Genomic DNA, 68,326 nt, shown 5'->3' with positions numbered 1-68,326 from the left:
AAACAGCCCTTATAATGGGAATCTGGATAATGAGTATTTTATTACATTAATTTAACTGGGGGGAAAATTCTAACTCGTTCAAAAGCCATTCCAAGTTCACCCTGAAATCACCCTAGATGCCTAATGCTATGAACCAGCATTTTTCAAAGTGTAGGTCAAGAACCCCTTGACCAGGAAGCTGAAACCTTAAATGGCGCTTGATCCGCTTCATTGGTTGCAGTGCACCGCAGTCAATGAAATTGGTTTGCAACCACCAGATGGTGCTGGAGCTTCAGTGTAACTGAGAAGGAGGAAAGAGCAAAAGGTGATGTTCTTTCTCTGATGACCCGTAATTCTCCCATTCTCGGACTATATTTTGCAGAGGTAAATAAGAGACGACACAACTGCACTTGGATTAGAAATTTGGTCACAACTTTATTAACAAAATATCATGTACCTAAGGATCAGAGTGAAGGGTGGAGTTAAGCCCCAAATTATAAACTTCATAAAGGAAAGAAGGGTGACGTTGGTCTTGCACCCTCCTCCCAGTCTCCCCAAGAACGAAAACAGGTGGGGGGGATTTCCTGGTGGAACCACGTAATTAGGCTGATTTTTGCCAGAGTGCCTTCATCTCTCTGCTGTCAGGCTCCACCCTCCCATCCAGCCATGTAGTCACTGATCTCCCAGGGTCATTTCAGCGTCTAATTAGTTAAAAGCCCCAAACTCAACTCTCCCTTCACACCGGTCAGAAACCATTCAGTTGTGACAATTAAAATACAAAGCAGCCAATCAGTGCCAAACAGTGCCAATAAATGGTTAAATAGTAAACACCCCGGGGAAGGCAAAAAATCCAGCCACCAGGGCCAATCAATGGCTGAACAAAAATTCCTTCCCGGCCTCCAAAACTGGACGACCCATCTAAGTCAGGGTGCCACCATCAAATTAACAGTGAGTGGGAGACACTTACCCAGCCTCAAGAAAACGGCTGCATCTTCTACATCTTCGCAGGTCCATCCTCTTGCATTTTTACACGAGACTTGAAGCCAAATCAACTACCCAGGTGCATCTCAAATTGGAGACATGCACCCAATCTCCTCAGAAAACATCCCCCAAGCAGGCAAAAAGCTCCAAGATCAGCTTGGCACCCCACCCCATAATTTGAGCTATCTCCCTACTGACCTTCCTCCTTGCAGCTACTTGCTATCAGCTTCCTGCCACCAGCTCCACTTTCTGCAAAACTTCCATGTGGAGGTATACCTCACATGCTGTGGACCTCCACCTGCCAACCTCTTTCAGGTGATCATCTCAAATTTCTGCAGTCACCTCTGAAGTTGCAGCTTCTCTCCTGGGAAAAAGGGAATTAAAACCCCTCCCCTTGCCAGCAGGTTGAGCAGAACCCCTGAATGGCTTGTTCTGGTAAGCTGAAACTTACCTGGTAGGTCCTGGTAAGCTGAAACTGTTAAGCTGAAACTGAACAAGAGGCTGGCCAATCATTCAGCAAAACAGTGGCCCCAGCTTGGGAGGCCTCTGACTCAAATAAGTCAACACTGCTGCTCCTGAACAAATCCCCAAATCCAGCAAAATCCCAGAGATGACCTTCTGTGCCTTACCTCTCTGGATGATCTTGGATCGCTGAAGCATCAACTGGAAGCTGTCTCCCCAAACCTTGGCACGTCGGAAATGAGGGGAAAAAACAACACCAGCAAAACAGCCGATATCTTATGCGATGCACTTACCATCACAGAATGACCTGCTGCCTGGAGAGGTGAGCATCACTCTGCTCAGAACTTGATGCCCTCCTGACTAAAAAATCAGCACAATGATCAGGAAAACCAATGTAATAGGAGTACCTGCCAATTTACCAGATATGCTGCAAGGCAACAAGCGCCCTCCCTCTGAAAAGCACACATTTGCAGGACTACTTCAGTAGAGATGGGCCTTCCCTCTGGATACCTTTGCTCTGCTGGAAACTGGAATTAAAAATAGCTGGGAGATCTGCCAAAAACCTTCCTCATTGCAGACAACACTGGAGCATCAATGGCTTGTAGTGCAGGGATGTGCTATGTGGTGAATACAACATTATTTTTTATGATGTACACAATATTGATCACCCCACTTGGAGTCAATCATGTTGGGGGGGGGGGACTTTCAGGAAATAAACGATCTAATTTAAAAATCGAAGTCCACACAGACCTCAATCTTGCCCAATTATATATAGAATTTAAAAATCCTAGTAATCTTGCCCAATCTCATCAAGGGTCACTTTAAAAATCGAAGTCCACACAGACCTCAATCTTGCCCAATCAAACATCTATAGAATTTAAAAATCCTAGTGATCTTGCCCAATTTCATCAAGGATCAAGTCAAAAATTAAAATCCACATAGGAACTCAACCTACGTAGAAGAGTGTTGTAGAGAAATAACCTTCTCTGTTGTAGAAGAATACCCTGTGAAGAACGTTGTAGAATAAGGAAGGCTTTATTTTCTCCCTTTCTTCCTGAAAACTCCTTTAGCAGCACCCCCCCCCCCCAAACACACACACACTTTATTCTGCTCTCTAACTTCCCTCAAGTTTCCCAAATCCCTTTCTACTTGCTTTTGCCATTTCTTGCTGCAGAGAGGGTGCTCCTTTGGGCAGAGGGAAAGCAAGGCCTGATCTTGCCTGTGGAACATCTTGCCTTGATTAGAGGAACTCAACAGTGCCTGAAATGTTTGTGCGATGGCAGATTCCAGTGTTTTTGTTTTCAAAAGCTGGGAAGTTTGAGAGGTGGCCATTAGATTTTGTCATCTTCTTCGTCTTCAATTCAAGTTATTCTATGTGTGCATGACAGATGTAGTACATGTGTGCTTGTGAATGAGCAGTGTTGGCAACAGTCCTCCCCCTTACAGCCCACCAACCCACTAGTGATTTACTGGGTCACTTCCAGACCTGGCCCATCCTCACACTGCCAGTACCTTATAGCTTTGCATAAGATATAGCTCACCTCATTTGGTGTGTTGTTAGTGTGAGGGTTTATTTCCCTCTGGCTCATGAGAGTTCCCTCTGTCAGTGGCTGGAACTGAAAGAGAAAACAGCAGATGAGAACCTAAAGGTAGCAGGACTTCTTCAACCCACCTGCTCTTTCCAACCTCCCCATTTCACGAGTGTTCTCTTTACTCTTTTCCCTCAACTAATTTGGCAGCATCAGTTCAATTTTCTTGAAATTTGTATGTGGTCATTTTGGTTCACATAAGTCTATATTCCCTCCACTCCTTAGCCACAGACACAAGTTTGACTCCCATAAGAATTTCCACAAATCCCATCCCTCATCCTCCACTGTCCATCTTTCCCCATCACTTTCCCACTGACTCTCAGAACTGCACTCCCCACAATGGAGTACATCACATTCTCTGTTTATCTGATGCATTTCTCTGCCTTTGTCTTCAAAGCCAATAAAAGCAGCTGACAAATCTCTGGGCCAGGAGGCATTTTGCTGAGTAGCTGGTGTCTGAAAAAGGGAAGGGTCAGACTGCTCAAGAACATCGTTTGGGGGAAGAGGAGGAGATATAAAGAGAGATAAATCAGGCCTACCAAAGAGAGACAGTTATTTCTCACTACACATCAGGAAAAGCCCTATTTGAACCTTGTCTGTGGCATGGCCACAATGCCTCAGTCTTCCCATCTGCAAAAATAGTGGCCACCTATCCTCTGTGACAGTTCTGCAGATTACCCCAGGATGCAAGCCTCAAAGTCCTCCATCCTCCTTTTCTCTCCCAACAAGGACCTGAGGCTAGAGTGAGCATTTCCACACCATTCCCCCTTTCCCTTTTAGAAGTCTTCCATCAATATGCTGAAGTAAACTGAATAGTGGCTGCGTTTCCTAATTTAGTTGACTTCCAAACCACCAACTCTGCAGCTGCCTGCCTCCTGAGCCTTTTGCACTTAGATGGGGGAGACTGTTGGGTTCCTCTTACTGAGGGAGTTCCTCGTGATCACTTCAGCCTAGAGCAGAGCCATGGGAAGAAGGAGAACTGTGGACTTCACCATTTCTTCTTTCCTTGAGTTGCCATCTTGGGAAGACTAGGGGAAAACCTCATCCATCAGCCTGGGAGGGAGCAGATGCCGGTAGTTTGCTTCTCCCTCCCTTGTGCAAAAGAACATTCCGCTCCAACTGTCGGTTGCTCAGCAACTCCAGAATTATTGTGTCTGGAAGATGGAAGTTGGAAGCTTGACTTACTTGATATGAAGAAGTGCATCAATGTAGGGGAAGGCTATGTAATTTGGGCCATCTTCTGCCTCAACTTGTGCTCAGTTTTGGACATATTTTATCCCCAAATGCCATGTGCTCCTTAAAGACATTTCAGAATTATCCATACATCAGCTCTACTCACATGTATTTTTCAGTCATTGATTTCTGCAATTTTACTCCACAACTCAAGTTTTATGAATTTCCAGTGTGGCTTTACTAATGAGGCCTCATATCCGCACATAGCCATATTTCACCATGTAAATCCACATAGTTCTGAACTACAGTTTGAATTTCTCTCTATAACAGGTAATTAGACACCTGCTTAGACACCTGCTTAGACAGTACCAAAGGAGAACCACAATTCAATGGGAGTATGGCAATCAAAATTAACTCAATCTCACCAGCTTCTTACAATGCTAATCTACTCCTTAGAGCTAGATCTTAACCAGAGGCAAATGGAACAAGCAGGTCACAGCAGCAACTCAGCTCTGTGTCAATGGAAAGGACCCAGAAGCTGGAAGTGGCTTTTATAAGCTGAGTCTGCACACAGCCCTCTAGCGCTGCACACAGCCCTTGATCAGTCTTGTGCAGGACCTTAACTTGCTGGTTTTCAGTAAGGTCCTCCAACTTCTACATGCCCTTCTGACTGCTGCTCCAAGAGGTGACTGAAAGTTCTCTGTACTTCTTATGGGGGTCATGTTCTGAAACAATACCTTTCCCAACATTTTGAACCCCCGAGGTTCATAACAGGTGGCTGGCGATGCCTCTTGAAATAAAACCAGTTGTGGAAGTGGTTCAACAAAAATCCAAACTACATCAAGCATAAAACCTTAGCAGATTTGTTAACTACCTGACCAAATGCTGTCCTCAGTTCCCTGATGTCTGTGAGGCTCTCTGGCATTGACTGGATCCAGGAGATCCAAGCATGAGGCAGCCCTGCAACAGCTCACAGCCCTTGTGCCCAAACACCCACTTTGGAACCATTGTGACATGAATGAAGATGTCACTGTTCCTTGTGATGCAAGCAAAGCTGCTTTAGGAGACCAACTTTGATCTTTTAAATTAATGCTCCAGTTTCTAGAGTTTTGCCAAAACTGGAAAGAATGAATTTCCCCATTTTATTTGACTTTGAAATGTCACTTCCTGACCCGCCCCATCGCCACCCCTCTCTATCCTGGAGACGCCTTACAGCTTTGGATAAATATACTTTCCCCTATAAATATATGTATACCTCTCCACATTTTGTATGAAGTCTTTGTCAGGATTCATTTACCTCTGCGTCTTAGAGGTTTCCTCTGTGCGGGAGACCTGCGCATCACCCCATGTAGTGGGTGGGGCAACGCCCCAGGTGGTGGGTGTGGTGATGTACCATCGCCCCGCCCACACTGGTTTTTTTGCTGTACCTTTTGTTAGAGCATAGATATTTCAATGTGGTTTGTTTCATTGCATTCTGCATGAAATTACGCATTGATTGATATATAACAAGATGGTCTTATTCCTCCAAACTCTGATTTTAGTGATTTTGAAAACTTGTAGAGTCTCACACTCCCCCCCCCCATGTCAACTTACTAACACCTTGTTGCAGCAGTTCTCAATCTTTTAGCACCGGGACCCACTTTTTAGAATGACAATCTGTTCAGGACCGATCGGAAGTGTTGCCATGGCCAGAAGTCACATCATCAAGCAAATTAAAATAAATAATTATAAATAATTAAATTAAAAGAAAAGAAATAATTAAATAAGGGGGAGCCAGTCCTCTTCCACCAAGTGACTTTTCTCTGTAGCCTGCCTGTAGTAACCCCCCCCCAAAGAATCAGTGAGATTTCCAGCCCTCCCCAGTGCCCAGTTTCAAGTTCTTCTATTTCAAGCACATCAAGATAAAGACACACCTGGCTTTACAAGTGCAAAATAGAAAACTTTCCCTTTACCAGTTGAAGCCTCTTTTTCTGTCCTTTTTTAGTGTGTGTGTGTGGGGGGGGGAAGCTGCCTTCTGGAGCATTTGTTGCGCCCCAGTTCCATTGAATCAGGATCATTCTGGTGTCCTCACATTCCTGTTTGCCTGGTCTGACCACCAGCCAAGACACACCTACCTACTCGCGAGTAAATGCAACTGTGAGGCTGCTGCACTTTCCATACAGCTCAATAGACTCGCAGCTGGGAGGGAGGGACCTCCTTCTTGGGTGTTTTGGGGGGGCTGCATTCATTGGATCAGGACCATTCTCATGTCCTTGGAGTCCTCTCAGCCTGCCCTTTCTGATGGACTAAGGCAAATTCGCCTACTAGTGAATAAACATGGCCACAGGGCTTCGTTTTGGGCTCAATAGACTTGCAGCTGGGAGGCAGGGGCCTCCTTCTCGGGTGTTTTTGGGGTGCTGTATTCATTGGATAGGGACCATACTGGTGTCGTTGGATTCTTCTCAGCCAGCCCTTTCTGAAGGACTATGGCAAGTACACCTACTCATGAGTAAAAGAGAGATACAGCTCACTTTAACTTTCCATAGGGATTCATTCATTCATTCATTTCTCTTCCAGACAGAAAAAAAATGCCACCCCCATTGGCCAATCAATCGCCCATCTCTTCCAAGATGGACAACATTCCCGCCTGTCCTGGCTACCCCTGCCTTCTATCCATGTCAAGCATAAGCTCCTGGGTGAACAGGTGACATGAAGGGAGGCATCATGCCCCACCCATTCCACCTGGGGACAGGACAACCACCCCAAGGATACTAAGGGGTAGACCCAGTGAGGGGGAAGCAGTGGCACCCTCCCTGTTATCCCATACATCCCCACAACATCTGGATCAAGTTGAGGAAACTCATCTACAGCAGAAGAATCAATAATGGTGAATGTATAGCATTAAACTGGATTCTTGTAAGTCCTAGCATCTCTGACAGGCAGGGCAGCCAAGGGTGAGCTAGAATCAGCACATTTCTCAAGGGCAGCCACCCTAGAAGATACTCCCAAGATAGGTTTAGCTGAGAAGGCATGCAAGCCTCTTGTTGACCTAATATGGGCTCAGAGAAAGCCTCACCACCCCCCCATCACTGCAACCGGCAGTGCGAGTTGCTTTTTCCTGCTCAAGAGTGTCCATTCATATGATCAGGTCCCACACATTAGAAGACTGATCCTCCTCCTCTAAGGAGGGGAAATAATAATAATAAAAAAAAACAAAAAACATGCACTTGATGAGCAGGACGGCACTTAAACACTTTCCCACCAGACTTTTGGACCCTCTTTGGTATTTTGTTAAAATGTGTAAAATAGGCTTATTAATTCCTTATAGAACATTAATTGTAAAAACTCCATTTGTAAAGATGAGGTTTGGTGACAGCCTGCCTGTGTGTACCACCAAGGGTCTGTAAGACTCTCACTCATTGTGAGAATTGGTGAGAAAGGCGGTATAGAAATACTATATGATGATGACGATGATGTTTTAGACATAGATTCTAAGAAAATGTGGAATCTGTAAGCGCACCAGCTGTGAACTGAAAATTAGCCAAAGCAAACCATGCTATGAATACCATGTAATATGGGCTTTGAACTTATACTCTAAGCTTTCAGTAATGCCAATAGCTTACACATAGAGTTACTTCTCATCTTCAACTTTCAAACGCTGAAGCCATAAATCTTACACACAAAAAACTAACTAGTAGAGCTCCTTGGAGAAGTGCCTGCAATTATATTTGCAATTGTGATTGACAACTTAGTTCTCATGATTGTTCTTTCATTTGTATACCAAGGGACAATACCTGGCAACATATTAGCAGACGTATAGACCTGAAGGCTAACAATTCTCTGCATGTCTCTAGGAGCATGTCTCTAGGAGCACCAAACATATTAATAACCAGCTGTCCCAGGATGACAACTTCTAGCTGCCATCGTAGACAGAGCTGTTTAGGGCTACAACATGAAAAGAATAGGTGGACCTTTCAATAAATCTTCATTGGTGGTTGGATAGGAATAATACTTCAATATGGCTTGAGAATAAGGTGCTTCTGGAAATTCAAACATACATGAAGATAAATAGTAAGTAATTTGTACATGTTCAACTTTAGTGATTCTTGAGTAGTTTTGCAATGGAACTCAACATCCTGAGTTCAGCAGTGCTGTAACATAAGGTGCTCCAAGACTGTAACCATATCTTCTTTTTCCTCTTCATTATCAGTTTGGTATTTTTAAAAACAGATATGTATTATAATTTTACATGAGAAATCAGTCTTTGTTCTCCATTTATTTAAGACGAAATGAGACTATTCAGCAAGCTGCACATGAAAATCATGTAGAAACAATGGATGAACATACTTTGTTTTGTATCAGGATTGTGTCATTGGAGGGAAATGTAATGTAAAGAATGATAAAAGGTTGGATCCCTTTGGAAAGATGATTGATTGATTGGCAACCTTCAGTCTCAAAAGACTATGGTATAAGCCTACAGCACCCGGTATTGCCAGTCGGTCTCCCATCCAAGTACTAACCAGGCCTGACACTGCTTAGCTTCCGAGATCAGACGAGATCGGGCATGTGCAGGGTATGCCCATAACCAGAAGAGGCTTTGGACATTCTATCATATATTGCATGCTTTGTTGTATCCATAAAGTTTTGGGGGATAAAAAGAGGGACATTCTTTTTCTGCCAATATTGGAAATGGGAATACAGAGGGCATCAAGTTGTGAAGGGTGCACAGATATTAGAGAGCCCTCTTGGCCAGACTGATCACTGAAACTGCCACTCTGTTGGCTATTCACCGCCAGAGCTAAGGTAAGGTTGCCATGGAGGTCTCAGTGCAAAGCTTTGCCTTTGGGTTCTCAAGAAATCTGGCACCAAAGAGTGAAGTGGAGGATATTCTAGGAAATATTCTATATTCTATAAGAAATATATTTCTATAAGAAATATTCAGATATTCTAGGAAATATCTGGCAGCCTTGAAATCATCATTCATCATCATCAACAACAGATTACTAAATCAGTATATGAGCATTGACAGTTTCCATCTGTTTCTGTCTACAGTATGAAGCAGACCAAGTGCAAAATGTCCGATGAAACTTCAGCATCTGGGTTCCTGCTCTTGCCCTTCTCAGATGTTCTGGAATTGCAGCTTCTACATTTTGCGGCCTTCCTGCTGTTGTACTTGGGGATTGTCTCAGGGAACCTTCTCATCATCTCTGCAATAGCTCTTGACCGTCTCCTACACAGCCCCATGTACTTCTTTTTAATGAATCTGGCCATTCAAGACATTGGGTTTCTTTCGGTCATTATCCCTAAATCCATGGCCAATTCCCTTATGAATACCAGGCACATATCTTATTCTGGATGTGTTGCTCAAGTTCTCTTCTTCGTCTTCTTTTTAGCATCCAATTTTGCCCTTCTCATAGTCATGGCTTATGACCGGTGTGTAGCTATTTGCAACCCATTAGAGTATGAAATGATCATGAACAGGAATGCTTGTCTGCAAATAATTGCCATTGTATGGATCACTGGTTTTCTCTATTCAGTGTTGCACACCACTGGCACTTTTGCAAGCCCTTTCTGCTCCAACGTTGTCAACCAGTTCTTTTGTGAAATCCCTCAATTACTGAAGCTTGCCTGTTCTGACTTATACTTAATTGAACTGGGAGTTCTTGTAGTCAGCATTTTCATGTGTTTAGGCTGCTTTATTTTCATTGTTCTTTCTTATGTGCACATCTTCAGTGCAGTGCGGAAGATCCGTTCTGTGCACGGAAGAAGAAAAGCCTTCTCAACTTGCCTTCCCCACCTCATTGTTGTCTCCACATTTTTGTGTAGTGCAGTTTTTGCTGACCTGAGACCTCCTCCTGACAATCCATCACATCTTGATATAGCAATAACTATTCTGTATTCTGTGGTTCCACCCATGCTGAATCCAGTGATCTACAGCATGAGAAACAAGGAGATCAAAAATGCTGTGCTACGACTGCTGGGTTTCAGAGCATCTAAGAATATAGTGTAGAAGAGGCAATTGGACATTTTGGTGAAGCTACAGAACTGAGTGCTTCCTTCTCCCTTTCCAGTTAGTCAGTTGTAGTTGACGATGAGGACACATCCGTGAAGCTGTGAAATGGATCTTCTTAGGGATCCTGGACTGTGACACTTTCAGAAATGAATTTGGTGTGTTCACTGGTTCTCAGAACCAATAAAAATGAAAAGCAAGGTGCCCATAATTTTTTTTCATTCATTTCTCCTTGAAAAGAAATGTGCTAGAATGGAAATTCATTTCTCCATTCATATCTGTTCAGAAATTGTAGTTTATAGGAGAATTGGGGAATTAAATCCTTAGGAATTGTGATTTTCTTAGAAAAGTGTGCGATGCATTCCGATGAAAGGAGGAGTGGACAATGAGTTCTGATTGAAGAGTGGATTTCAGACTCCAGCAACTACAAAGGTCTGGGTTACTTTTAGCCTGCCTGAAATTATAGCAGTTTTAAAACTTCCCTCTGAAACTTCAGGTGTTTGCAATCATTTTCCTCCAATATACACTGTCCACCTACTTTTGGGTCACCCTGTATATATGGTGATGAGGTTTTAGAAGTTCCTATTTCCTATTTGGCAGCCTAGTCTCTTGAAGGGCGACGATGTCCATCTGCAGTCTGCTCAGCTCCATGTCGATGACAGCTGTTTTGCGTGCGTCGTCTATTTCTTGCAGGTCATCAGAGAAGCCAGGTGTCATTGTCCTAACGTTCCAGGTGCCCAGCTTTAGGGCAGTGGTTTTCTGTTTTCTGTTGCATGGTGCAGAGTTGTCGATCCGCTTGTCGGTTTTCACCCTAAACCCCACGCACCCCATGAGGTTAACGGACCGTGGCGAGGCAACACCTTACTGGCTGGGGACTGCCCAGCTTAAGGCGGGCGGTAGCTGCCCAATGAGATGCAATGATCTCTCCCACCATCGGAAGCAGCCCCTGGCGTCATGCTCTACGCCAATCGAGCAAAGACTTATAACCAGTAAACTGCTGCTTCCCGTGTTGTGCCGACGCCGTATGGCGAAGTTGGAGTGTCCTCTCCAGTGTGCGAAGCCTGGGTAAAGAAGGTATGGAGGATAGGCTGTTACCCATGCAGCAAATCCCCCCTCTCCACGTCGCTGGAATGGTCCAATGGAAAGGCAGAAGCCAATACGGTTGGTTCCAGCGGCGTCGCAGGAGTTGCCAGAACGTGACTGTGTTCAGCCATGAACTGCCTAAGGGACTCCGGCTCCTGATTTTGCATCGAGGTTGACTCCTGAAGCCTTTTCCAGAACTGGATGTAGCCACAAGGCAGTGGAGGTTTGAGGTCAGAGTTTCCTTCTCTTAGATGAGCTGCCTTCCTAGGCTGACGAGTCCCATCTACCCGGTGGCTGTTTAGTAGCCTCTTACGACAAGTACAGCCAAACTGAGGGCCTATTCTTAGCCCCCAGCCCCCAGGGTAACAGGGTTAGGGTTAGGGTAACCAGGGTAACAGACCAACCACACGCTGAGTAAAGAAATATTTTCTTTTGTCTGTCCTAACCCACCCAACACTCAATTTTGGTGGATGTCCCCCGGATCTGTCAAGGAGAGAAATTTCTCATTTTTCTGGAAGGGAAAACCACCAAACGAAACCAGGGAACATGGCATTGGCTTTGCAGTCAGAAATACCCTGCTGAAATCCATCATCCCACCTACTGTGGGAAGTGAAAGAATTTTGTCCCTGCAGCTCCAGTCATCAGCAGGACCTATCACTCTCATCAGTGCTTATGCACCAACTCTGTCGTCTCCAGCAGAAGCCAAAGACAAATTCTATGATGACCTGGCCACCACTGTCAAGAAAATCCCTGTAAAAGAGCCATTGTTCATCCTCGGCGATTTCAATGCTAGAGTTGGTGCTGATAACAGTTCATGGCCCACTTGCTTAGGTCAGTTTGGCACTGGGAGGATGAACGAAAATGGCCAACGCCTGCTAGAGTTTTGCTGTCATCACGGTCTCTGTGTCAGCAACACGTTCTTCAACGCAAAGCCCCAACATAGAGTCTCTTGGAGACATCCAAGATCAAAGCACTGGCACCAGCTCGACCTGATCCTCACCAGACGCTCCAGCCTTCCCAGCATCAAGATCACACGCAGTTATCATGGTGCTGCCTGCGACACTGACCACTCCCTGGTGTGCAGCAGAGTGAAACTGCAAACAAAGCGACTGTATCACACGAAAAAGGAAGGAAGACCTCGCATTGATACCAGCAAGACCCGGGATCAGAGAAAAGTGGAGGAATTTGCACAAGCGCTTGAGGAATCTCTTCCAGGCCCGGCCGACGCAAACGCATCCAACAGATGGGAACATTTCAAGAATACCGTTTACAACACCGCCTTGTCCATATTCGGCAAGAAGACCAACAAGGCGGCAGACTGGTTTGAAGCCCACTCTGAGGAGTTGACGCCAGTCATTGAGGAAAAGAGGAGAGCTCAAGCAGCATACAAGGCCTGTCCCAGTGAGCGCAACCTGCAGGTCCTCCGAACTGCTCGCAGCAAAGTCCAACAGACTGCCAGGAGATGTGCTAACGACTACTGGCTCCAGCTCTGTTCCGAGATACAGATAGCAGCTGACACGGGCAACATCAAGGGGATGTATGATGGTATCAAGCAGGCCCTAGGTCCAACACAGAAGAAAATTGCCCCTCTGAAGTCTGCCACAGGCGAGGTCATCCAGGATCGGGCGCAGCAGATGGAACGCTGGGTGCAGCACTACTCTGAGCTATATTCCAGAGAAAATGTAGTCACCGAAGAAGCACTGAACAACATTGAGTGCCTGCCTGTGCTGGAAGAGCTTGACAGTGAACCAACCCTAGAAGAACTTCACGTGGCCCTGGACTCCCTTGCCTTTGGCAAGGCACCTGGAAAAGACAGCATCCCTGCTGAAGTCCTAAAATGCTGCAAAGAGATCATCATCACTGAGCTGCATGAAATCCTCTGTCTCTGCTGGAGAGAAGGTGGAGTACCTCAAGACATGAGGGATGCAAACATCATCACGCTGTACAAGAACAAAGGTGACAGGGGTGACTGCAACAACTACCGCGGCATCTCTCTCCTTAGCGTTGTAGGAAAGCTGTTTGCCCGAGTTGTACTAAAGAGGCTCCAGGTACTTGCAGAGAGCGTCTATCCAGAATCGCAGTGTGGATTCCGAGCCAACAGGTCCACCACTGATATGGTATTCTCCCTTAGACAACTGCAGGAGAAATGCAGGGAACAACGACAGCCACTCTTTATAGCCTTCATAGATCTCACAAAGGCTTTCGACCTGGTCAGCAGAGACGGCCTCTTCAAGATTCTCCCCAAGATTGGATGTCCACCCAGGCTCCTCAGCATCATCAGATCTTTCCACAAGGACATGTAGGGCACTGTTGTCTTCGATGGCTCCACATCAGACCCTTTTGACATCCGAAGCGGAGTGAAGCAGGGCTGTGTTCTTGCACCAACCTTGTTTGGGATTTTCTTTGCTGTCCTGCTGAAGCAGGCCTTTGGAACTGCAACAGAAGGCATCTATCTCCGGACCAGATCAGACGGAAAGCTCTTCAACCTCTCCAGACTGAGAGCAAAATCCAAAGTCCAGCTGAAATGTCTGCGTGACTTCCTCTTTGCCGACGATGCAGCTGTCACTACCCACTCTGCCAAAGATCTCCAGCAGCTCATGGATCGTTTTAGCAAGGCCTGCCAAGATTTTGGACTGACAATCAGCCTGAAGAAAACACAGGTCATGGTTCAGGATGTGGACTCACCTCCCTGCATTACAATCTCTGAGCATGAACTGGAGGTTGTCCATGACTTTGTGTACCTTGGCTCAACGATCTCCGACACTCATTCTCTTGATACCGAGCTAAACAAGCGCATCGGTAAAGCAGCTACCACGTTTTCCAGACTCACAAAGAGAGTCTGGTCCAACAAGAAGCTGACGGAACATACCAAGATCCAGGTCTACAGAGCTTGCGTCCTGAGTACACTTCTGTACTGCAGCGAGTCATGGACTCTTCGCTCACAACAGGAGAGGAAACTGAGCGCTTTCCACATGCGCTGCCTCCGACGCATCCTCGGCATCACCTGGCAGGACAAAGTTCCAAACAACACAGTCCTGGAACGTGCTGGAATCCCTAGCATGTATTCACTGCTGAAACAGAGACGCCTGCGTTGACTCGGTCATGTTGGGAGAATGGATGATGGCCGGATCCCAAAGGATCTCCTCTATGGAGAACTCGTGCAAGGAAAGCGCCCTACAGGTAGACCACAGCTGCGATACAAGGACATCTGCAAGAGGGATCTGAAGGCCTTAGGGATGGACCTCAACAAGTGGGAAACCCTGGCCTCTGAGCGGCCCGCTTGGAGGCAGGCTGTGCAGCATGGCCTTTCCCAGTTTGAAGAGACACTTTGCCAACAGTCTGAGGCTAAGAGGCAAAGAAGGAAGGCCCATAGCCAGGGAGACAGACCAGGGACAGACTGCACTTGCTCCCGGTGTGGAAGGGATTGTCACTCCCGGATTGGCCTTTTCAGCCACACTAGACGCTGTGCCAGAACCACCTTTCAGAGCGCGATACCATAGTCTTTCGAGACTGAAGGTTGCCAATATATTTCCTATTTAGAAGTTCCTATTTGAGATCACAATTTTAATAAGGAGAATGTTCTCTAATGTTCTATAGCTGATTTCCACCGGTATGTGGCATGGTGCAATGCCATTTGCTTGTTGCATGGTACAAGCCCCTCTTTGTGTGTGGTGTGCTGCTGTGTGCTTGCAGAGTGTGGCTTATCGTGGCAGCATACAAATACCAGTTGTTCTGGTCCCTGGTCTTGACCTGGAGGATTAAGCCACAACCACCCCTCAGATCTGGCCTACGAGCCTTGAATACTGGGGCATTGGCAGCATAACCTCAACCGCAGTGCAGCATTGTTACCAAAAGAGCTGATTTTAAGGGGAATTTTGCACAGCTCTGTTGGAACATGGGATCTGATGACTGGATAAATAAATTGGCATAACGCAGAGAATCCCTTTCCTTCAAAGAAAAAACTGAGAGAAATAGCTTTCAATAAAAGATCTTAGCTTTATTCAGAAAGAACAAAGATAGCAATATTGCATACAAAGGAGTAATAAAGATAAATTTCTTTGCCCTAAAAAAGTATAAGATGTACCTGCCTTAGAGCCCAATCCTGAGATGTGCACGCCTGCTTACTGCCAGTGTACACTGTCACAAATATGTCTTAAGGCACATTTATGGGGCTTAGCACTGGAGCGAGCCCTCTTGGCTCGACACAGAACTCAGTTTCTCTGTGCCCGCTTGATAGCTGCGCAGAATCGTGTAGCCCCATTGTGGGGCTACTTTCCTTACACAGGGGAAGGGGATGAATGTCCCCTTCTCCCAAGGAGGCAGCAGTAGCTGCCCAACACACTCAGGGTGCCGGGTAGTCATTTTGGTGGCATCATAGCTCTGTGTGCCGGGCAGCTCAGGATTGGGCTGTTCTGGTGATTACGTTTAATGCAGAGTGCATTTGGTCTGCCCGAGGAAAGGGAAGGGGAGGCAGGTTTCCAGCAGTCCTGGTTCTTCTAACCCATCTTCTAGCAACCAGAGACAGGGAGAGAGAGGGGGGTGGGGAAGGGAGTTTTCATCACAGTATATATCTACCTATATTTTTCAGAAGATCAGGAGGTCCTTTGAGCAGCAGGTCGAAACTCTGTCCTGTCACAACAAGAGTGACAAAATCAACTGACTTAAACCTTTTCTTTCTAGCCTTCTTCCCTTCTTCTATGCTACCCTTCCCCAAGCACAACCAAAAGCCGCTAACCCCACACTTGCTGGCCAGTTTTTTCTTGCATGTGCCTCCTTGGAACTTGCTGAATCGCCCAGAAAAAGAGCTTCATCTCTTCTTTCCTGACAGATTAGCATGTGGATTTCCTGAAAGGTCTTTCTCTGCATTGACTTAGTCTTGGCCATCTAGCCCTAGATTCCCGCAACACTTTGCACACAGACTTGGTGTTAGGCACAGCTTTACTACTGTACCATAAAACCTGCTCCCATCTCATATGCAGAGAAGTTGATTGCATGTTTAGTGCCTCTGAAATTTCTCTCCTGTGGGTCTATGTGCGTGGCACATACATGCGTTACAGTGCTCCTTCCGAACATTTCTATTATCATCCCCACAATAAATATTGTATTGCTGCAGTGTCTCCTTCACTCCTTCTTCCTTCCCCACTGAACCATTGCTGAGTTATGCCATTGGCCATAGCACACGGTTCCAGCAGATGGAATCAGTGTCCTCTGTCTGTGCATACTAACGTGTTCTGAAATGCAGACCCAGTAACATTATCTTCAGGAGGCACGAGAATGACTGCAACAATTTGAAAGTCAGTTGCTTGCTGATCGTTGGCAGTGTTGTCTCATCCCCCCACCCCTTGGGTGAGTGGTGTTTATGTCATCTTCCAGGTACAGAGAAGGCAGACCATTTTAAACTGGCTGGTAGTCACAGCCACCAAGCATTTTGCTCCCCCAAAATTCAGGTGGAAATATGGTGACATCATGATGTCATGTCACCTTCATATATTGGATTTTAGGTGTGTAGACTTTTAAAAAATTAGTACTGTGCCCACGTGCAAAGGAGGAAGAGGGCTGGGTGCTGGTGCCCTAAGAACCCTTTGAGACCACCCAGCTCCCATCCCTCCTCCAGTCTCTGCACTGGGAAGGAAACTCTCTTGTTCCAGGCCAAGCCAAACAAGCCCTAACCTCGCTGCTTGCATTGCGGCAGCAGCATACTATGTAGTTTACTCTAAAGCAGTGTTCTTCAACCTGTAGGTTGTGATGCCAAGGGAATCGTGAAGCCTCATTTGGAGTTCACGGCAACCTTTCAAAGCCTGTCACTTACAGAAACAAAAATGACTTCACTCACATGTATTTTACACAATTATCCACATGCGCAAAGGGGGGGGAAGGGGACCCAGAGAGGGAGCAGAATTGGCAGGTGGGCCCTCAATTTATTCATTTGTTTGTTCGTTTGGGTTGTGGCATGAAAAAGGTTTTAAAGTTTAGCATTGCTCTAAACTTTAAAAAATGGCAATAGGATATACACAGAGTTGACTGTCAATTTATGGCCCAATCTATTTGGGCTGCAATTTTCATATCACGGCACACTGATGAGATGCTACAACGGTCAAGGTACACCATAAATTTTTTAGTGATATATTGGATCATTTAAAAAATGAGTATTGATAAAGGCTTAAACAACAAACCAAACATGAATAGTAGCTTAAATGGAATCACACACCCAATCCCAAAAGCAGCTGAGTGCAGAATGACAATGGTTCTACTCTCCCTCACACTCCACCAATGATCTTCCTCTAGACTTTCACAGGACATCTGCGGAGCATTCACAGCACATGGTTATACAGCACAGTAGTTGAAAATAGCTGCCATTGGGCCTCGCTGCCAGCAGGCTGCACATTCTACTGGTGGCAACTGCTGCAAAAGGGCAGAAAAACATGCTCTGGGAAAGCCCAAGTAGCACACTGCTGGAGGGCTGGTGGGATAGATCCAAGAGGACCTGCTGGAGCAAGAATAGAACAGAGGCTTGAGCTGGTAAGGTCCATTTTTCTTTGTTTTTAGACTTGTAAAGCCGGATGGGTCCTGATAGTGATATGCTTGAAATATAAAAACTTACACTGAACTGGGCACTGGGGAGGGCTGGAAATCTCACTATTTGGGGGGGGGGTGTTATAGCAGACAGGCTACAGAGAAAAGTCACTTGACGAAACAGGGCTGGCTACCCCTTATTTAATTATTTGTTTTTGTTTAATTTAATTTTTTAATTATTTATTTTATTTTGCTTGATGATGTCCCTTCCAGTCATGACATCACTTCTGGTGAGTCCTGGATGGATTGCCATTCTAAAAAGTGGGTCTCAGTGGTAAAAGTTTGAGAACCACTGCCTTAACTCAAAACAGGTCAATGAGACATCCTCGGGGGAGTGGGGGGTGGGTGACACCCTAGTGACCAAAATTCTAGAAATCATGACTTTTAGGAATAATACCATCATGTTATATACCATTTGATGCAGAATTTCATGTGTTGCTTGTGGGGAAATATTCACTGCATTTATTTTCTGACCATTATTATTATTCATTTCTTGTCATGAACATTACTATCTCTCAGTCTCACCTACCTCACAGGGTTGTGAGCACAAAATAAGGAGAGGAACCATGCACACCACCCTGAGCTGCTTAGAGGAAAAGTGGTATAAAAATGTGAAGGAAGGAATGAATGATGTTTTATGGGGTGACAACAATTGATGGGCCCTGGGTGTCAACTGACCTGCTTGTTAGGGCTCCTTTTTGTGTCAGGTTAAAGGGGGTGGAGACTCATAACTTGACTCTTGCCCATCTCTGCATATAAACACCTTATTGGTTGCCTGCTGAGTCACAATAACACCTCATAGGCTCTTGCAACAATTAGTCTCATTGATCAGTTTTGAGTTTAGTAAATCCACTTTTTGTTACATAAGGCAGTTGTGTTCTCTTTTTCAGATTAATTGGCCTTAATGTATGACAGAATACAGATAATTCAACATGGTTTGTTTCATAATGTTCTTCATGAAATTATTATTCCAATGATATATAACATTGTGCTTTTATTCATAAATACACACACACACACCTGCGATGCCACTGAAGGTGTATCTAGATCTTTCTCTTTCTGACCCAGTGACCCCACCAGTGCAGCAGAGTTGGGTGAATATTCTGATCTGATGCACCAGCCTAGAGCTTATTATGACTAAGTGGCCGAGAACTAGATGATGAAAGTTGAAAGAAAAGGACCAGTTCTAAGTAACATGAAGCAGTGCTTCATAATGCTCAGAAGAAACTGGGTTATTGCATCATGACCAGAAATATCCAGGACTGGAAAAAAAGTAGATACTGCATACAAATTTCCAATAGTCAAGTAGGCTATAAAGGTCCCTACTTGGAAAAATGTTCCTCTTGTTAAGGAAGGACTTCTTGGAGGACGATTCTTCTCTTAGAGCAGGGGTGTCCAAACTTTTTGACAAGAGGGACACATAATCTCTCTGACATATGTGTTGGGGGCCAGGAAAAAAAGAATTCCTTTACATTTAAAATTTGAATAAAGGTTTTACAAAATGAATAAATTGGAGATGGAACTTATATGAATTAATGAAGGTTTCACGATAGTTCAAGGCCTATAAAAGACATTGCACAAAGCAAGGCTGGCCTTTGCTGCTGCTTCACAGGTGTAAAATAGCAAGCAGCGGAGGAAGCCCTTGGCCTGCAACTCACACAAGAGGTCAAACAGTAGGCCCTTCCACTGAGAGTAGTCACGTTGTGCCAGCACAGGCTCCAACAAGTCTCTGGAGGGGCAGTGGCTCATTGGCCGTGGGCTGGATTGGGGGTCCCCAAGGGCCACAAATGGCCTCCAGGCCAGGGTTTCGGCAACCCTGTTTTAGAGGATGGAAACCATTGGGTTCTTTTGGTCACCTGTGCTGCCTTAGCATCATGCCTTTAATATGAACTTGGTATTTCCTTGTTTCCACATTTTGATTTCTGGGTTGTATCTTGCATTATTAACATTATCCATGGATAGCTACCAGGAGGTGCAATTATTGCTTCTGAAATTATTGCTCACCCCACCTTGTGGATTCAAAAGAATCAGGACGATTAAAAATGTGATATGCTGTGATCCAGTATTCATACTGTATGGAAACATATAGAGAGAAAAACATGCAAAACAACTATCATCTTAGAATCTGACTTAATTACTTTTTTAAGCAGCTGTTAGCAGCTGCTTGGAGTTGAGAGCTGGTTTTAGAACAATCACATAGCATTTAGGGAGAAAAATGCAAATCAGGAGGCCAGTGTTGGAGGCCAAGATGGCAAAGACCTCCACGACCACCACGTCTTTCCCCTTGGTGCTCAGGTAAGCAGGAATGAAGGAGGTCCACACACTGCAGAAGACCAGCATGCTGAAGGTGATGAATTTGGCTTCATTGAAAGTATCTGGCAGTTTTTGGGCAAGGAAAGCGACTGTGAAGCTGGTGAGGGCCAGAAAACCAACGTAGCCCAGGTTGGGCTGTATGGTCATAACCATACAGTATGACTACCAGGACAGAATAGAGCATGATGATCGACCCTTCATTACATTTCACTATGATGTGCTCAGTCTGGGAGTGCAGGTCAACATCTGGAAAAGGAGGAGAGGTGGACAGCCATACAGTGCAAATCCCCACCTGAATGAGGGAACAGGAAAGGACAATGGAGTGGGCCACTTTTTTCCCCAGCCATTTCCTCATCCTGTTCCCTGGCTGGGTGGTCATGAAGGCCAGGACCACAGTGATGGTTTTTGCCAAAACACAAGCAACAGCCACAGAGAAAATGATGCCAAAAGCCGATTGTCGGAGAAGGCAGGACACCTTGCTAGGTTTGCCAAGGAAGAGAAGGGAGGAAAGGTAGCAAAGCAGGATGGAGGTGAGAAGAATGCAGGTGAGGTTTTGATTGTTGGCTTTGACAATGGGAGTGTTCCAGTTCTTTAAAAAGATCAGTATCACCATAACTGCTATTGCTGTAAAGGAAAAAGCAATAGAAACCAAACCAATTCCTAAGGGTCCTCATAGTTTAGGAAGGCTGTCTGTTTGGGGATACATTGATCTTGGTTCTTGTTTGGGTACTGATCTTCTGGGCATTTGTCGCAATGAGCTGCATCTGAAAAGGACAAAGAGAGTGTCAGTAGCTGTATGAATCCAGAAGAATGTTGGAAGGTTGAAAGCAAACGTTGGACAAGAATTCCTCATTTTCCTGGTGAACAATGCTTAGTATCAGGGGAGTGACAAAATGCAGCAAGTGACAGGCACCATTGGAGTTAAGTGCACTAAACTGTTTAATGGACTGCCTCTGAAGTCTTTCATAGATCCTCCCTTGTTAAAGTTGTAACCAGTTTCCCTTTAAGAATCCGTGCATCATGATTTAAGTGTTTGGAGAAGAACAGAACATACCTAGGCATATGTTATGGTGTTAGGCTGGACAAATATTTGCAAATATTTCCTGGCAATTCAGGGCACTGTCAATCACCTGTCTGGTTAGATATCATGTCATCTGGACACGAAGTACAATCATAACAACAGATGGCTTTCCCTTCTCGAACCGTCTTGCTGTGTCCGACACGGCAGCTCTCAACACAAGTTGACCCAGGCAGATTCTAAGAAGAAAGAAGGGGAAGAAATGCTGAAGCAAACATTTGATGCCCACCACCACGACCATCCTTCTCTTTCAGTGCACTTCAGCTGATCAGGAACAGGAGATCAACTTGATCCTGACCAGCAACAGAGAACTCCCCTGTTGCCAGCGACCTGCTGTAGACCCCTGTGGTATTTGACTTCAGGGAGAGTCGGTAGAGAGATTTGTTTTTCCTACTGGGATTCAAAACAGTTCAGAGCACAGTCCAAAAGAAGTAGGAAATACACCAGGATTTGGTTTTAATCCGAAAGTGCCTTTCTGCTAGCAGAAAACTCAGCCCGCTTTTATTTCGTCAGGGAATTGGCAATTGCACTGGCATTCCTGGCCCCAGTGCTGCCCGGGGCCAGGATCAAAGAATACTGCCCCCCCCCACCGGTGGCCACCTCTTACCATAGTGTCCAGGCTGCACGTGGTCTCCTCTGGCCCTCTGGAGGTCTTATAAGGGCTTTTAAACAAAAGGGCTTTTAAAAGCCTTCCACAGGTTTCAGAAGGTCTCCGGAGGGCAGGAGGAGGCCATATGCAACTTCCCTGGCCCCCAGAAGTTCTCTGAAGGGCAGCTGAAAGTGTTGAAAGTGGTGGTTGGAAGGCATGGATAAAGGCATGGATGCTGGCAGGGGGGCAGAGAACCCTAGGACGTCTGTCCCCCTTTACCCTTCATGGTACACGAGTGCCCAATAGCAATTAGATTCTGAATGGGGTAGCATCTAAGAATAAAAAGAATGGGACAAAAGAGGAAACTGTCTTTTAATACTCAACACTCAACATCCTCCTTTTTGTGTTTCTACTTGTTGTGTGTGTTTCAACTTGTAAAAAGGTGGGGCCCACCTTTGAGTGGGGCCCAACTCAAACCCCAGTTATCTATTTGATATTTTTCTCAATATAGGTATTTTTATTTACCATCTTTTCCTCAATATAGATATTTGATTAATCAACATGAGAGGCTACGTGCCTTGCAAATATTTTTAAAATGATTTTATTCTGTGACTGTAGAGGACAGGAATGACCCAGTACAAGTTTAGGTTAAAGTGGATGAGAATATTTACTTTAGGCATGTGTACTAATGGTGTAGTCGTAGCAATCCTACAAACCCTGGATAATACCGATCTGTGACTCTAAGGCTGTAGTCGTATTCAGTGTTTCTCAAACTGTTGTTCAGGACCCATTAGGTGAGTCACCAACCAATTTTGGATGGGTCCCCATTCATTTCAATGTGCATTTTATTTTTAATATATTAGACTTTATGATACCATGGTATGTATGTTGGGGAAATGTTTCAGATCTGTACTTTTAACAAGATACTATGTATATGCTTTTAACAGTGATAGTCAATGGGTCTTACTCGAGGTAAGTGTGGATAGATTTACAGCTTCTTGGATGTTTGGGGAAAATAGAACAGTTAAAATTCATTTGGATATTAACTTTAGGTATATGTACTAATGGTTTGATTCAACATTCCTACAAGACTTGTACAATATGAACTGTGCCTGTAAGGCTGCAATCCTATATACCCTTTATTGGCAGTATGCCCAATTCAACATAGTGAGACTGATTTCTGAGTAGTCAGGTATATGATTGTGCTGCAGGGGTAAAACCCTTTGGTCACCCTGCACTGCTAGGACTGCCATTGCAGCGTTACAGGACACTTTCTGGCTGCCACAAATGGAGACTCAGATAAGTTGTTGGCAGGGTTAGGTATTGGGCAGAGAGGAGGAGTAATAGGGCACTTCAGGGGAGGAACAGGGGTCGGTCAGGGAGGGGTGGGGTTGATCTGTAGGAGTCATGCATGTTGAATCCTATCCCCTAGTTTTCAAGCTTCCCCACCCTCTGGCTCTCCTCAGGCTTATACCAGTTATAGAGCTGACATAGGTACAAGGAGACCCCTAGGCTGTCAGAGGGCCTATACAGCGGTAAGGGGAAAGTATGCTCCTTTACATCTCAAAGGCCTCTCAATTCTGCCCCCACCATAGCATGCAGTGCATGCCTCCAGGAGTGCTCTAATGTTCAGGAATGTTCCCAAGCAAATGAAGAGGTGACCTTGCTGAAGGATTTTAGCCCTACCTGCTGAAATCTGCTATTCCACACAATGGCCTCATCATGGATGGTAAACCCTTGACTTGGAGAAATCTTTCCAGCTTGGATCTTAAGGAAGGATTGATTGGGGAAAGTGACCCAATTGATGATGTCAAGTCCTGAAGACAGTTCCTGATTGGCAAACCGGACTTCATGGCCAGCACCATTGTTAAAGTGGACATTCTTCAAAAAAGTGTGCATCTAGATTGGACAAAAATAGAAAACAGCTGATAGCTTCAATGTATATTGCACACAGTATTACCAATCCCCTGGTCAGAAAAGGCACCTGTAATCCTGAGATGTACAAGTTAAAAGAACTTTTTTATTTATTAAAAACTATTAGAATAGGCTTGGCAGATCTTCCTCATCTTCCTCTCCTCTCAGCTCACCATCATATCCAACATTTCCACATCTATGGGCCCAATCCAAACTTTGCAGCACTGATGCAACTGTGCCAATGGGGCCTACTCTGCATCCTGCAGTGTGAGGGTAGTCACAGAGGCCTTGTCAAGGTCAGGGAACAATTGTTCCTTTACTTGGGGCTACGGTGCAGCTCATTGGTGCTGGAAACTTGCCTGCTTACACTTGAGGAGCCTCTCCTTGCTTCTGCTTTCTTGGATGTAAAGAGAGCCTCCTCAGGTGTAAGCAGGCGGGTCAGCTGTGGCACTTTTCCAAGGGCTACAAAGGGGCGGTTCTGTCTCACCTGCGGCTTGAATCACACGTTCCTATTATATTCTGCTTTTCTTACATTTTGGAACTTAAGGCTTCAACCCTATGCGGTTTCCTAGGAGTCAACCCCAACAAAATGGACTTACATCTGAGTAGACATGCGAAGGCTTGGCTATAAAGCAATGTGCATGGGATATCCAAGAGGTCTGTCATCCAAGTCCTACAAGCTTCAGATCTGCTTAGCTTTAGCAATGTGCCCCCCCCATGTGCCTGGGAACATGATTTCACCCACACCACCTGTTCAATCCACAGCAAGTTTACATAGAAGTGATTTCCACTGTGCTCCAATTATCTTCCTAGTAAGTGTGCTTGGGATTGCACCATACATAACTGTTTCAATACAGTGAGGAATATACCTGCCAGGGTTCAATGTTCAAAGGTTTGCCTTTGTCTCTGTTCAACATGGTTTTCGGCCTGGACGTATATATGGCGTTTAAAGCATGTGCTACAGCATAGAGACCATTGTAAATACAGTAGCTCATATCACTCATCTCCATCTCAAATACAGTCTGAGGCAGACTCTCCAGTTTCTCCTCTCCGGTACAGTGTTTACAAGTTTTAATTTTCCCATCACCGCAACACCCGAATGCAAATTTGTAAAAAAAGTAGAGAAAACGTGCAAGTGACTTTTTAGGCTTTAGAGTCTGAAGGAAGTCCTGGAATCCTGGCACGGCCTTCACGGAGGTTGTGAAAGACAAAGTCCCATGGAATGTTTTTGCACAGAAGCCCTTAGTGGCAGCAATGCTGACGAAATCCCACTGGGGTGACGTGATCCAAACCTTCCCTATAAGACAAATTCTATGTACAAATTCAGCTACATATAAAATGGTTGCCAGTGGTTCCAGAGTCTGAGCGTCCCCGTCAACAATAACAACATTGGCTGTAGTGGATGAAAGTGTGGAGCGTATCCTGAATATGTTTTGCAATACTGCATTTTGAGTGTTATCCAAATTAAGATCCTTGACAACGACAGTCCTTTCTAAGAATGCAACACAAATGCTGTTCTGGGCCAGCAATGGTGTCAGCCTCTGCAGGAAGCCTTCTCCACTCTCATGGTCTGAAACAAAGAGACCAATCCATGTCCATTGGAAATGCAGCAGTAGCTGGACTATGCCGGTGTGCAGAGTACCTTCCCTTATTGCCATCCAGTATAGAGAAGGGAAATTATTTTTTGTGACTGGTTTCTCATACGTACCATAAGTAATCTAATGGGGGAAAACATGGCTCATAACAGCTTAGAAAAGTAACCACCATTTTCCAAACCAAAGTATTTATTACAATCCAGAATTTTGCTTATCAATGAGATGCTAGGTATACTGAACAATGTATCTTTGTATACATTCCCATCAAGAAATTACAGTAAGTCTGCAATTGTATGCACACTTTCCTGGGAGGAAGCCCCATAGACAGTGGCTTAGCTAAGGGGGTGCAGGGGGTAGCAGTTGCACGGGGTATCAAGCTTTAGAGGGACAACAAGCTGAGCTTGACACTAGTGACCAAAATGGTGAAAATATTGGTATGTATGAATAATAGCATCATGTTATATATCATTGGAAAGGTAATTTAATGCAGAATGCAATGAAACAAAATGGCATTGGAATATCTGCATTCTATCCAAAGTTGTGGCCAATTAACCAGAAAATAAAAACAACTTTGACCCCAGGTAGCAAATAGAAGCCTTAGCTATGCCACTGAGTCAGCAGAGCAAGTGGGTGGTGAGCTGCTGGGAGGAGGAGGTGTGTTCTTCCCAGTTTTCACTTTTTTAAAAGCCCGGGTGTGACGTCACTTCCGGTTGTCACATCACTTCCAGGGCAACATTTTCAGCTTAGCAGCGGGCTACACAATCATTAGCTATGCCACTGCCCATAGAACACAATGAGACTTACTTCTGAGTAGTCATGCATAGGGTTGTGCTCCAAATGAGTTACAACACATTTCCTTTCACCTTGTCCACAAGCCATCACTTAAAGTCCTGAAATGTGTAACTTATTTGATTCAGACCAAGCGGTATTTAAATACCAACATTAGTATTGTCAGGCTTCGTGTGGGGGCCAGGCGGATGTCGTCAGTGGAGCTTGGATCCCTGCCTCCCAGGCCTTCCCAGCAAGGGAGAGGAGGCCTAACGAAGGGTGGAGGGGAGTGCCTCTGGAGCCTCAGCTGGGTGACCAAAGGGAGGGGGTCACAGCACCCTTCTCCTCTCTGTCTCTTGAGGGTGGTGTTCACCAGCAGGAACTCACCCTCCTCACCCTCATCACAGGCCTCCGTTATGAAGCCCTCTCTGCTCTCTGCTCCCCCCTTCCTCCCTCCCCCCTGGGGCTCACTCTCCCCCAGAGCCTGGGGCTCTGGTCCCTGCCTCCCTTCTTTTCCTTGAGTTTGGTGGAACAGGCAGATGGGTGGGCGCGCCCAGGGTCCAGGCAGCCTCTCCTCCTCCTCCCAAGGCTTTTGCTGCCAGTGGGGGGGTCCCTCCCCCGGCCTCTCCAGGTCACTCGGGGTGGGAGGGAGGCAGCAACCCCGACTATTATTATTATTATTATTATTATTATTATTATTATTATTATTATTATTATTATTATTATTATTATTATTATTATTATTATTTATTTATTTATTTATTTATTTATTTATTTCTGGAGGTCTCTCTGCCCACATCTGGGTTACAGATCAGTCATGTTAGGTCCTCCTATACAACTGAGATCTCAGGAACCTCCTCAAATGGTTATTTCTTCTGAATAAACAATTTACTTTTTGCATTGCATTGCCCCTTTGCAATTCTTTTCAAGCTAAAAAAAAGGCATTCACTGTTTAAGTCCCAAATAATATAATAAGTGAAGAGCGGTTTTATGCCACCCATTCATGCATCCAAATGTACATACCTGTGGAAACTTGTAGTGACTAAGAATGTTGGCCATTTGGATAACATACTCTACCTTGAATCCCCCAATGACAGACAAGACATCACCTTTCTTATCACACTTGTAATTGGGTACATTCCTTTGTTGTTTGAAGAGTAGATCCAGGATGGACTTATATGTGGCCATTCCTTCAAAAAAGTTGTCATAGATTTTAAAGCCCAAGGTCACATTGGGCAAGAGGTTGGGATTCCTATTGATCTCATGAATGGCAAAAAGGAAGGCCAGGACATGCTGGTAATGTTTGTACCCTATTCTGAAATGAGATTGACATTGAGGCAGAGATTAGTTCTAGCACATTGTCATGTGCACCACATATACATTTACAGTAGTACCACCCACAATGGCATTTCCTTGAGCACTGTTTTGCTACAGTGTTGTTCATCCTGTGCATGACTGACAGCTATTGTCAATCAGAGCAGTGTATTCTGGCCAGTCATTGTCAGGTTCTTGTCCCATCAAGAACAATGTCTTTTTTAGTGCTGGTTTGCACAGCACTCAGTTTTAGGGGACAATGACACCCACACTATTGGATATATGCTTGTACAGTGAAAAACTCATCCCAAGTACAATGAGAAAAGGAAACAAAACTAAAGAGGTGTAAGGAAGAGGGGTGCAGGAATGGAGTTGTTCATCTGAGCAGAACTAAAATAATTGTGTAAGGGAACATTTCTTTCTTTGTCCTGAAGTAAGTCTTAGCTGCTGCAATGGATCTACTGTGCCTGTGATTTTGCTGGTGCAAGTCCAAGTGGATATGTGTAGGTAGTTTGTGACCAGAAAGGGAGATAGGATATAAACAGAGGTGCTTTCAAAGATATCCGCTCTCTTCCTGACCATGGCATTGCCCCAACCCCACCCTGTTCTTCCCAACAAGCTGCACCTGTTGAAATTCCACCCAGTGCAGTTGTTTGATCTCTAGTCTTCATATTTCAAATAGCTTGATGGGTACCAAACAAGAAATAACTTACGAGAAATTGCCTTTCTTCATTGCTGTTAGTCTCTGAAATTTAATTGCATTGTGTACAGGATGTAAAAGAGAGAGGACCCCACCAATGACAGCATCTCCTAGCCTAGTATCCCCATAGCTTTCTTCAATTTCACATTCACTGGGCACATTCTCCCAACAGACAAGAGAATGGAGAAGCAGCAGCAAGAAGAGCAAAAACAACCACTGGGCTGCAAATGCATGTCTAACCCAGCTGCAGCTGAACTTCTGCATCCTGAACTACAGTTCCAGCTACAATGATATCTCTGTGGCTGGTATCCTGATGGAACCTCACAGGAACCTCACTCAGCAGCATGTGTGGTCACAGAGATGTCTCCCCAAAATGTTTTGAAGCAGAAATGTTTGGTGATCTCTGTTCCTCCGTGGGGCACTGATACAGTTCAGAATAGATCCACCTCCTTTTGAAATATGTATGCATTTCTTACCAACTGCGCAAGGAAGAAAATAACAGTGCTTTGGATAATTACAGAGTATCTAAACGTCTCCCTGATCGTCTTTGTGAAATGAAAAACATACATGTTTACAAAGGTCAAATGGTATGCAATTTTGTGGAAGGGAGTCTGAACTGGGATCATAGTGAGATGTGGGTTGCCTTTGTTGTGATCCCCATTCAGATTTCACCTCTTTCCAGGCAGATGGGCCTAATTTTATTATACTACATATGAAAAATGGTCTGTTGAAATTTTTAAAAAAAAAAACAGTGGGGATAGTATTTAATGTAACAAAACAATGGTGGATGGTAGGGGGTTTTAGGACTTTAGGACATATGGTTACATTTCCAAACATGCTCCTGTGTGAAAATTTAAACAGAAAGAAGCACCAAATGGTTTGTCAATGCAAACATTGTTCTGTTTAAAATCGTGCAGCAGTTCCCAAACTGTGAGTCCGAAACCCACCAGTGGGAATTGACCCCATTTTTGTTTGGGTGTGAAACTGACAGGGCAGACTGTGCATCAAGGGTGCAACAAGCTGCTAATCGGGAGGGGGGAGAGCACTCCTGCCCAATCACCATTATAGCCACATTCCTTGCCATTTATAAATCAGGCTGCAGCATCTAGGGCCTCTAAAAAGTTTGCAAACCACTGGAATATTGTATAGCGGTGAGATCAGGAGTAGAACCAAAGCAAAGTCCTAAAGAACTGCGGCCACATCCTCAAACTTCTGCTCCATTTGTCAGGTCCTCCAACTGCTATTTGACTTCTAAAAAAACAAAAAAGAAGGCAAAGCAGCCATCCCATGCTATGAATTTAGTGTTATATATTATTTACTCTGGCACTGACTCAGATCTGAGGCCACTGACTCAGAAAGGAGTCCTCACGCAGGCAGAATCAAGTCTGTTTCTGTCTGGGTGTAGTAGTTGGCAACCTTCAGTCTCTAAAGACTATGGTATCGCGCTCTGAATGGTGGTTCTGGCACAGCGTCTAGTGTGGCTGAAAAGGCCGATTCGGGAGTGACAATCCCTTCCACACCGGGAGCAAGTGCAGTCTGTCCCTGGTCTGTCCCCCTGGCTATGGGCCTTCCTTCTTTGCCTCTTTGCCTCAGACTGTTGGCCAAGTGTCTCTTCAAATTGGGAAAGGCCATGCTGCACAGCCTGCCTCCAAGCGGGCTGCTCAGAGGCCAGGGTTTCCACTTGTTGAGGTCCACTCCTAAGGCCTTCAGATCCCTCTTGCAAATGTCCTTGTATCGCAGCTGTGGTCTACCTGTAGGGCACTTCCCTTGCATGAGTTCTCCATAGAGGAGATCCTTTGGGATCCAGCCATCATCTATTCTCACAACATGTCCCAGCCAACGCAGGCATCTCTGTTTCAGCAGTGCATACATGCTAGGGATTCTAGCTTATTCCAGGACTGTGTTGTTTGGAACTTTGTCCTGCCAGGTGATGCCGAGGATGCATCGGAGGCAGCGCATGTGGAAAGCGTTCTGTTTCCTCTCCTGTTGTGAGTGAAGAGTCCATGACTCGCTGAATTACAGCTGTGTACTCAGGACGCAAGCTCTGTAGACCTGGATCTTGGTATGTTCCATCAGCTTCTTTTTGGACCAAACTCTCCAACAGAGAGTCTGGTCTGGGTGTGCTTGCTTACTTTTTCTGAGGTGTGAAAGACATTGTGGAGCCATCATTCAGATCAGGCAAGCAGCAGGGCATTTCCAACCGGGAGGCAGGGAAGACTTAATGTTTTGGTTTTGCATTGAGAAGCAGGTGGGTGGAGGCAGGTGGGCTCTCTTGTCCATCTCTAAAGGAACCAGTGATAATAGAAGAAGGTTTTTTTCCTGGACAAGTGAGGCAAGAAGGTGGCGGGGGTGGTGGTGGTGGTAATTCATAGCCATCCAGGAGTCATGGCATGGTTTCAGCAGGCTCATTGAATGACTGGTCACAATGAAACTACTTATGAGTAGAGCTGCAAAGGAGTGGGTCGTATTGGTAAGCCTGCCCACTGCTGCATGTGACCCTCCTCCCTCGTGCCACTTCTGTCTGCGCACTCACAGTTTGTTCCACCCCCTCCCACCTTGTTTACAGATATGATAGGGACATCAGGGAATATTAAATGAGAACTCCAACATACACATAAACACACACCCTGGTAGCAGCTCCATTTTTGTCCACAGAGCTGCAGTTGCCTTTTTTACCTAAAAACTCAGGACTTGAGTCTTTTAGAGTCCCCAGAATGCTCTAGGCAACTCAGAAAGTCCGCTTGATTGGGCTCCTTTTCCAGTCTGGTTTTGTCCATCTCTGCATTTGTACACCTTATTGGTTCCCTGCTGTGTCACAATAACACATCATTGGTTCTTGGAACAATCAGTGTTATTGGTGAGTTTTGAGTTCAGCAAATTCACTTTTTGTTACATAAGGCAGTTGTGTTTTCTTTTTGGGGGTTAAATGGTCCAATGTGTGGTAGAATACAGATAATTCAACATGGCTTGTTTCATTTATGTTCTGCATGCAATCACTATTCCCATATATAACATTCTAATCCCGTATAACATTATGCTATTATTCATAAATATGAAGAGTCTAAAAGGTTTCCAAAATGTCATCCACTAGTGTTTCCATCCCCCTGAGGGTGTCAGCCAATGCAGTATGCACCTTCCACACCCCTTCATACCACAGAAGGCATATCTCAATTTCTCTCTTTCTGACCCAGTGACCTCACCAGTGCAGCAGAGTTGGGTGCTTCTTCTGGTCTAATGCATCAACCTAGAGCTCCTTATGACTGTGAGGCTGAGATCTAGATGATGAACATTGAAAGAAAAGGGCCCATTCTAAGTGTACTGTAAGTGTACTGTGGTAAAAGTACTGAGAAGCAGCACTTTATAATGCTCCGAAGAAATTGGGTTATTGGATCATGACCAGAAATATCCATGACTGGAAAAAAACTCAGACATATAGAAAATTTCCAATAGTTTGGATTACAAAGATTCCCTTCCTCTACTCAGAAAAAAATGTTCTTCTTGTTAAAGAAGGACTACATGTCATGGAGGAAGATTCTTCTCTTAGAAGATGGAACCCTTTGGGTTCATTTGGTGACCCTGTGCTGCCTTAGTATCATGCCTTTGTATGAAGCTTCAATTTCCTTGTTTCAACATTTTGACTTCTGTGTTGTGTCTGTATCCTGCAATATTAACGTTATCCTTGGATAGCTACCAAGGAGATGCAACTATTGCTTCTGAAATGATTTCTCATCCCTCCGTGTACATTCCAATCCAAAGAATCTGGACTGAGATAAAAATATGATATGCTGTGCTCTAGTATTCTTGCTATATGGAAACAGAGAGATAAAAACATGCAAAACAACTATCATCTTGGAATTGGATTTAATTACTTCTTTTCTCTGTTAGCAGCTGCTTGGAGTTGAGAGCTGGTTTTAGCGCAATAACATAGCATTTAGGGAGAAAAATGCAAATCAGGAGGCCAGTGTTGGAGGCCAAGATGGCAAAGACCTCCACGGCCATCACGTCTTTCCCCTTGGTGCTCAGGTAAGCAGGAATGAAAGAGATCCACACACTGCAGAAGACCAGCATGCTGAAGGTGATAAATTTGGCTTCATTGAAAGTATCTGGCAGTTTTCGGGCAAGGAAAGCAACGGTGAAGCTGATGAGGGCCAGAAAACCAATGTATCCCAGGACAGAATAGAGCATGATGATTGACCCTTCATTACGTTTCACTATGATGTGCTCAATCTGGGAGTGCATGTCAACATTTGGAAATGGAGGAGAGGTGGACAACCATACAGTGCAAATCCCCACCTGAATGAGGGAACAGGAAAGAACAATGGAGTGAGCCACTTTTTTCCCCAGCCATTTCCTCATCCTGTTCCCTGGCTGGGTGGCCATGAATGCCAGGACCACAGTGATGGTTTTTGCCAAAACAGAAGAAATTGCCACAGAGAAATTGATGCCAAAAGCCAATTGTTGGGAAGGCAGGACACCTTGCTAGGTTTGCCGAGGAAGAGAAAGGAGGAAAGGTAGCAAAGCAGGATGGAGGTGAGAAGAATGCAGGTGAAGTTTTGTTTGTTGGCTTTGACAATGGGAGTGTCCCAGTTCCTTAAAAAGATGAGTGTCACCAAAACTGTCACAGCTGTCAAGGAAAAAGTGATGGAAACAAAACCAATTCCTAAGTGCTCATTGTAGTTTAAGAAGACCATGCGTTTGGGGATACATTGATCTTGGTTCTTGTTTGGGTACTGATCTTCTGGGCATATGACGCAATGAACTGCATCTGAAGAGGACAAAGAGAGTGTCAGTAACTCTATTAAGTCATAAGAATGATGGGAGGTTGGAAGCAAATATTGGAGAATTTTCCTTTTTTGAACTTCATTGCTTAGGGACGGGGGATGAGCAAATGCAGCAAGGAATGGGCATCTTTGGGATTAATGTGATGGAATGCCTCTGAAGTCTTTCAAGGTGCCTTCCTTGTTGCAGTTGTAATCAGTGTTCCCTTTAAGAAGCAGTGCATCATAAATTGTTTGCAGCAGAGCAGGCCAGTACAAAGGTATATGTTATGGTTTTAGGGTGGACTAATATATGCAACTATTTCCTAGAAAATCTGTGCACTGCCACTTACCTGTCTGGTTAGACATCATATCAACAGGACACGGAGTACAATCATAGCAACAGATTGCTTTCCCCTCTCGAACCACCTTGCTGTGTCCAACACGGCAGCTCTCAACACAGGTTGAACGAGGCAGATTCTAAGAACAAAGAATGGGGAGAAACGCGGAAGCGAATGTTGGATGCCCACCAGCATGACCATCCTTCCCTTTCAGTGCACTTCACCTTATCGAGAGCAGCTCACCTGACCAGCAACAGATTACTCCCCTGTTGCGAGTGACCTCTTGAAGAATCCTGTTCTATTGGATTTCAGGGAGAGTTCTATTCTCACATTTCGCTAGAGAGGTTTCTTTTTCCTACTGAGGCTCCAAAGAGCTCAGGGCAGAGCCAAATGAAACAGGAAATACGTCGGTATTTGGTTTTATTCCCAAAGGGCCCTTTACTAGCAGAAGACTTAGCATGCATTTATTTCATCAGGGAACTGGCGCATCGCACTGGCATTCCTGGCCCCTGTGCTGCCCCAGGCCAGGACCACAGAATGCTGCCCACCCCAGTGGTTGCCACCTCTTACCATCACATCCAGGAGGCACGTGGCCTCCTCTGGCCTTCCAGAGGCCTTCAAGTGCTTTTAAGCATCACTTCCCGTTTTTGTCAGAAAACCAGAAGTGACAGTTTGAAGGGTTTTTAAGAAGGCCTTGTGCTGCCATCCCGGTTCCCAGAAGGACTTCAGAGGGCAGCCGAAAATGGCGATGGGGAGATGTGGATGGTGGTGGGGGTGTGGATGGCAGCTAACTGTGGTTCAGGATTGATTAGGTTGGTCAGGTGCGTCCCCATTCACTTCACTTCACTTCATTTTAAGCATATTAAACTTGATGCTACCATGGTATGCATGTTGGGAAATGTGGCAGATCTGACATGTGCAACCTCACAGCCCCCAGAATGCCTCCAAAGAGCAGCCAAAAGCAGTGGTGGGGGGCATGAATGGCAGCAGGGGTGTGGATGGTGGCGTGGGGGATGGCCGGCTCTGAGGGATGGCGCCCCATGGCATTTTACCTCCTCCCCAGGTATGCCAGTGCCCAATAGCAATTAGATTCTGATGGGGTAATGTCTAAGCATAAAAAATAGGGACATAAGTAGCAGCTCTTTTAATGCCCCCCACTATGACCATCCTTCTTTCTCCAGTAGGCTTCAACTTGTTGAAACTTGTACATGGGACACAAACTTGAGGTCGGACCCACCTCAAAACCTATTTGATATTTATCTCAATGTTTATCTCAATATAGGTATTTGGTTAATCAACCTGACATGCTATGTGCCTTGCAAATATGTTTAAAATAGTTTTATTCTGTCTTTTATTTATTTTAGCCCTGAGACCCACTTTTTAGAGTGACAATCTATTGGGACCCACAAGAAGTGATGTCATTAACCTGGAAGTGATTTTATGGCTTCTAGTGACATCATCAAGCAGGAACATTTTTAACTCCCACATACAACAAAATTAGAGTAAATAAGTACATTAAAAGATTACAGATTGACTTAAAATAAAGAACAACCCTCCCAAGCAGTTGCCAATCTGTTTTTAAAAAATGCCCCAAACACAGAAATGGCTGCAATCCTATTCACACTTACCTGGGTGTTATCCCCTTTGACTATCATTGTTAAAGTCATATCCATAATAGCCTGTAAAAAGTGCAGATCGGTAACATTTCCGCAAATGCAGTCACATGCATCTAATATATTAAAAATAAAATACACCTTGAAATGAATGGAGGCCTACCTGAAATTGGCTCGTGACCCACCTCGTGGGTCCTGACCCACAGTTTGAGGATTCAATTCAGCACAGTGAGACTTACTTCTGAGTAGGCAGGCATAGGATTGCCCTGTAAGGGTACAATCCTGTAGTCACCCTGCACTGCCAGAACTCACATTCCAGCATTGCAGGACACTTTCTGGCAGCACAAAAGCCGGGCCTCTGTTTTGTGCTGTCAGGCCACTGCCACAAATGGTGAGCAGCGCAGACTGAACAGCTGTGGCTTCAGGAGTATCTACCAACCCAAGTAAGTTGTTGCCAGGGGTGGGCCATGGGCAGAGAGGAAGAGTAATGGGGCACTTCAGGGGAGGAAACCGGGGTGTGTCAGGGAAGGAAAGGGTTGATCTGATGGCAGTCATGCATTTCGGATCCGATCCCCTATTTTTCAACCTGCTCCACCCTTCGGATCTGCTTGGGCTTATACCAATTATGTAGCTGGTATAGGTACGAGGAGACCCATAAGCTGTCAGGGGGCCTAAGCAGAGGTAAGGGGTAAATATGTTCCCTTACATCTCAAAGGACTCTCAATCATTCCCCCACCATAGCATAGCATCCAGGAACGCTCAGGTGCTCAGGAATGCTTGGTTGGTGTAGGTAAAATCATGTTCCCAGGCAACCTTGCTGAAGGATTTTAGCTCAACCTGCTTAAATCTGCTATTCCACACAATGGCATCATCGTGGATGGTAAACTCTTGACTTGGAGACATCTTTCCAACTTGAATCTTAAGGAAGGATTGATTAGGGAAAGTGACCCAGCTGATGACATCAAGTCCAGATGACAATTCCTCATGGGGAAACCAGACTTCATAGCCAGCACCATTGTTAAAGCGGACATTTTTCAGAAAAGAGTGCATCTAGATTGGACAAAAATGGAAAATAGAAAACAGTTGATAGCTTCATATTGTACATTGTATTACCAAACCCCTCGTCAAAAAAAAGGTACCTGTAAACCTAAGATGTACAAGTTACAAGAGCCTTTTAGTCATTCATTAAAAACAGAATAGGCTTGGCAGATCTTCCTCATCTTCCTCTCTTCTCAGCTCACCATCATGTCCAACATTTCGTTATCTATGGGCCCAATCTTTTTCAACTTTCTAGTACTGATGCCAATGGGGCATGCACTACATCCTGCAGTGTAGGGGTAGTCACTGAAGTTGAGGGGCAACAAAGCAACTGCATTGGTGCTGAAAAGCTGGACGTGTTGAAGTATTTCATTTGTTCCTCTAGTCAATGCTTTTCAGGGAGCTTTGTGTTAACAATGCTAGTGGCTGGTTTTCACAATTAAATATTATATTCCACCTTTCTTTCATTTTGCAACTTAAAGCATTGCATCTGGGATACTCAGTTTGTCTGTCTTCAAAGTCCTGCAAGATCCAGATCTGCTTAGCTTCAGCAGTGTGTCCACCCCATGTGCCCAGGGACATGATTTCACCCGCACCACCCATTCCATCCACAGCAATTTCTTTTAGAAGAACTTTTCATTCTGCTCAGTAGCAAGTTTCTTCCTAGTAGCAGTATCATACATACACATATCAATACAGTGAGGAATGTACCTGCCAGGGTTCAATGTTCAACAGTTTGGATGTGTCTCTGTTCAGCATTGTTTTTCGTTTGGGCAAAAGTATGGCATTTAAAGCATGCGCTACAGCATAGAGAGCATTGTAAATGCGGTAGCTCTGATCACTCATCTCCATCTCAAACAGAGACTGAGGCAGGCTCTCCAGTTTCTCCTCTCCTGTACAGTGTTTACAAGTTTTAACTTCCCCATCATGGCAACACCTGAATGCATATTTGTAGAAAATACAGAGAAAACGTGTGAGTGACTTATCAGGCTTTAGAGTCTGAAGGAAGTCCTAGAAACCTGGCAAGGGCCTTGTGGAGGTTGTGAAAGACAAAGTCCCATGGAATGTTTTTGCACAGAAGCCCTCAGTGTCAAGAGCGTTGACGAAATCCCACTGAGGTGGTGTAATCCAAAACTTCCCTATATGAGGTTTATGTATAAATTCAGCAAAATACAATAAGAAGGCCAGCGCTCCCAGAGTCTGAGAGTCCCCATTGACAATAACAGCATTTGGCTGTAGTGGATAAAAGTATGCAGCGTATACTTAATATATTTTTCAAGAATGCATTTTGAGTGTTATCCAAATTAAGATCCTTGACAATGCCAGCCCTTTCTAAGAATGCAACACAAATGCTCTTCCGGGCCAGCAGTGGTGTCAGCCTCTGTCAGAAGCCTTCTCCACTATCATCATCTGAAACAATGAGACCAATCCATGTCCATTGGAAATGCAGCAGTAGCTGGACTATGTGTGTGCAGCTGAAAAGGCTGAAAAGGCCAACTCAGGAGTGACAATCCCTTCCAAACTGGGAGCAAGTGCAGTCTGTCCCTGGTCTGTCTCCCTGGCTATGGGCCTTCCTTCTTTGCCTCTTTGCCTCAGTCTATTGGGCAAGTGTCTCTTCAAACTGGGAAAGGCCATGCTGCACAGCCTGCCTCCAAGCGGGCTGCTCAGAGGCCAGGGTTTCCCACTTGTTGAGGTCCACTCCTAAGGCCTTCAGATCCCTCTTGCAGATGTCCTTGTATCGCAGCTGTGGTCTACCTGTAGGGTGCTTTCCTTGCACGAGTTCTCCATAGAGGAGATCCTTTGGGATCCGGCCATCATCCATTCTCACAACATGACCCAGCCAACGCAGGCGTCTCTGTTTCAGCAGTGCATACATGCTAGGGATTCCAGCTCGTTCCAGGACTGTGTTGTTTGGAACTTTGTCCTACCAGGTGATGCCAAGAATGCGTCGGAGGCAGCGCATGTGGAAAGCGTTCAGTTTCCTCTCCTGTTGTGAGCGAAGAGTCCATGACTCACTGCAGTACAGAAGTGTAGTCAGGATGCAAGTTCTGCAGACCTCGATCTTGGTATGTTCCATTAGCTTCTTGCTGGACCAGACTCTCTTTGTGAGTCTGGAAAACATGGTAGCTGCTCTACCGATGCGTTTGTTTAGCTTGGTATTGAGAGAAAGAGTGTCAGAGATCGTTGAGCCAAGGTTCACAAAGTCATGGACAACCTCCAGTTCATGCACAGAGATTGTAATGCAGGGAGGTGAGTCCACATCCTGAACCATAACCTGTGTTTTCTTAAGGCTGATTGTCAGTCCAAAATCTTGGCAGGCCTTGCTAAAACGATCCATGAACTGCTGGAGATCTTTGGCAGAGTGGGTGGTGACAGCTGCAAAGTCGGCAAAGAGGAAGTCATGCAGGCATTTCAGCTGGACTTTGGACTTTGCTCTCATTCTGGAGAGGTTGAAGAGCTTTCCATCTGATCTGGTCCGGAGATAGATGCCTTCTGTTGCAGTTCCAAAGGCATGCTTCATCAGGACAGCGAAGAAAATCCCAAACAAGGTTGGTGCAAGAACACAGCCCTGCTTCACTTTGGATGTCAAAGGGGTCTGATGTGGAGCCATCGAAGACAACAATGCCCTTCATGTCCTTGTGGAAGGATCTGATGATGCTGAGGAGCCTGGGTGATCATCCAATCTTGGGAAGAATCTTGAAGAGGCTGTCCCTGCTGACCAGGTTGAAAGCCTTCATGAGATCTATGAAGGCTATAAAGAGTGGCTGTCTTTGTTCCCTGAATTTCTCCTGCAGATGTCTAAGGGAGAATACCATATCAGTGGTGGACCTGTTGGCTCGGAATCCGCACTACGATTCTGGATAGACGCTCTCTGCAAGTACCTGGAGCCTCTTTAGTGGAACTCAGGCAAACAGCTTTACCCCCATACCCACAAATAAAGAGACCAGACTTTGGCTTGGATAGAAATGGGCCACTTTATTTAAACTCAAAACTGCAGCAGGGCAAACTCTCAATACAAAGCGTGCGGAGCCATATGGAGGAAACGGTCCTAGCTGTCTTCCTCCCCCTGCAACTCATTGGGCGGACTGCCTGGCTCGAGGCCTCAGCTGTCAATTGCCAGCCTAGGTCTGTCAACGCCACCCCCCAAAGGGGGCAAGGCATCTGGACTTCAGACCAGCCGCCAGAGCGTCACTGGCCTGACCGCCCAGGTGAGGGGTTCGCCTGCCTGCCTCCTGGAGCCTGTCAGGCATCATGGGAACAGTTCAGGCTCACCCATCACCCTGCTGCCTTGGATGGACACCGAGCCAGATACCTACCTACCCTGCTCTGCACGTATCCTGCCAACAATAAAGTGACCGACCCACCCAACCAGAAACCGCACCACCCCTTGCCAGTCTGAGGCAGGCGAAAAAACAGTCATCTCCCGGCCAATCTGGATGACTGCAAAAAATTCCTACCCAGCCCGATATTGCGACCAGCTAATCCCAGACTGGCTACAGGGCGGGCGGGAGGGGTTGCTGGCTGGGAGCAAACTGAGCTCAGCCAGGGCATGCCCACCCCTGACCGCGATCACCAAATGCGGCCAAGCCTCAGCCTGGCTGCACGAGGCTGGGGAAGGGGGCAATCTGGTGCTGGCGACGATCTGGCGCCAACAGCCATTCCTACAAAGCTAAGGAGAGAGATGCCGCGGTAGTTGTTGCAGTCACCCCTGTCGCCTTTGTTGTTGTACAGAAATACAGTGTAATTCTCACTACACATCAGGAAATGCCCTATTTGAACCTCATCTGTGGCATGGCCACAATGCCTCAGTCTTCCCATCTGCAAAAATAGTGGCCACCTATCCTCTGTGACAGTTCTGCAGATTACCCCAGGATGCAAGCCTCAAAGTCCTCCATCCTCCTTTTCTCTCCCATCAAGGACCTGACGTTAGAGTGAACATTTCCACACCACTTGGTAGTTCACCAAATAGTGAACTACCTTCTTCTCAAAAGAGCCACGTTCCCCTTACTACAAATCAGGAATGGCCCTGTTTGAATCTTTACTTTGGCATGGCTACAATGCCTCAGTCTACCCAACTGCAAGAGGAGCAAAATAGTGGTCACTTACTCTGTATGGTCATTTTGCTGATGACCGCAAGATGCAATTCTCCAAGACAGGGGTGCGCAAACTTTCAACTTTAGGGATGTTGGACCTTTAACAAGTGTCCCACAGATGAAAAGGTGCACCTGCTGAAATTCTCTCTTCTATACACTTGTTAAAGGTCCAGCATCCCTAAAGTTGAAAGTTTGAGCACCCCTGCTCCAAGACTTCCATCTTCCCTCTCCCTCCCAAGAAGTCCCTGTGACCAGTGAGAGGGTTTCTTTGCCACTCTCTGCCATCTCCTCCTAGAAGGCTGCTATCAACCTGTTGATGTCATCTGGGTGATGGCCTCCAAACCACATTCAGTTGCTCAGCAAACACAGAAACAAAAGGAAAACAAAATATTTTGTTTGGAAGATGGGGCAGTTGCAAACTTCTTACTTGAAATGTAAGTTTGAAATGCATCAAACTAAGGGAGGCATCCATGTATGGGAAGTCTATGTAGACTGGGCAATCTTCTGCCTCCACTTGTGCGGTCCTCAGGCATATTTCATCCCCGAAAGTCATGCACCCTTGGATACTTTTTGAGAATTGTTCACAAATCAATACCTACCACATGTTTTGTTTTGTTTAATTATTTGGCTCCTGCATTTTTTACACCATATCCCAGTTTCATGAATTTCATTTTATATATATATATATATATATATATATATATATATATATATATATATATATATATATATATATATAATGCTTTATTTATTTATTACAGATACAGGACCAGTTTCATGAATTTCAGCTGTGGCTTCAATTAGGCAAATGCCATACACTTACAGAGGCATATTTCACTCTGAAAATCAATGTGGTCATGAACTATAATTTGTATCTCTCTCTATCAGCTGCACCATAATAATTTCTGCATATCAGATTAATTAATTGAATTGGAAAAATAGATTAAATTTGGGTAACTTGCAAAACTTTTGTTTGGTTAATTTCTCTCATGAGAAAGTTAAGAATGCACCTATGGGGCAGTGAAGTTACTGCCTAGTCCTGTCCACATTCACAGCAAAAATCAAAGTCCAGACAGACCTCAGTCTTCCCAATAATATACAGAATTTAAAGAACCTAAATCCCAATCCTGCAGCCATGCCAAAAATGAGCTTGCTGTATCGGGGTGGGGGGAGGGGGAGGGGCAGCTTGGGAGGCTTCAGAAGAGAAAGGGAATTGGGTAGTCCAATTCTAACCCCAGTGACTCCACCCAGTGGCATCACTAGGGTTTGGGTCACCCGGCGCGGGAGGCCTGCACGTCACCCCATGTAGTGGGTGGGGAAACGCCCCAGGTGGTGGGTGTGGTGATGTACCATCATCCCGCCCACACTGGTTTTTTGGCTGTTCCTTTTGTTAGAACATAGATATTTCAATGTGGTTTGTTTCATTGCATTCTGCATGAAATTGCGCATTGATTGATATATAACAAGATGGTCTTATTCCTCCAAACTCTGATTTTAGTGATTTTGAAAAGTTGTAGAGTCTCTCTCTCTCTCTCTCTCTCTCTCTCTCACACACACACACACACAAACACACACACACACACACACACACACACACACACACACACACACACAACAACAACAACAACAGTATTTATATACCGCTTTTCAACAAAAAGTTCACAAAGCGGTTTACAGAGAAAATCAAATATCTAATAGCTCCCTGTTCCAAAAGGGCTCACAATCACACACACACACACACACACACACACACACACACACACACAGACCCGTGTCAACTTACTAACACCTTATTGCAGCAGTTCTCAATCTTTTAGCACCGGAACCCACTTTTTAGAATGACAATCTGTCCCATGTCCCAGACCCATCGAAAGTGTTGTCATGGCCAGAAGTCACATCATCAAGCAAATTAAAATAAATAATTATAAATAATTAAATTAAAAGAAAAGAAATAATTAAAAAAGGGGTAGCCAGTCCTCTTCCACCAAGTGAATTTTCTCAGTAGCCTGCCTGCAATAACACCCCCAAAAAAGAATCAGTGAGATTTCCAGCCCTCCCCAGTGCCCAGTTTCAAGTTCTTTTATTTGAAGCACCAAAGATGAAGACCAACCTGGTTTTGCAAGTGCAAAACAGAAAACCTTCCCCTTACCAGTTGAAGCCTCTTTTTTTGTCCTTTTTTTTGGGGGGGAGGCTGCCTTCTGGAGCATTTGTTGCGCTCCAGTTCCATTGGATCAGGACCAGGGTGTCCTCACATTCCCCTCTGCCTGGTCTGACTACCAGCCAAGGCATGCCTGCCTACTCATGAGTAAACGTGACCGTGAGGCTGCTTTGCTTTCCATAGGGCTCAATAGACTCACAGCTGGGAGGGAGGGACCTCCTTCTTGGGTGTTTTTGGGGGCTGCATTCATTGGATCAGGACCATTCTGATGTCCTTGGAGTCCTCTCAGCCTGCCCTTTCCAATGGACTAAGGCAAATTCACCTACTCATGAGTAAACATGGCCACGTGGCTTCGTATTGGGCTCAACAGACTTGCAGCTGGGAGGCAGGGGCCTCCTTCTCGGGTGTTTTTGGGGTGCTGTATTCATTGGATAGGGACCATACTGGTGTTGTTGGATTCCTCTCAGCCTGCCCTTTCCAAAGGACTATGGCAAGTACACCTACTCATGAGTAAACATGGCCACGTGGCTTTGTATTGGGCTCAATAGACTTGCAGCTGGGAGGCAGGGGCGCATCACTGGGTGCGGCCCGCACCCCCCTAGCAATGCCACTAACTCCACTGGATGCAGTAGTACTGAAATGGCTACTGTTGTGTCCAGTGACAGTGCAAAGGCCACCAGAGATCTTCTTGGGGGAAGGAGACTTTTGTCCCCTTCTTCCAGGGAAAGCCCAAGGCCCTGCAATGGGGCTTCTCAAGTCTGAGCTGGCTATTTTGCCAACTCAGACTTGAGAGCCTTCATGTCTGGTTTTGCAGCCCTACACAGAGCATAGGATACTGAGGAGCAGAACTCTGCCAGTCCCACCCCCCCCGGGCCAGTTCATCCTCCACCCTGCCCTCCCCCACCCTGTTCTGCTCACTCTCCTCCTGTTCTGCTCACTCTGTTCTGCTCCTCCTGTTCTGCACCCTGTTCTGCTCACTCTCCTCCACCTCAAAAACACCATTGGCTGGCACTGCCGGAGCACTAGCCGGCCCTCCACATGGCACTGAGGCTCATCACCAACTGGCGCTGGCTCAGTACTGGCAGCCCCTCCGGATGCCACGGACATGCCTTATGACACATTTGTGTCACTCAGCACCTGCACTGGATCTTAGTGCCAGTGCTTGACTTGCTTAGGATTGGACCCTCTTATCCCTCTTGCTCTGTAGTAGGTCTCCTTGGACCTGCGCCAGCAATTTCACTGGTGCAAGTCCAAGGAAAGAAAGGGGATGGGGAGGGTGTAAACATAAGGGATAGGTTCTGGTGCGCATCATTGCTGCTGGATCCACTTCCTCCCCAGCTGCCCCACCCCATTCCTCCTCCCTCCTGCCCTGAGTTGCCCCCTCACCACCCGTGCCACTGCCTTACCTTCTCTGGCAGGTGCAGGCAGGTCTGTCAATGGCCAGGGGCACTGCTACTTCATGCAGCAATGCTGCCAAAATGACTGCCAATCTGCTCCATCAGCAGCCTGCAAAGCGCAGCATAGAGCAGCCCAGACCTTCCCAGAATTGGGCTGTCACAGCTTCTTACATGGTGCATTTCAAAACCTTACGAACCTCCATTTTGCCTGATGGAGCTTTTGTGCTTTGACGTTGCTCCCAGTTACATCATACCAAATAGAGTAGGAGAAGACAAACTGTCCCTGCCCTCTCACATGCTCCTTGTTTCATCATATGGTTCCCTGCTCCAGCCATTCTCAATGGGATCCATATGGCCACAGCATGGGATTGAGCATGGAGTGCTTTGTCAGTTGTGAAAAAAGCTTGTCCCAAGAGACAGATAGAGCTGGGAGTTCTGTTTGGACTCAGAGGAAGTAATATGCTTAGTCCAGGGTCAGGATGCAGACAAAGCACTTTATTTCTCTTAAGTCTATGGCAAAGCATACAGAGCAAAACAAAACTTACAGGGTTAGGTGGACTCAAGGAGTGATGCAGCAGCAGGCTGGTGTTTGGGGGGGGGGGTTATGTTATTGCAAGATTATATAGGCTTAAGTGGTAAACCAGTTGGGTAAACTTATTGGTAAACCAGTGCTAATTGGTAAGCAATAAGCTAAATGACAGCAAGATCTAGCCGGTACATCTAAATTAATACACATGAAAAATAGATCTTGTCTGGGGCTTTGAAGTAGACTCGCATCTTATTGCCCCATCTCATAACATCAGGCAGGTGGAGAGGCTGAGGTTGGGTCCAAGGTTTCTCTTGCTTCTCACGGAAAGAGCTCAGTGAGATGCAGGCAGCTCCCAGAGGCTGGGAGGCATGCAGAAGATCACTGACAGGCACGGAAGATGCTTGATGGTTGCCGGGCCTTGCACTGGCCCTTACAAAACCAATGGTGTGCCTTGACAATTTTAGTGCTTTCTCATTGTGCCATGTGACGAAGAAGGTTGCAAATAGTTGTTCTAGAGAGAAGGGGGCAAGAACTTCCACACAATCCATGTTGGTGGACCCCAGTAAGTATACCTCTGCTCATGGCAATCCCAGGTACTGACAGCTCTTCCCAGGTGAAAGTTGCTTAATCCCACTACCTCCAACTTCCTTCTGCTCTCTTCTCTGAAATTTTGACATATGGCAACATTCGCATCAGTAGGGCTATGAATCATCTACACAGTTTCTCATGACTAAAACATTATTTCAGGCCTCTTATCTTACCTTGCAGGAGGTCCAGTCACACATCACAGCCACAGGATGCCACATACTGCCCCTCCCTCAACAGTGATAATACATACACACATACAGTGTGCTATCGTCCTCCAGACCAGAAATCGGATGGGGACCTTGAAATGAGGAAACAGATCAGGGAGGTGACAAGGAGGGACAGGGTTGTAATCATGGGGGACTTCAATTATCCTCATATTGACTGGGTCAATTTGTGTTCTGGTCACGATAAGGAAACCGGATTTCTTGACGTGCTAAATGACTGTGGCTTAGATCAGCTAGTCACGGAGCCCACCAGAGGACAGGTGACTCTGGATTTAATATTGTGTGGTACGCAGGACATGGTTAGAGATGTAAACTTTACTGAGCCATTGGGGAACAGTGATCATGCTGCGATCCGTTTTGACGTGCACGTTGGGGGAAGAATACGAGGCAAATCTCTAACAAAAACCCTTGACTTTCGAGGGGCGGACTTCCCTCAAATGAGGAGGCTGGTTAGAAGGAGGTTGAAAGGGAGGGTAAAAAGAGTCCAATCTTTCCAGAGTGCATGGAGGCTGCTTAAAACAACAATAATAGAGGCCCAGCAGAGGTGTATACCGCAAAGAAAGAAGGGATCCACTAAATCCAGGAGGGTGCCCACATGGCTAACCAGCCAAGTTAGAGAGGCTGTGAAGGGCAAGGAAGCTTCCTTCCATAAATGGAAGTCTTGCCCTAATGAAGAGAATAAAAAGGAACATAAACTGTGGCAAAAGAAATGTAAGAAGGTGATACTGGAGGCCAAGTGAGACTATGAGGAACGCATGGCCAGCAACATTAAGGGGAATAATAAAAGCTTCTTCAAATATGTTAGAAGCAGGAAACTCGCCAGAGAAGCGGTTGGCCCTCTGGATGGTGAGGGAGGGAAAGGGGAGATAAAAGGAGACTTAGAGATGGCAGAGAAATTAAATGAGTTCTTTGCATCTGTCTTCACGGCAGAAGACCTCGGGCAGATACCACTGCCCGAATGGCCCCTCCTGACTGAGGAGTTAAGTCAGATAGAGGTTAAAAGAGAAGATGTTTCAGACCTCATTGATAAATTAAAGATCAATAAGTCACCGGGCCCTGATGGCATCCACCCAAGAGTTATTAAGGAATTGAAGAATGAAGTTGCAGACCTCTTGAATAAGGTATACAACTTGTCCCTCAAAACGGCCATGGTGCCAGAAGATTGGAGGATAGAAAATGTCACGCCTATTTTTAAAAAGGGAAAGAGGGGAGACCCAGGAAACTATAGGCCGGTCAGCCTAACATCCATACCGGGTAAGATGGTGGAATGCCTCATCAAAGATAGGATCTCAAAACACATAGACGAACAGGCCTTGCTGAGGGAGAGTCAGCATGGCTTCTGTAAGGGTAAGTCTTGCCTCACGAACCTTATAGAATTCTTTGAAAAGGTCAACAGGCATGTGGATGCGGGAGAACCCATGGACATTATATATCTGGACTTTCAGAAGGCGTTTGACACGATCCCTCACCAAAGACTAATGAAAAAACTCCACAGTCAGGGAATTAGACAGGTCCTCTTGTGGATTGAGAACTGGTTGGAGGCCAGGAAGCAGAGAGTGGGTGTCAATGGGCAATTTTCACAATGGAGAGAGGTGAAAAGCGGTGTGCCCCAAGGATCTGTCCTGGGACCAGTGCTTTTCAACCTCTTCATAAATGACCTGGAGACAGGGTTGAGCAGTGAAGTGGCTAAGTTTGCAGACGACACCAAACTTTTCTGAGTGGTGAAGACCAGAAGTGATTGTGAGGAGCTCCAGAAGGATCTCTCCAGACTGGCAGAATGGGCAGCAAAATGGCAGATGCGCTTCAATGTCAGTAAGTGTAAAGTCATGCACATTGGGGCAAAAAATCAAAACTTTAGATATAGGCTGATGGGTTCTGAGCTGTCTGTGACAGATCAGGAGAGAGATCTTGGGGTGGTGGTGGACAGGTCGATGAAAGTGTCGACCCAATGTGCGGCGGCAGTGAAGAAGGCCAATTCTATGCTTGGGATCATTAGGAAGGGTATTGAGAACAAAACGGCTAGTATTATAATGCCGTTGTACAAATCTATGGTAAGGCCACACCTGGAGTATTGTGTCCAGTTCTGGTCACCGCATCTCAAAAAAGACATAGTGGAAATGGAAAAGGTGCAAAAGAGAGCGACTAAGATGATTACGGGGCTGGGGCACCTTCCTTATGAGGAAAGGCTATGGTGTTTGGGCCTCTTCAGCCTAGAAAAGAGATGCCTGAGGGGGGACATGATTGAGACATACAAAATTATGCATGGGATGGACAGAGTGGATAGGGAGATGCTCTTTACACTCTCACATAATACCAGAACCAGGGGACATCCACTAAAATTGAGTGTTGGGCGGGTTAGGACAGACAAAAGAAAATATTTCTTTACTCAGCGTGTGGTCGGTCTGTGGAAATCCTTGCCACAGGATGTGGTGATGGCGTCTAGCCTGGACGCCTTTCAAAGGGGATTGAACAAGTTTCTGGAGGAAAAATCCATTACGGGGTACAAGCCATGATGTATATGCGCAACCTCCTGATTTTAGAAATGGGTTATGTCAGAATGCCAGATTCAAGGGAGGGCACCAGGATTTGGTCTCTTGTTATCTGGTGTGCTCCCTGGGGCATTTGGTGGGCCGCTGTGAGATACAGGAAGCTGGACTAGATGGGCCTATGGCCTGATCCAGTGGGGCTGTTCTTATGTTCTTATGTACAGAACTCACACATACAAATAGAAGATCAAAACTCTGTTTTTACGTGTTCAGAAACCCAAAAGTCTTCTCACTGTGTTTTTGATCTCCTTATTTCTCATGCTGTAGATTACTGGATTCAGCAGGGGTGGAACCACAGAGTACATAATAGTTATTGCTAAGTCCAGGTGTGATGGATTGTCAGAGGAGGGCCTCAGGTAAGCAAAACATGCAGTGGACACAAAGGTGGATAAAACAATAAGGTGGGGAAGGCAAGTTGAGAGGGCTTTTTTCCTGCTTTCCACAGAACGGATTTTGCGCACTGCAGTGAAGATGTGCACATAGGTTACAACAATGAAAATAAAGCAACCCAAGGAAAGGAAAATGCTGAATACAAGAACTCCCATTTCAATCAGGTATAAGTCAGAACAGGCAAGCTTCAGTAATTGTGGGATTTCACAGAAGAACTGGTTGACAATGTTGGAGCAGAAAGTGATTGCAAAAGTGCCACTGGTGTGCAACACCGAATAGAGAAAACCAGTAATCCATACAATGGCAATAATTTGCAGACAAGCGCCCCTGTTCATGATCATTTCATATTCTAAAGGAATGCAAATGGCAACGTATCTATCATATGCCATGACTGTGAGAAGGGAAAAATTAGATGATATAAAGAAAAAGTACAAGAAGACTTGTGCCACACATCCAGAATAAGAGATGTACCTGGTGTTCATGAGGGAGTTGGCCATGGATTTCGGGATAAAGACTGTAACATTCCCAATATCTTGTATGGCCAGGTTCATTAAAAAGAAGTACATGGGGCTGTGCAGGTGATGGTCAAGAGCTATTGCAGTGATGATGAGAAGGTTCCCTGAGACAATCCCCAAGTACAACAGCAGGAACGTCACAAAATGTAGAATCTGGAATTCACGAACCTCTGAGAATGGCAGGAGCAGGAACCCAGATTCTGAAGACACTGAAGTTTTGTTGGACATTTTGCACTTGGTGTGCTATGATCTGTAGAAGGAAACAGAAGCCTTCAACAACTACATCCTGATTTAGTAACACATTTATGACTATGATGATGATGATACAAGTGATGATTTCTCATCTGTTCACTTATTTTCTAGAATATTTGAAAACTCCAGTTCAGCACTGGTGCCGGATTTCTTGAGACCTCCAGGCAAAGCCCTGGAATGCCCACAGCACCACAACCTGCCCTCTGATGGTGAATAGCCAACAGCTGAGAGTTCCTCGTCTAGTCTTTACCCGTTCCTGCTCAATCATTCCATGTAGTGTGGGGATCCCAGTCCTGGGGCTGGGATATTAGACTGTACTCCAAAAATTCAAATTGTGTAACCCAAAGGAACTTAATTTTATACTCAGAACAGATTGTGCACAAACAGATCACAGACCTTTTCTGTATAGCAATCTAGCTCAGCAGCAGGAAAGTTATCTTGTGACTTGTGTCTTTAATTCTTGTCTGTTGTATGCAACTGTTGTAATAAACAGATTTGCACATTTTGCAAGAGAGCCTTTGCACCAGCCTTTCTCCACAATATCAGTTAATATGTTTAACTAGCTGCTGTCCCTAGGTAGATATTCTCTGAAGCCTGCCTGCAATAACACCCCCATTGGGTGTGAAATGACCTAGCTACGCCTCTGCTGTGGCTCACCCCTCCTTGTGGCAGGTGGTGCAGGGTAGAAGGAGTGAACTGGACTTTGGGGTGCACCTTCAGGCAGCATAGGCAGGGCAGAACCCACTTGCAGTTCTCAGGGGCCCTATGGCACAAGGACATATATGGGACCCTGGGCCACGACCGCAGGGTCTGCCTCAGAGGCTCAGCAGCTGGAGGTGGCATGGCCCGCAATCTGGCTGCCTTCCCCCTACAGGATAGACCTGGATGAGCTGCGCTGCCCGAGAAAGGGGCGTGACTTGGAGTCAGGTGCACAACCAACCTGGGGGACAGATGTGATTCTGGTGCCTTCCAGTTGTCCAGCCTCCTCACCACAGGGACTTCGCTGCCACAGCAACTGCAGGTCTCAGCCTCTCCCTTCTGTATTATAACTGCTAATAAAGTGGCCCTTTCTCCCATGCCTGTTGTCTCGAGTGTTCATTGGGGGGTGCACAAACAATGGAAAGCTGTTTTTTTTAAAGTGGGCTACCTTTTTTTCTTGTTATAAAAATGTGTTTTGCTAGGAGCTGGGGTGAGATGGCATGGCATGAACCTGCTTGAAGTTGGAGGCTTCAGATTGAATCCTAGAAGACTTGTAATTCCACGCAAACCTCTTTATGACAGATTGAATCATAAGAACATAAGAAGAGTCCCGGTGGATCAGGCCAAGTACCCATCTAATCCAGCTTCCTGTAGCTCACAGTGGCCCACCAAATGCCCGAGGGAGCACACAAGACAACAGATACAACCTGTGTCCCGATGCCCTTCCCTGCATCTGGCAATCAGAGTCAGCTTTCCTCTAAGACCAAGAGCTTACGCATACCTACTCTGACTTGTAACCTGTAATGAACATTTCCTCCAGAAATTTGTCCAATCCCCTGTTAAAGGCATTCAGGCAAGATGCCATCACTACTTCCTGTGGCAAGAAGTTCACAAACTAATTGCACGCTGGGTAAAGAAATATTTTCTTATCTCTGTCCTAACTCTCCCAACACTCAACTTTCGTGGATGTCTCCTGGTTCTGGTGTTATGTGAGAGGGAAAAGAGTGTCTCTCTATCCACTCTGTCCATCCCCTGCATGATTTAAGTTCAGTGGGCTCTTTTAAGACTCTGGTTTTCATGCTGAGGAAGGAAAAAAAATGTGGATAAAAAAAATAGAAGTACTTTAATTTTTGCCAACTTTTCAAGCCAGAAGAACTTGACCCCTATAACATCTATTGCTTCTCCTTGTCAATATTATTTTTTAAGCAGACCATTTATACCCTCAGGGAAAAATCAAAACAAAAGAAATAAATCCCCAAATTTCTGATGTCAATTTGCCATTCTGCCTTCTGCAAACAAACAATTTCCACTTGCTAAATCTTGTAATCTAAATCTTGTAATCAATCCCTATATTTCCAGTTTACTTTGATTAGTGCAGGATTTCATACTAACTAACCCTTGGGATGTGAGAAGAAGTTCCACTTTTGCAAATGGGAGAAGAGGTTCCCCTTTCTTTTGATTCACCCTTCCTGCTGCAGCCCCTCATCTCTATATGTTGTATAGAGATTCTGCATACCACATGGGTCTTTTAGTATGCTCTGTTCAGTACTTGGAAGTAGATTGGGGGGCACAGGGGGCTGCAGAGGGAAGGGGACAATGCTGAAATCAGGATTCAGTGTCACCATCTACATTGATTTCCAACAATTATAGCATGTATATTTGGTTCTAAGCTTATCAGTCAGCTGAAAACATAATGCAGATGCCAGATATGAAGAGTGACAAGCTCCTTCTCAGCCCTAAGAATCTTCCTAACATGACACTCCTAATACACGTAAGATTACTTGTGTCTGAGCAGTTATTTGCCTGAATAAATTGGATGCAGTGAGAGAAAGCCTGAGTGAGAGAATGAATGAATGAATGAATGAATGAATGAATGAATGACTTACCCCTTTGCTTCAGAGATATCTCCAAATCCACTCCAGATATCGTGCTAACCATTCTAAAAACAGCAACAACACCTTGACTCGACTTCTAGAATTTCAGACAATCCGTAACATATTGGAAATAAAAAATCACTTTGTGCATATTTGTCCATCCACTTCATGGTATTTCCACCCTTTTGTGTTTCTTAACTAGGCAGTGTCCCCATCTCCTTTGGCAGTGACACATGGTCCATGCTGAGACAAGATGTACTGAAATCTCTGATGCGTTCTTGGAGATTTGCTCCCAGGAGTCCACCCCAATTAAGCAGAAGAGGCTGTCAGGAAAACACACAAACATAACAAAACCTTAACTCTGGCAAAAAGTGTGCTAAAGTACTGACATGGGAAGTCTGCCTCTGCAGGTGGTGTAAACAAGTCAGCACTTCTGCTCCATAAGAACCACTTTATCAACTCCCCTAATGTCTCTCTATCCATATTGACCATATAGCACCCATCTGGTATCAGCTATTATCAGTCCCTGTTTGCTTCTAGGCCCAATTCAAAGGCTGGCATTACCTTTAAATCTCTACATCAGTTATTTTCAACTGATTTTTATAGCACAAATTTTTATAGTCTGGCACAGGTATCCCACAGGAGTTTGAGGGAGGATAATTTATTAGTTGGGCCATTGCAGGATTTGAGCCCCCCACTGGCAGCATGGTATGCCTTGTCAATTGCAAAAGAAAGAAAGAAAGAAAGAAAGAAAGAAAGAAAGAAAGAAAGAAAGAAAGAAAGAAAGAAAGAAAGAAAGAAAGAAAGAAAGAAAGAAAGGGTGTGCCCTTAAAATGTTAGTGTCTTGTCAGTATGCCATGAGATGAAAAAGGATGACACTGTGGATCTTGTGATCTGCTGACATAAGGCCCAAGCTGCTGGTGTGCCAGGTACTCTGCTGTTCTATGGGCTGCTGCCGCCAGCACAAAGCCCTAGAAGCTTTACATGTGCGACACAGGCCAGCAAAAATTCTGCTGCTGTTGGTAAGTCTGTGATGGGGACAGAGAGGGGCAGAGATATGGGGATTGGAATGGGGAGCTGGCCAAGCCAGAGGCAGAATGGGAAGAATCTTGGTGGCAGCCATATGGGGAGGAAATAAGCCTCCAGCCTTGATTGTTTGGTATTGGGTATAAGCACACCAGCGTCGGAATTCCCCGGGGAGAGTATCCTTTTTTTCCCCATTGAGGCAGAAAGAGATACTAAATAATATCCAGGAGGCACCCACTCACAGTTCAATATGGCGTCAGATAAGAACTATCCAGCTGGCAAGAAAAGATGAAAGAGATGAAAAAAAAGCTCCTTAAATCTTTATAGACAGGCAAAATTGGATGCAACAAGTTCTTGCAAGCCTTTCTATTCCAATTCAACAAGCTCAAGATTATAATGGTCAATATGTATATCCCATCCTCTGTCCCTTCCCCTCATGTTTATTGGAGTGAGGCTAAGATCTTTGTTGGGAAATGTCTGGCCTCTATGCCCTCCGCTCTTCCCTTGATCATGGGTGACCTTAATACCAGATTAGGACCAAACAATTCTGCATTGGCCTGCTCTATGAACTGGGACCTGGATGAACAAATCCCTCCTTGATTCCATGGCCCTAGGTCCTCTAAAGATCTTGTCATTAATTGTTATGCCCCCTTCCTTGTTGATTTTTGCTCAGAGCTCCACTTAGTCATCCTCAATGGCTCTATTGGAAGGGACATCCCGGGCCAATTTACTCACTTCACTCCTAGGGGGTCCAGCGTTATTGACTACGTTCTTGCCTCCCCAGCTCTCCTCCCATCTTTCCCTGACTTTCTTGTTAGTCCCCACTCGGACAGTGACCTGTTTCCCATCCAGTTATCCCTACCCCTTCCCCTTTCCATGTCTTTGTCCAAGGAACCTGTTTCACAGCCTCCATCCCATATCAAATGGTCTGCTAGGATGGAGGAGGCTTATTGTCACTGGACCAGATTGGATGAGTCCAATAATCTAAGTCGCTTGCTGGCTGAGACTGACTCGCCTTTTACTGCCATCCTAACCTATGATTCTCTCTCCGATTCCTTAACCCAATTTCTCAGAGCTTCCCTTCCCCCTCACCCCTATAATCGTGTCCCTACCTGTTGGATAGCTGTTGGTTGGATTGTTGGTTAGCTAAGGCTCGAGTCAGGCAGTCTTTCCTCTTAGTGTGCAGTAACCCTTCCCCTGAGGCTTTAAGATCTCATTTTCATTTCAGGAAATGCTGCCAGATTCTTTTGGAGGAAAAAACAAACAAACACATTTTTGCCCAGCAAAAATGACTCTGGCTTCATGAGGCAATCTTATCCAATGACCATAAATCTTTCTGGTCCCTGGTCACCCACTCTAACTTGCCTCCTTTTGGGAACACACCCTCCCTTATTTCCCCACCCATCTGGATAGCCCATTTTTCAGAAATCTTCTCTGCTACTGATCATGTGAATCTTTAACCCTTACTCCATCAATTCTCCCGGAATGGCCTCCTGTTACTCCAGACGAGGTAGCGGGGTTGATTAACACCTTGAAACCCGGGAAAGCTCCCGGTCCTCACGACATTCCGTGTGAAATCTTAATTAGTAACACTCTTTGGTGGTCGGAACCTCTAGCTTCTTCATCCTAATTAATCATTTTGGTCTTTTTGCCGCTTCTTGGCTTTCTTCAACTGTAGTCCCTATCTTTAAGAAGGGTGACCCTGCCCATCCGGGGAATTACCACCCAATTAGCCTCCTTTCCTTTATTGGGAAGCTTTATGCTAAATATTTACTTAACAGGTTATCATCTTGGGCTCTTACTAAAGGTCTTCTGGGCAGAGAACAAATTGGTTTTCGTTCTGGTGCTTCTACCGTTGAGCATGCACTTCTGCTCTCTTATCTGGCTGAGAAGCACTCTGTCCGTCATGGCGCCAAACTCTTCGCGGCTTTTATAGACCTTCACAGAGCCTTTGATTCCATCAACAGAGACATGTTGTGGACTAAATTGGCCAGCTTTGGAATAGTTCCCCGCCTACTTTTTTTAATCCGCCGGCTCCATTCATTTAATTTCTATAGGGTTCGGCTGGATGGTCGGGGTACTACTTCAGACAAAATTCCCATCGACAAAGGAGTACGCCAAGGCTGCATACTCGCCCCTCTCCTCTTTAACTTATTTTTGGCTGACCTACCCCCTCACCTTTCTAGTGGTCAGAACTCCGCTCCCTATCTCAATGGTGTTCCCCTCTCTATTCTCCTCTATGCAGATGATGCAGTCCTATTATCTGTTACAAGATCGGGCCTCTGCCACTTGCTGTTTTCCTTTCACAATTATTGTTTATCCAACGATTTGACAATTAATTTGGAGAAAACTAAAATTTTAGTTTTCGCCAAATCCTGGACCCCAACCGCCTGGAAGATAGGCTCCCTTTCTTTTCAGCAAGTTCAAACCTTCAAATATTTAGGGATCATTTTTCATTTTCGTCGCACCTGGTGCTCTCATAGGAAATCTATTATCTCTTTATCATCATTGCACTTAAACGCGATTGCTCACTTCCATTACTCCAGCGGCAATCAGTATGTTCCTGCTGCTCTTCACATATACAAAACTAAAATTCTTTCCCAATTATTGTATGGTGTTCCCTATCTGGATAGAGGCTGCGAATCAGGATCTCAACAAAGTCGCTGCCTCTTTCCTTAGGCGAATTCTGGGAGTCCCCAATCTAATCAGACTATCCATCCTTGTGCTTGAGTTAGGGATCCACCTCCCTTCTACTATTGTGTGGTCCCCTACTTTTAAATTTTGGCTTCGATTACACTTAAACACCCACTCTGAGTCCCTTTTGGAAGACCTACTAAAGGATTCATATCTTTCTAAGTGGTTCCATCTTATCGATCTCAAGCTTTCATCACTGGGTTTGTCCCCCGAACACCTCGCTGATATCAATCTCCATAGGGCCCATTCAATTATTAAAGCTAAACTTTGGGAACTCGAATCTATTCAACTTTTTTCTAATCTTAACCCTACCTGTTCCCCTCAGTTCTTTGGTCTTCTCCCTTCATGTGGTCGTTTTCTTAATTATTTTAGTATGTTGACTGATCCCATTAAGAGGAGAAAGTTTATGTTAGCGAGATTTAACATTTTTCCTTCAGCCGTTCTCTGGCAGACTCTCCAAGATCCCATATGATTGCAGACTATGCCCTTTTTGCTCTCTAGAACCAACACAGTGGTCCACATACTGTTTCGCTGTCCAGCTCACTATTCCCTTCGAGATACACTCCTGATCCCTATCTTATCTTCTTTTTCTGGTCCTTCTGCTGATCCTCTATTTGTCCTATTAAGTGATAGTTCTGTGGCTATCACTAACGTAGCAGATTATCTTTCCGCTGTTTCTAAGTTAAAATTCCCCTCTTGGTTTATATAGTTTCTTCATTTTCTGCCTGTTTTTTTTTTCCTGTTGTGTTCTTTTTTTTCTTGGTATACAGTCATTCGCTGGCTTTGTTTTACTGTTTTGTGTCGCTGACTGTTTCTTTTAATGCCAATAAAGGTTTTCAGACTTGACTTGAATAGCTTTCAATAAAAGATCTTAGCTTTATTCAGAAAGAACAAAGATAGCAATTTTGCATACAAAGAAGTAATAAAGGTATGTTTCTTTGCCCTAAAAAAGAATAAGATGTACCTGCCTTAGAGCCCAATCCTGAGTTGTGCACACCTGCTTACCGCCGGTGTACATTGTCACAAATATGACTTAAGGCACATTTAAGGCTCCATTTTGGCTCTTCTTCCTGCAGGTTGGTTGACCATCTTAGCCCTCTGGCTTGCCCTTTAAGGGCAGAGCCTGCTGACTGCCGGCCTGCAGGAGAGTGGGGTGGGGCTGGCTTATTAGGGACACCTGCCTGTGGCTGATCCAGCTCCATTTTGGCTCTTCTTCCTGCAGGGACACCTGCCTGTGGCTGATCCAGCTCCATTTTGGCTCTTCTTCCTGCAGGGACACCTGCCTGTGGCTGATCCAGCTCCATTTTGGCTCTTCTTCCTGCAGGTTGGTTGACCATCTTAGCCCTCTGGCTTGCCAGAGGCGCGAGCCTCTGGCACGAGCCTAAGGGCGAGGGCCAAAGGGCTCTTTGCCCGTGGCTCTTTGCCTGTGGAGTGGAGCCCGGAAGATCTGTTGCTGCTGTCACCAGCCACCCCACCAATTCCCCCGTGGATTGGTAGGCACCAGCCTTGCTTGCTCCTTATTTCTGGAGCCTTGAGCCTGTCAACGTACGAGCACCAGCCTTTTTAACTGAGTGAGTGTTTCTGTGAATGTGAGAGTTAGGCCAGGAGAGTTGAGTGGTGTACCTGCCTCTGTGAGAGGGGGGCAGGGAGGGATGGTTTAGAGAGACCTCTGCCTCAGTGAGAGAGAGGCAGAGAGGTGCAGCAGCCCAAGCCTCAGTGTGAGGGGGGTGAGGGTTGCTGCATTGGTTGGTTGTGGGGTGTGTGTGTGTGTTTTAATTTTATATTTGTGTGGCTGTGTTGGTGTGTAGGCCAGTCCCGCCAGAACTATGTGTCTGACACCACGGGGGAGCTTAGGGGAAGGGAGGGAGGCCACCATCACTAGAGTTACGGGCCATGGAAGGTATGGCGGTGGGGGTTGGCCTGGTCGTTACAGGAGAAGGAGGGTCAGTCGTAGACAGACTGTCCCTCTTTCTGGCCCTGCTCTTATCCCTCTGACCCTCGGCATGCCTGGCAACAGCCCCCTGAGTCTGAAACTGCTGCTTCTGAATGCCAGGTCGGTAAATAATAAGATCTATTTAATCCATGATTTAATCCTGGAGGAAAAGGCCGACCTGGTATGTATCACAGAGACCTGGTTGGGTGAGCTGGGGGGGGTTGGTCTTTCCCAGATTTGTCCACTGGGTCTCCGGGTACTGCAGCAGCCAAGGCTACAGGGGCGGGGAGGTGGGGTTGCAATGGTCTACCGGGATTCCATCCGTATTACCAGAAACCCTGTTCAGCGGTCCACCGGATTTGAGTGTCTTTGTGTTGTGTTGGAGGGGCGAGACAGAACAGTGATTCTGTTGGTGTATAGCCCGCCTTGCTGCCCAACAGACTCCCTGCTTGAGCTGACAGAGTTGGTCTTGAGCGTGGTGCTGGAGTCCCCTCGCCTATTGGTGTTGGGGGACTTTAATGTCCATGCCGAGGCCCCGGGAACAGCTGCAGCTCAGGATTTCATGGCCTCCATGGCAACCATGGGTCTGTCTCAAAGAATATTTGCCCCAACGCATGATGCGGGACATACGCTGGACCTGGTGTTTACTGCTGGGCAGGCTGATGGTGATCTGGAGGTGGAGGATATTAAGATCACTCCTTTGTCATGGACAGATCACTTTCTGGTGGGATTTAGGCTTGTTGCGGCCTCTCACCTCCGCAATGGCGGGGGATCACATTTTATGATCCGCCCTCGGAGGCTGATGGATCAAAATGGATTCCTGAGGGCTCTGGGGGATTTTTCTGTTGCCAGAGCTGGAGACCCACCCGGCGCTCTGGTCGATCTCTGGAATATGGGGATGGCCAGGGCCCTGGATGAGATCGCTCCCGAGCGTCCTCTGCCCAGTCGCAGAGTCAGAGCGGCTCCTTGATTTTCTGAGGAGCTGCGGATGATGAAGCAGCAGGGCAGATGTCTAGAGCGTCAGTGGCGAAAGACTCATACTGAATCTGACCGTACACGGGCTAGGGCCCAGTTGAGAGCATATTCTAAGGCGGTGGTGGCAGCTATTTGGGATTCTTTTCAGCTTGTAGAGCCTGAGGATGTGGACAGGATTCTCTGAGTGTGAGACCTGCTGCTTGCCCATCGACCCGTGCCCAGCATGGTTAATTAGGGCTGTCCGGGAAGGGCTGGCCGAGTGGACGGGGAGGGTGGTGAACTCATCTCTGAGGGAGGGGGTGCTCCTGCCTGCCTTGAAGCAGGCAATGGTTCGCCCCCTCCTGAAGAAGCCCTCCCTGGATCCCACTAATTTAAATAACTTTCGGCCGGTCTCGAATATCTCTCCTTTCCCCCTGATTCTGAGGAGGCAGTTGGAATCCTGGATTGCTGTCTGGAGGTGGTCCGCAGCTTGGGGGTTCTCCTGGATCCACAGCTGCTCCAGGAGTCCCAGGTGGTGGCGGTGGCCAGGGGAGCCTTTGCTCAGCTTCGGCTGATTCGCCAGCTGCGACCGTACCTGAGCTGCGCGGACCTGGCCACAGTAACCCATGCCCTAGTGACATCTAGATTAGATTATTGCAATGCACTCTACGTGGGGCTGCCTTTGAAGACGGTCTGGAAATTACAACTAGTACAGAACGCGGTTGCTCGTGTGGTTGCCGGGGCATGTCGGTTTGACTCTGTCGAGCCGTTGCTCCGGCAGCTACACTGGTTGCCGGTTCTGTTCTGGGCCCAATTCAAGGTGCTAGTTTTGACTTTTAAAGCCCTTTACGGCTCGGGTCCGGGGTATTTGAGGGACCGCCTCCTTCCCTACAATGCTTCCCTACAATGCTCTTAGATCTTCTGGGAGGACCCTTTTGACTGTGCCGCCACTAAGAGATGTGAGAGGGGCGGCGGCCAGGAAGAGGGCCTTCTCGGTGGTGGCCCCCGAACTGTGGAATACCCTCCCCTTAGAATTGAGAACTGCTCCCTCGTTGCTAATGATCCGGCGTGGACTGAAGACCTTTTTATTTCAAAAAGCTTTTAATTGTTGACAGTCTGGCTGGCGTTCTTGTTCTAGTTTTTTTATATGAAAATCCACAGGGCTTGTTTTGTTTTTAGCTTTTTAATCATTGTAAATTGTTTTTAACTGTTTTTCATGTTGTATTTTTAAATTGTTTGTTAGCCGCCTTGTGTGCCCGTTGGGCAAAAAGGCGGGGTACAAATTAATAAAAAAAATAAAAAAAATAAATTTATGGGGCTTAGCACTGGTCCAAGAACAGGAGCTTGTCCTCTTGGCTCGACACAGGACTCGGTCTCTCTGTGCCCGCTTGATAGTGGTGCAGAATCTTATAGCCACATTGCGGGGCTACTTTCCTTACGCAGGGGAAGGGGTTGAATGTCCCCTTCTCCCAAGGAGGCAGCGGTAGCTGCCCAGCACGCTCAGGGTGCCGGGTAGTCATTTTGGTGGCGCGACAGCTCCGCATGCCCGGCAGCTCAGGATTGGGCTGTTATGGTGATTATGTTTAATGCAGAGTGCATTTGGTCTGCCCGAGGAAAGGGAAGGGGGGCAGGTTTCCAGCCATCCCAGTTCTTCTAACCCATCTTCTAGCAACCAGAGACAGGGAGAAAGAGGGGGCTGAGGAAGGGAGTTTTCATCACAGTATATATCTACCTATATTTTTCAGAAGATCAGGAGGTCCTTTGAGCAGCAAGTAGAAACTCTGTCCTGTCACAACAAGAGTGAGAGAATCAACTGACTTAAACCTTTTTCTTTCCAACTGGCAATTTCTTTCTAGCCTTCCTCCCTTCTTCTATGCTACCCTTCCCCAAGCACAACCAAAAGCCGCTAACCCCACACATGCTGGCCAGTTTTTTCTTGCATGTGCCTCCTTGGAACATGCTCAATCGCCCAGAAAAATAGCTTCATCTCTTCTTTCCCTACAGATTAGCATGTGGATTTCCTGAAAGGCCTTTCTCTGCATTGACTTAGTCTTGGCCATCTAGCCCTAGATTCCCACAACACTTTGCACACAGACTTGGTGTTAGGCACAGCTTTGCTACTGTACCATAAAACCTGCTCCCATCTCATATGCAGAGAGGTTGATGACACATTTAATGCCTCTGAAATTTCTCTCTTGTGGGTACATGTGCGTTACAATGCTCCTTCTGAACATTTCTATGTTCACAATAAATATTGCATATTTACAATATGCACAATAAATACTGCATTGCTGCACTGTCTCCTTCACTCCTTCTTCTTTCCCCACTGAACCATTGCTGAGTTATGCCATTGGCCACAGCAGATGGTTCCAGCAGATGGAATCAATGTCCTCTGTCTGTGCATACTAACATGTGTTCTGAAATGCAGACCCAGTAACACTATCTTCAGGAGGCATGAGAATGACTGCAACAATTTGAAAGTCAGCTTCTTGCTGCTGGTTGGCAGTGTCGTCCCATCCCCCCACCCCTTCGGTGAGTGATGTTTATGTCATCTTCCAGGTACAGAGATGGTAGACCATTTTAAACTGCCCAGTAGTTACAGCCACCAAGCATTTTGCTCCCTCAAAATCATGTGGAAATATTGTGACATCATGATGTCATGTCACCTTCATATATTGAATTTTAGATGTGTAGACTTTTAAAAAGTCAGTACTGTGCACGCATGCAAAGGAGGAAGAGGGCTGGGTGCTGGTGCCCTAAGAAACCTTTGAGACCACCCGGCTCCCATCCCTCCTCCAGTCGCTGCACCAGGGAGGAAACTCTCCTGTTCCAGGCCATGCCAAACAAGCCCTAATCTCGCTGCTTGCATTGCGGAAGCAGCATACTATGTAGTTTGCTCTAAACCAGTGTTCTTCAACCTGTAGGTTGTGATGCCAAGGGAATCGCGAAGACTCATTTGGAGTTCACGGCAACCTGTCAAAGCCTGTCACTTACAGAAACAAAAATGACTTCACTCACATGTATTTGACACAATTATCCACATGCGCAAAGGGGGGGAAGGGGACCCAGAGAGGGAGCAGAATTGGCAGGTGGGCCCTCAATTTATTTGTTTGCTTGTTTGTTTGTTTCTTTGGGTTGTGGCATGAAAAGGGTTGAAGAGCATTGCTCTAAACTTTAAAAAATGGCAATAGGATATACCCAGAGTTGATTGACAATTTATGGCCCAACCTATTTGGGCAGCAATTTTCATGCTTTTCATATCATGGCACACTGATGAGATACTACAATGGTCAAGGTACACTATAAATTTTTTAGTGATATACTGGATCAGGGGTGCTCAATAGGTGGATCGCGATCTACCGGTAGATCGCGACGCAAAATGAGTAGATCGTGGAGTGCCGACCCCCCCCTTCAGGTGCCTCTGGGAGGAAACGCCGGGAGTAAGGCTCATTGTACTCAATGGGGCTTACTCCCAGGTAAGTGTGGCTAGGATTGCAGCCTCACAGCCTAATCCTAGGCATGTCTACTCAGGAGTAAGTCCTGTTATACTCAGTGGGGCTCAAGGTACACCAACATACATTGTACACATAAATGTTATATGTTATGATGGCGCAAACATTGTAAAAAAACTCTGGTAGATCTCCGGGCCTTGCTGGGTTTCAAAGTAGCTCTCGAGCCAAAAAAGTGAGCACGCCTGTATTGGATCATTTAAAAAATGAGTATTGATAAAGGCTTAAACAACAAACCAAACATGAATACAAGCTTAAATGGAATAACACACCCAATCCCAAAAGCAGCAGACTGAGGAATGACAATGGTTCTCCTTTCCCTCACACTCCCCCAATGACCTGCCTCTAGACTTTCACAGGACATCTGTGGACCATTCACGGCACATGGTGATACAGCACAGTGGTTGAAAATAGCTGCCATTGGGCCTCGCTGCCAGCGGGCTGCACATTCTACTGGAGGCAACTGCTGCAAAAGGGCAGAAAAGCATGCTCTGGCAAAGCCCAAGTAGCACACTGCTGGAGGACCGGTGGGATGGATCCAAGAGGACCTGCTGAAGCAAGAATAGGCTTGAGGTGGTAAGGTCCATTTTTCTTTGTTTTTAGACTTGTAAAGCCGGGTGGGTCCTGATAGTGATATGCTTGAAATATAAAAACTTACACTGAATTGGGCACTGGGGAGGGCTGGAAATCTCACTATTTGGGGGGGTGTTATAGCAGACAGGCTACAGAGAAAAGTCACTTGATGGAACAGGGCTGGCTACCCCTTAATTATTTATTTGTTTTCCCTTAATTAATTTTTTAAATTATTTATTTTATTTTGCTTGATGATGTCCCTTCCAGTCATGACATCACTTCTGGTGGGTCCTGGACGTATTGCCGTTCTAAAAAGTGGGTCTCAGTGGTAAAAGTTTGAGAACCACTGCCTTAACTCAGAACAGGTCAATGAGACATCCTCGGGGGAGTGGGGGGGTGGGGGACACCCTAGTGACCAAAATTCTAGAAATCAGTTCAGTTCAGTAAGACCTTTATTGGCATAAAATACAGAGAAAGAACAGAACAGAACAGGAATATACAAAGACAACACAACACAACATAAGCATAAACATCAGTCACTGCCCAGAGTCCCAGGGCTCTGCCTGGCTATTACCCCAGATAAAAAGGAAGCAACATTAACATAAGAACATAAGAACATAAGAACAGCCCCACTGGATCAGGCCATAGGCCCATCTAGTCCAGCTTCCTGTATCTCACAGCGGCCCACCAAATGCCCCAGGGAGCACACCAGATAACAAGAGACCTCGTCCTGGTGCTCTCCCCTACATCTGGCATTCTGACTTAACCCATTCCTAAAATCAGGAGGTTGTGCATACACATCATGGCTTGTACCCCATAATGGATTTTTCCTCCAGAAACTCGTCCAATCCACTTTTAAAGGCGTCTAGGCTAGACGCCAGCACCACATCCTGTGGCAAGGAGTTCCACAGACTGACCACGCGCTGAGTAAAGAAATATTTTCTTTTGTCTGTCCTAACCCGCCCAACACTCAATTTTAGTGGATGTCCCCTGGTTCTGGTATTATGTGAGAGTGTAAAGATCATCTCCCTATCCACTCTGTCCATCCCCTGCATAATTTTGTATGTCTCAATCATGTCCCCCCTCAAGCGTCTCTTTTCTAGGCTGAAGAGGCCCAAACGCCGTAGCCTTTCCTCATAAGGAAGGTGCCCCAGCCACGTAATCAGCTTAGTCGCTCTCTTTTGCACCTTTTCCATTTCCACTATGTCTTTTTTGAGATGTGGCGACCAGAACTGGACACAATACTCCAGGTGTGGCCTTACCATAGATTTGTACAACGGCATTATAATATTAGCCGTTTTGTTCTCAATACCCTTCCTAATGATCCCAAGCATAGAATTGGCCTTCTTCACTGCCGCCGCACATTGGGTCGACACTTTCATCGACCTGTCCACCACCACCCCAAGATCTCTCTCCTGATCTGTCACAGACAGCTCAGAACCCATCAGCCTATATCTAAAGTTTTGATTTTTTGCCCCAATGTGCATGACTTTACACTTACTGACATTGAAGCGCATCTGCCATTTTGCTGCCCATTCTGCCAGTCTGGAGAGATCCTTCTGGAGCTCCTCACAATCACTTCTGGTCTTTACCACTCGGAAAAGTTTGGTGTCGTCTGCAAACTTAGCCACTTCACTGCTCAACCCTGTCTCCAGGTCATTTATGAAGAGGTTGAAAAGCACCGGTCCCAGGACAGATCCTTGGGGCACACCACTTTTCACCTCTCTCCATTGTGAAAATTGCCCATTGACACTCACTCTCTGCTTCCTGGCCTCCAACCAGTTCTCAATCCACGAGAGGACCTGTCCTCTAATTCCCTGACTGTGGAGTTTTTTCAGTAGCCTTTGGTGAGGGACCGTGTCAAATGCCTTCTGAAAGTCCAGATATATAATGTCCACGGGTTCTCCCGCATCCACATGCCTGTTGACCTTTTCAAAGAATTCTATAAGGTTTTCTATAACATTATCCAGAGTCTCAGGATCAGGAGTGGAAAGGAGAGACTGAAGCATGGTTGAATCCTCCCAGCCCTGCATCCTAGCTAGCAATGGACCTAGAAATTTCTTGCGTGACACAACATGTAGCGGGCAGTAAAAAAAGGTATGCATTAAAGTCTCAACGCAATCCCTACCACACTTGCATTTCCTCTCTAAGTAGGGGATACCGCTGAACCTGCCCGTTAACAAGGCTGATGGAAGAGCGTTACACCTTGCCAGTGTGAAAGCTCCACGGGCCTGTGGGCACACCAGGTGGTAAAAGAAGGAGGCCGGTTTCCCAAGACTGACTGGAATATGAAGATGGAGTGGAGAACATGTGGTTCTGGCAGCACTAAACAGCTCTTGTTGTTCAATATCCAGAATTCTTCCTTTGACAATTATGTAAGCTACATCACAACCAATCATACCTAACTCTGCAGTGTCCAGCCCTAGTGACTTAATTTTAGTTAGAAGATCAGTGATCTCTATAGGCAGGACTGGATCCGATAATAATTGTTGCATTAGATCAGAAGAGGTGGGGTTAAATAAAATCCTAAACCAAAATTTCAGAAGTCTTAACCATACAGTAGTCCTTAGTTGAATTAACCCCACCTCGAGACACAGAACCGAGTAGGGAACGCACCTGGGTAAGCCCAAAATCTTCCGTAAAAAGGAGGCTTGGATGTGTTCTAGTGGTTGGTTAATAACCTTATACCAGACAGGAGAGCCATAAAGAACCTGGGAAGGAACCTTTCCCTTAAACGCCTCCAGAGCGGCCGGAACATAACCATTGCCGCAGGTGAAAAAGAAACGGGAAATGGCTGAGGAAGCTAGTTTGGATGCGTTCTGCACTGCCTTGCGATGAAAAGCCCAAGTGAGTCTGTAATGGAAGTTGATACCCAGGTACTTGAAATGCTTAACCTGTTCCATTTTGTTGCCATTACAAGACCACTTAAAAGCTTTCCATCTGTTAGCAAATATCATTATCTTAGATTTAGCATAATTGATCTGCAATTTGTTGGTCAAAAAATACTCTGTGGCACGACTGAGCAGACGTTTCAGGCCAATCCTAGTTCGAGATATCAGTACTGCATCATCCGCCTACAGCAGTAGCGGCACTTGGCTTGCGCCAAGCTTTGGACAATGGCCATCTACTTCCTTCAGGGAAGGGGCAAGATCATTTAGAAATAGATTGAAAAGCATGGGGGCCAAGACACAGCCCTGTTTGACCCCTTTGTTAGTGATGATGGAGTGAGTTAGATTCCCCTTCCAGGAGCATCTAACCCTGCACGAGGTATTTAGATGGAGGGACCTAATCAGCAGCAGTAATCTTTTATCAATCCCCATGTCTTCCAACTTGGCCCAAAGAAGCTCCCTATCCACAAAATCAAAGGCACCTTTCAAATCAAGGAAGGCTACATAAAGACGAGCCTTACATATCCTGACCTGCTTATAGGCCAAATGAGACAGGATCAGGCAATTATCCAAAGTTGATTTGCCCCGACAGAAGCCAGATTGCTCGGGGCCTAAGATGCTTTGCGAAGTAACCCAGAGAGTGAGTTTATTGCAAAGATATTTAGCATAGATCTTAACTAGTACAGAAAGCAAACTAACAGGCCGAAAGTTTCCTGGTATGGTAGGGTCACCCTTTTTATGAATAGGCACGACAAGGCGTCACGATAGTCACCCTCAGGGTTCAGACTTCCTGGGTAAGCCAAGCCTCGGGTAATAAGTGCTGTAAGCCAGGCACTGGGTAATAGGCCAGAGCTGTTGTTCATTGTAAAAAAGTGGGCAAGTAACTGGGCCCACCATTCTGGGTCACCTTTTAAAAGCTCGGGTGGTATTTCATCTGGCCCTGCGGCCTTCCCTGGCTTCAATTGCATAATTAGCTCTTTAATTTCATCAGGGGTCACAGGAGGCCAGATAGGCAGATCCACAGAGGTGAAGTCTGGGTAGGTGTCCGGGGATTTGCTCTTATCATAAAAAAGATCTGTAAAGTGTTGAACCCATGTGGACGAAGGGATAATAGCAGGGTCGTATGTTTCTGATCTACATGAACCCGCTACAACTGCCCAAAATTGTTTATTATTTTTGTGTTGAATCGCTTGATGCAGCTTGTTCCATTGAGTTAAAACAAACTTTTTCTTTTTCTCTGTCAATAAAACTCTGAGTTGTTTTTTGAGAATGGAGTGTTTAACTAAACAACTGGGGTCATTGTACTTTCTAAAATCTAAATAAGAAGCCCTGATACACATCTTAAGATCCCTACATTCACTGTCAAACCAATCCTTTTTGTCAAAAGCACTGCATGTCTTAACCGACATGGGCCTGGTACTCAGGCCCTAAAAATGTATCCAATAAAACCTTCAAAGGATTTGATTTGAACAAAGGGACGATAGTCCTGTACCCGAGCTGTGGATTTCCGAACCAAAAGCACCTCTGTCTTATCCGGATTTAATTTCAGTTTGTTCACCCACATCCAGCCCCTAACTGCCTCCAGACAGCAATCCAGGACTCCAACCGCCTCCTCAGAATCAGGGGGAAAGGAGAGATAAAGCTGGGTGTCATCAGCATACTGATGGCAACCCACTCCAAACCCCCGTAAGACATCTCCCAGCGGCTTCATGTAGATGTTAAAGAGCATGGGGGATAAGATGGAACCCTGCGGCACTCCAAACCTAAGAGGTCGGGGTGCTGAACAGGCGTCCCCCAGTACCACCTTCTGGGATCTGTCAGCCAGGAAGGAGCGGAACCTCTTCAAAACAGTGTCTCCAAGCCCCAACCCGGCCAGCCAACACAGAAGGACACCATGGTCGATGGTGTCAAAAGCCGCAGAGAGGTCCAGCAGGACTAACAGGGTTGCACTCCCCCTGTCCATTCCCCGGCGAAGGTCATCCACCAAGGTGACCAAGGCAGTCTCCGTCCCGAACCCCGGCCTGAAGCCAGATTGGAATGGGTCCAGATAATCCGTTTCCTCCAGTACCGTCTAAGCTGGGACGCCACCACCCGCTCAATCACCTTGCCCAGGAATGGGATATTCGAGACTGGCCGAAAGTTGTTTAAATTAGTGGGATCCAGGGAGGGCTTCTTCAGGAGGGGGCAAACCATTGCCTGCTTCAAGGCAGGCGGGAGCACCCCCTCCTTCAGAGATGAGTTCACCACCCTCCCCGTCCACTCGGCCAGCCCTTCCCAGGCAGCCCCAATTAGCCATGCTGGGCAAGGGTCGAGCGGGCAGGCAGCAGTTCTCACACTCCAGAGAATTCTGTCCACATCCTCAGGCTCTACAAGCTGAAAAGAATCCCAAATAGTAGGATAGGTTCCCCGGGGACATCACTAGATACGCCCACAGAGGCGTCCAAGTCATGCCGAATCTGATCGACCTTCTCTGCAAAGTGTTTTGCCAATTCGTCACAGCGAGCCTCTGTGTGCTCCTCCCCACCAGTAGGGGGGGCAGATGTAAAAGGCTACGGACCACACGAAAGAGCTCAGCTGGATGGTTCTCTGCAGATGCAATGGAGGCAGAAAAGTATGCCCTTTTAGCTGCCACCACCGCCTTAGAATAAGCTCTTAACCGGGCCCTACCCCGTGTACAGTCAGATTCGGTACGAGTCTTTCGCCACTGACGCTCTAGATGTCTGCCCTGCCGCTTCATCATCCGCAGCTCCTCAGAAAACCAAGGAGCCGCTCTGACTCTGCGACTGGGCAGAGGACGCTCGGGAGCGATCTCATCCAGGGCCCTGGCCATCTCCGTATTCCAGAGATCGACCAGAGCGCCGGGTGAGTCTCCAGCTCTGGCAACAGGAAAATCCACCAGAGCCCTCAGGAATCCATTTGGAGCCATCAGCCTCCGAGGGCAGATCATAGAATGTGATCCCCCGCCATTGCAGAGGTGAGAGGCCGCAACAAGCCTAAATCCCACCAGAAAGTGATCTGTCCACGACAAAGGAGTGATCTTAATATCCTCCACCTCCAGATCACCATCAGCCTGCCCAGCAGTAAACACCAGGTCCAGCGTATGTCCCGCATCATGCCCATCCCGTCACTTCCAGAGGATCTGTGGTAGCCTTCAGTGTCAAACAGCAGGATGGATCCATCCCTGCCAGTGGATCTGCATTCAAGGAAGGTCTCCAAAGACTCCAGTCTGGAGAACTGCTCTGGAAGGACTTCAGGTGTTCCTAACAAAATCAGGAACCACATGCAAGTGATCTGATTAGTGAGCATGACCCAGCATATTTCAGAGTTAGATCATTGGCCACAAGTCCCATGAGGTATAGTCCTATTCCTATACAATGGGGCAAGGTTTTCCATACAGTGTGCATAAGAACAGAAGAAGAGCCTCGCTGGATCAGGCCAAAGGACCATTAGTCCAGCTTCCTGTATCTCACAGTGGCCCACCAGGTGCCTCAGGGAGCACACAAGACAACATGAGACCAGCATGCTGGTGTCCCCCTTGCATCTGGCATTCTGGAATGCATCCAGCATCTGTCCTGCCACAGGGCAGGCTGTCGGACTGAGGATTCATCTGCCATCTCAGGTTGGGTAAAGTGTA

At 46.0% G+C, this 68,326-nt stretch overlaps 2 protein-coding genes and 2 pseudogenes across 2 annotated transcripts; 1 reads left to right on the top strand and 3 right to left on the bottom strand.

Moving 5' to 3' along the window:
• Positions 1–8,634: 8,634 nt before the first annotated feature.
• On the bottom strand, positions 8,635–8,750 carry LOC136654608 (5S ribosomal RNA; annotated as a pseudogene).
• Positions 8,751–9,216: 466 nt separating this feature from the next.
• On the top strand, positions 9,217–10,173 carry LOC136652907 (olfactory receptor 14J1-like). The gene has a single exon (XM_066629830.1). It carries the CDS (start codon positions 9,217–9,219, stop codon positions 10,171–10,173), a length of 957 nt encoding a protein of 318 aa, XP_066485927.1.
• Positions 10,174–19,971: 9,798 nt separating this feature from the next.
• On the bottom strand, positions 19,972–34,853 carry LOC136652906 (vomeronasal type-2 receptor 26-like; annotated as a pseudogene).
• A 12,741-nt stretch (positions 34,854–47,594) lies between these two features.
• On the bottom strand, positions 47,595–48,518 carry LOC136652905 (olfactory receptor 14A16-like). Its single transcript, XM_066629829.1, has one exon. It carries the CDS (start codon positions 48,516–48,518, stop codon positions 47,595–47,597), a length of 924 nt encoding a protein of 307 aa, XP_066485926.1.
• Between the last annotated feature and the right edge of the window lie 19,808 nt (positions 48,519–68,326).

Source organism: Tiliqua scincoides, chromosome 5, assembly GCF_035046505.1.
Source record: "Tiliqua scincoides isolate rTilSci1 chromosome 5, rTilSci1.hap2, whole genome shotgun sequence".
Lineage (NCBI taxonomy): Eukaryota > Metazoa > Chordata > Lepidosauria > Squamata > Scincidae > Tiliqua > Tiliqua scincoides.
This window is presented reverse-complemented; position numbering and strand designations above follow the sequence as displayed.

Bases quoted from the DNA above. Each gene is read 5' to 3' on its own strand.
- LOC136652905 (XM_066629829.1), bottom strand. From the start codon at position 48,518: ATGTCCAACAAAACTTCAGTGTCTTCAGAATCTGGGTTCCTGCTCCTG.
- LOC136652907 (XM_066629830.1), top strand. From the start codon at position 9,217: ATGAAGCAGACCAAGTGCAAAATGTCCGATGAAACTTCAGCATCTGGG.